Here is a 72,089-nt window from a genome sequence, read left to right on the forward strand (position 1 = left end):
ATTACTTATTGCCAGTTGAGTTATATTTATAATGTCCACTTGCCCTTTCAGAAGGCCTGGGTTCGAGCCCCGGTTAGGTGAGAGCATTTTGCCAAATTTGTGATCCACGACAATTGTTCAGATAACCAGAGAGAGCCTGTTTTCCCCTGTGGGAGGAAATGATTTGAGTTTTAATGTGTATTTGCCACTGATCCACAGTAAAAATGCCAATCAACAGATAAGTTCCGAAATACATTAGACAAAAAGACAAGACCGCATTTCAGAAATAACTATTAAGATGATTGCACTCTCTCTGCTTTAATATGGATCAGATGGAATTTTTCACAAACGGAAGGAACAATTGATTAGCCTCACTGAAGGGAACAGGAAAAATCAGTGGAAGTTCCTAGCTTTTTTGTTGTTCCAAGGAATTGAGTTACTTGAGCCAAAAGAGGGCCTCCTCAACGAGTCATAGACAGAGTTTTTGAGTTTTCCAGCACAGAAAGAGGCTCATCGCCTCATCATGTTTGTGTTGGTCCGTTGCCTTGTATGCAATGATGTTTAAAGTGCTTATCTCAATACTTATTAAATGTTTGTGAGAGTTCCCACCATTAAAACTCTTTTAGACAGTAAGTTTCTGTTTCAAAACACTGGTTGGAAAGATTCCTCAAATCCCCTCTAAATCGCCTGCTCCTTTGCTTAAATCTATGTTCCTGGTTTTTGTCCCGTCAAATGAGGGAGGAAAGTGTCTCCGTATGTACCCTATGTCCCTCATACCTCTCTACACCTCGATGATACCACCCCGCCCCTCCCCACGCGCCCCAACGGTCTTCTCTGCTCGGAGCTCAGCCTACCTAGCCTCTCTTCATAGCTAACCAGATTTTATTTCCATATCTGCCTCCAGAGCAATCCTTAAACTTTCTACAGATCTGCGATGTTAACACCTCTCTCCTTCATCCACAGATGCTGCGCAGCACTGAGTTCTTGCAGGACCTTCTGTTTTTATTTCAGATTCCCAACGTGAGCACTATCTCACTTTTTGGACAATAAAACAATCCCTGTGTGGGAATGGATATTAAATAACAAATGAAACGCAAAAGAGGGAAAAGATTCAGAGAAACAGTGAATTTAATTAAATTTTACTAACTCGAGCCAGGCTCCACACTACAGTTCAGGGAAAAAAGGAACGAAAGAACCTACGTTATATTTCAGATGCAAGTGGAACAAAAAGTGAAAATGACAGAAAATCTCTGCAGGTCTGGCAGCATCTGTAAGGAGAGAAATGAGCTGACGTTTCGAGTCCAGATGACTCTTTATCAAAGCAAGATAAGTGGAGGTTGGAAATCTTTTAAATCGAATTACACCCTCGCGTGCTTTCGGGGCAAAATCTCACTGTGACTGATGAAGTACAGTTTCGATATGTGTAAAGAACAATGAAGTGTGATGGCTAAGAATCGAACCCGAATCAACTGCTTGCAAGAGAGCTGTGTTCACCACTATGCCACCATCACTTGCACGCGCTTCTGGGTAATCCCAAAATAACTCAAGGCAGTTACCGAGATCGTTGCAGTTGAAAGATAAATCAAAGTTGATGATGATCCACAGAAAGATACGTTTGGTCAATTGATGCAGCGGATGGTTTTGGTCAAAGAGGTAGATTTTAAGGAGCATCTTCAAGAGGAGAGGGAGCGAGAGAATTGGAGAGGGTTCGAGAAGAGGTCCAGAATTTTAGACGAGGTCAGCTGAAAGCACGACTGTAAATACTGCAGAAAGTAAAATCGGGAATGCAAAAGAAGACATAAAATGTATGATGGAAAATGGGAGACCAGCCAGGGGAACACTGCAATAGTCAAATCTCGTGTGAAGAAAGGCATTGATGAGAGTTTCAGCAGCAGATGAAATGAAACAGGGTCAGAGTTGGACGATGCTTCGGATGTGGAAGTACAGCGTTACATTCTGATAACATAGAATCGTATAGTGCAGAAGGACACTATTCGGCCCATCGAGTCTGCACCGACCATAATCCCACTCAGGCCATAACCCCATGCATTTACCCTAGCTAGTCCTCCTGACACTATGGGCCAATTTAGCATGGCCAATCCACCTAACCGGCTCATTTGTGGACTGTGGGAGGAAACCAGAGCATCCGGAGTAAACACACACATACGGGGAACATGTGCAAACTCCACACAGATAGTGACGCAAGCCAGGGATCGAACCCTTGCCCCTGGCGCTGGGAGGCAGTAGTGCTAACCACTGTGCCACCGTGCCGCCCTGCATGACATTCCGTAGGCTGCCTAATATCATGCAGTTTAGTCAGAGATATTGGGTGTGGAATTGATAACAGTGTCAGACATGATTGTTTCATATTTGGATTGTAACCGTGTCTGTGTCTCTGGAACATTATATCCATGCTGGTCTTATCACGTTTCACTGATCTGAAGAGGTTAAAAAAAGTTTCGAATATAATAGTCATTCAGCAACGAAATTGTACGTTGGGCCATCTTGCCTGTGAAAGAATTATTCAGTTCGTCGCACTCTTGCTTCTTTTCTCCATGAGCCTGTCATCTCCCAACATTACGGATTTCTTGGGAATCCATTTGAATGTTATTCCTTAATCTGCCTCCTTCACCCTTTCAGGCAGTGGAATCCAGATCAAAACAATTCGCTGCATCAAATAAAATGTTCCCATTTCCCCCTCTGATTATTTTTCAAATTTCTCTCTTCTGGTTGTCACTTCTTAATGGAAACAGGTTATTCTCATCGACCTTCGCATTTTGATAAGACTCCAGCTGGGCTCTGATAAACCATTCAGCAAGTTTCAGCAGATTTTCCCTTTCTGGTTTCGAATTCAATCTGGACTCTGAAGCCATTGATCGCCAACGTTGTGCTCACGGACTCTCAGGCTTCGCCTGCTCCCGAAACACTTATAAAAAATAAACTCCTTCCCGTCGGGAAATGGAACTCTAGTCTCCCATGTGAAAAAAGGGGGATGCTCCCCACTATACTAACGAGGGATATCAGCGAACAGCATTGATCGTTCAACAATTCAACTTCCGCAAATAAGAATTGTCATATCATGTTTATGGCCATCATGAATTCGAAACTGAAATTGAAACACAGTGGCTTTCTTCCGGGTGTTCCGGTTTCCTCGCACACTCCAAAGATGTGCGGTTTAGGTTGATTTGCCATGGTAAATTGCCCCTTACTGTCAGCGGGATTATGAGGGCAAATATGTGGAGTTACATGGATCTAGTCTGTGTAGGATTATTGTCGGTGCAGGCTCCAAAGGCCAAATAGACCCCTCCTGCACTGCAGATTCCATGGTAATCAATTTCTGTTTCAGTTCACTTCCAAAGAGTATCGTGTTGTTTCTCCAGTTTCAATCTGAGATAACAGCTCCTCAATTCCCAAGGATAATTGTTACTTCCCGAAAGGATTGGAGCATCCCTTTATTTTCAGAAAAATATATTAATGCCTGAATTAAATCTCAGATTTCTCCACCCATTTTACCAATGTAGACCTCGCCTGTTAGAACTGTCTTGTTCTAATTAAAGACGACACATTTATTTGGAAATCGACTTCGAATTTAAGTATTTAAATAACATATTTATTTTTCTATCTTGTGCAATCTCACGATAAACTTGTACACGTCTCGGAAATCTTCCATCAATCTCTTTTACCCTTGTAAGTTGCTGTGAAGGGAACGCAGATCCTGTCCATTCAATCTCTCCTTGGATCCACCTCTGCTTAAACGGTATAAACCCCATCAAATCTCTCTTTTGGTTACCTCCGGGAGGACTCAGATGGACTCAAAACATTTTTTTTTCTCGACAAAGCTACTGATAGTGGAGGGGGGGGGGGGTTGATGCTGGGTTAGGGGAGATGAATGCGTCTCAGATTTAGATTTGAAATTGTGTCCCCTGGTTCGAGACTCCTGTCCAAGTAAACATCTTGCCTGCATTTACTCTGTTTGTTCCAGGGTCAGTGCTGGAGCTTCAATGTTGTAGAATTGATACAGTAATTTGTTGAAGCAACCGAAAGTATGATTGCTAAATTCGCTGATGACACAAAGATAGGTTGAAAATTAAGATATGAAGAGGACATAAAGTGGCTACAAAAAGCATATAGACAGGTTAAGTGAATGGGCAAAGAGCTGGTAAATGGATTACCGTGGGCACAAATGTGGAATTGGCCATTTTAGCAAGAAGAGTGAAATAGAAGCTGATCTGATCCTGATTTCTCTGTTATTTTTAGGTTAAGCAGAGAGGATCTGTATCTCCGACGGCAAGAACGGGATTGAATCTTAACATGGTGTCGGCTGATGGTGACGGTCTGTTGTAGAACCGAGGTCTCAGCAGACCACAGGATATATTGGTGTAGGTTGGAATTGGAGCTGTGTGTGCGCCCTGCAATTCAGTAACATCGGCCTGACACCCCACAGTAAGAACCTCCCAAGTCCCGCGTTTGCATCTTTGGGACTTTAGTCCGTGGATAAGTTCAGGTTCACAGCCACCAACCTGGTTTAGCGAGGTGGCAGAGCGCATACATCTTGATGTGGGAACGGATAGTGGGCGGGGGTTCAGAGTCCCAGTGACCAGGGTAGACTGGTTCAATCATTTCAGTCTCACTCTGCACTCCGGGGCTGGAGAACAGAACCCATCCTGGTGTGAGGGAGAGAGAAATCTGGGAGCAGAGGAACAAAATGGAGGTGCTTCAGCTGAACTTCAATGCAATCACTCCGCGGAGTTGGGGAGTGTGTGTGATGAGTGTTTACTTTGGGAGCTGCATCTGCAACTCAGAGAATAACAGAGGAAAACTATTCCATAGGAACTGGAATGATCTGTTCCGAATTTCTAGACATGAACATCACTGTCCTCAGATTACATTGGGGAAAATGTCTATTTGTCCTGTCTGTGTGCAAAGTTTTCAAACATCAGCTTCTGTTTCACTCTTCTTGCCAAAATGGACAATTTCACATTTGTGGCCACGGTAATTTATTTGCCAGCTCTTTCCCCATTCACTTAACCTGTCGATATGTTTTTTGTAGCCACTTTATGTCCTCTTCATATTTAATTTTCCAGCCTATCTTTGTGTCATCAGCGAATTTAGCAATCATAATTTCGGTTCCTTCATCAAATTATTGAAATAAATTTTACAACATTGAAGTTCCAGCACTGATCCCGGAGCAGAGACGTAAATGCAGGTAAGATATTTTCTTGGACAGGGAGTCCAGAACCAGGGGACACAATGTCAAAACATGGTGGATGCCACATCGGACCGAGATGGGGAGAAATTTCTTTATGCAGAGTGTTATGATTCTTTGAAATTCTGTACCTCAGCGGGCTGTGGAAGTTCACTAATTGATTAATTTTAAGGTAGAGATTAATAGATATCTGATTTACAATCGCATAAACGGTTATGGGGATAGTGGGCATAAAACGCACTGAAGTGCCTGATGAACTATGATGGTATTGAACGCTGGCGCAGGTGTGACAGTCTGAATATAGTCCTAGAATCCTACAGTGCAGAAAGAGGCCATTCGGCCCATCGAGTCTGCACCAACCACAATCACACCCAGGCCCTTCCCCATATCCCTACATATTTTACCCACTAATCTCTCTAACCTATGCATCCAGCGACACTAAGGAGCAATTTAGAATGGCCAGTCAACCTAGCCCGCACATCTTTGGGCTGTAGGAGGAAACTGGAGCACCCGGATGAAACCCATGCAGACACAGGGAGAATGTGCAAACTCCACACAGACTGCTGGGATTTGAACCCAGGTTCCTGGAGCTGTGAAGCAGCAGAGCTAACCACTGTGCTACCGTGCCGCCCACGGTAGGCCTACTGCAGTTCCGATGTTCCAATACTTGTTTTCCTTTTCAGGCTTTCTATCATTTAACTAAATTTAATGCTTTTCAACGACCAGAAGATGATGGAAGTTCTTTATTCCCATCATGGAGGCTGCGGAACATTAGTGTGTCGCCACTAATCTGTATTGGTTCTGGGAAAGACCTGATCCACCGTCCAAGCCTACCTCTTACCCTGTAACTGAAGTCTATGTTAAGTCCATATTGAAATTGATTACATAACACAAAACTCAAAAACGACTCAAAAATAGCTTCTTCCCTGCTGCCATCAGACATTTGAATAGACCTAACTCGTATTCAGTTGATCTTTCTCTACTCCCTCGCAATGACTGCAACACTACATTCTGCAGTCTCTCCTTTCCTTCTCGATGGTATGCTTTGTATGCATAGCGTGCAAGAAACAATACTTTTCGTTGTATACTAATACACATGACATTAATAAATCAAATCAATATAGCATGATTTCAGATAGAAATCAAAATATTTGTTTGCTGAAAGTCAGTCAACAATTCAGGAAGCATCTGTGGGAGAAACTGAGTGAACGGTCCTGGCCGATGGCTTTTCTGCAGACCCAAATCAAGAAACAAGAATACAACAAATTTAAAGCAATGGCTTGCGGGGAGGAGAAGAGTGTAAAAAAGCGAAGCTCTGTGAAGGACGATGGAAGGAGAGGAAATGCTTCATGGTACAAAATGCAAAGGTATTTCTAATGTTTATAGTAAATCAACAAAAGATGCGTCCAGATGAGGTTGTGAATGGCTGCATAGCAATAGTCACAATCTAACTTGAAGAGATAAAAAAAGAGACAATACCTGTTCTGTACTTCTGGTGTGTCTGGCTTCTTGGATGGATAAGGGACTTCAGATTTCATTGGGAACAAGGAGGCATTTATTGATAAAAATAGACTGTGGTACAGGAGGGTTTTGCAGCATGAGGTTGCCTGTTTCACAGCTCCAATTCTGACATGCTTATTTAATGACTGCGACATGCATTCTTCCTGAGACAGGACTCTCTCGCTGGTGATCACTCGCTCTGTGATCCTATTGGTCGCTCAAGTCAGGTGACCCTCTTATGCCGTACTGTCTTCGAGAGACAGACACCACATACACAACGAAATTAATCCCGCAAAGCTCAGTAAGAAACAACATGGAGACAAACGTTATGAAGTTGAAAGCAAACTATCAAAATTTGGATACAGCATATGGATTGACTTGCTAACAGAAAAGCGCGATTGGATCAATATTACGTTGAGGAAGAGCTTTAAATTATTGCCGACAATAACTGAGAGCAAGCGCAAGGATTTGTGTCACGGAACATTATACAAGAAAGAGAGGGGAGGGATAAACGCTGAAGATTTTTAGCGATGACAGCTCTATTTAAAACTACGAACTTTGTGATTCACGCGATTTAAAACTTACTCCGAATGTGCTTTATTGCTTTCAAGGGGACGGTTTCACACTTTCCATCAACAAGCACCATATTCAATCATTTACTGAATCAATATCTGTTTATAGCTTCCCAGTAGAATTCCTATAACTTAATATCCGCCAGAATTGTATGAAATAATGGAAGATTTGAAAGCCAAGTGCAGGTACACGTTCTTAATTCGCACAATCATGCACTCTGTGACAATTGAACAAAACAAAGGTTGAAGCAAAATGGTTGCAAACAATTAACAAAATGCATTGCAAGCTCCAACGCAAGATGGCTCCGTGGCTTAGTTGGTTCAAACGCCTGTCCAGTAAACAGGCGATGCGAACTTCAAGTCTCAGCGGTGCCTTTTCTCATTATGTAAATTCATGGCTTTAACACAAAACAGTAACATCCCGACAGAAGTAATTTGCTTTTCACACTGAAAACAGGGAATCCGGGAAAATTGTTTGGACGCCAGAGGTCGGATATGATAAAAAAGATTACCAGCTCTTTGATTCCAATTGGTCCCAATGTCTTCCTTCCTCCACAGGATCATCGTGTTCTAAAGTTTTGCTTTCACAGGGCGCTGACATATTTTTCTGATTTTAATACTTTCTGCTGCGTTTTTTCTATGCCACTATCAACAACTACTTTAGCCTTTAACAGAAAGAGAACTCGCTTTTGTTCTGTTCCATGATATATTGATCAAATATTTCTTAGCTGCCATCTATCGCTGCATTTCTCTTTTGCTCACCTATTCCCAACCACCAAAACAGTGTAAAATCCATCACATTCTTCCTCTCTTTAGCTCTGAGTCATGCGGACGTGAGCAGACTGTTTGCCGCTCCACAGATATTCGGTACCCTATTGAGATTAATTTTTTTCCCTGAATTTCCTATTTTTTATTGAGATTTCCAGCGTTTTCGGTTTTTTTGCAGATTGGAACCTCCACAAAGCTAATTGGGTGAAATGCCACAAGGTATTGAAATAAAGTGTGGTAGTGATGCAGTACCACTATATCGCGATAGAGCAGGCACACAGGTTCTGTAAAACTATCTGCAAAGTGGCCACAAGATCCATCCCAAGGGATATTTCCCAGTGTTCACCCACTGTCTTGAAGATGAATGTACTTCTATCCTTCAACCAAGGAAATCGGTGACCCAACTGTCGTTGATCACATGATGAGTAGTTGGACTCTTCCCGTGGAGCTGGATTGGAAACTCCACCAGAAAGTTGAACTTTACCCTTTCCAGCCAGAAATTCTGGAGGCTTCGCCAACTAGCAAACACTGACTCTACGACCCATATTCTTCAGGTGAGAAAACACCTCTGGAGAGCGAAGCGAAACTACAAATAAACGCTGAGTGTAGAGCATTTTGAAGGTTTCCCGATTTCAGATCATGTCCTGAAACCTTCACTGTTGTGGAGTTGGACAACGTAATACAAAATATCAAGCCCACCATTGGTTCCCCACACTGCTGCTTGACACTGCTTCTCCCCACTGATGCCCTCCACTGCTGTCTGCCGCCACTGCACTGAACTGCTTTCCAGCACTGCTGCTCGCTACGGATGTCCGGAACAGCTGCCTGGCACCACTGCCCGGCACTGCTGCTGGCTATGATAGCATGCTTCCTGAATGCCGCAATCACCTTGCCCCATGTGTCCGCTGTTTATTGCGCCAATTCCTCACAAGTTTTACTGGTGACCGAAGACTGCCAAAACCCGGATGCATCCCCAAATGATCGCCTTCCAAAAATCAGGCAAATACCAAAACCTACCTTTCGGCTACCAGCCACTGTCTCTGGTATCTGTGTGCTACAAGGTCTGAGATTGTCTCAATTTATGCCAGAGATGGAGAAAAACTTGAAAGCTGAAAAAGCTGGCTTTCGCTTCGGGCCTCGCAGCGGCAACCATGTCCTTGCCCGAACCGCCTTAATCCCAAAACAGGCGCTATCTTCATTGACCTCGCTGTCGCTTCTGATACGTTCCGGCACACTGTCTCCTGTTCTCCTGGTCACCTGGTCACACCAGGGTCTCGGAAGGAAGACACGTGGGTCACAGTTAGGAGGGGTAATAGTCAGAAGGGTGATGTGCCAGAAAGTACCCCAGTGGCAGTCTCCCATAAAAGAACGTTTTGGGCAGCAGTTGGGATATGGGAAGGGAGTGAGCAGTCTGAGGAGGGATCCCCTGTGGTTGTTCCCCCTCCAAAATAGGTATATTATTTTGGATTCTGTGGAGGGGGTTGACCCTCCAGGGGTAAGCCACGAGGATAAGATCGCCTGCACGGAGACAGGCTCAGGGGTCTGGAAGGGAAAGAAGGGGTTTAGGAGAGCGATAGTGGTGGGGGACGCCATGGTTAGAGGCACGAACAGGCGTTTCTGTGGGAGCGAACGAGAATCCAGGATGGTAGTCTGTCTCCCTGGTGCCGGAGTACTGGATGTCTCCGAGAGGGTAGGAAGCATATTGAAAAAGGAAGGTAGTCTAACGGGCGTAATTATACACATTGGTGAAAATGATGTAGATAGGAAGAGCAGGGAGGTAATACGAGAGAAATTCTGGGAGATGGATGCTAGGCTAAAAAGTAAGGCCTCCAGTGTAGCAATCTCTGGATTGCTCCTGGTGTCTAGTGCAAGTGAGGCTAGGAACAGGGAGATTCTACAGTTGAACGCATGGCTAAAGGACTGGAGCAAGAGGGAGGGTTTTAAATTAATTCATAACTGGGAAGTTTTCAAGTCAGGATGGCAACTGTACAGAAAGGACGGGTTACACCATAACTGGAAGGGAGCAAATATCCTGGCTGGGAGTTTTGCTAGAGTGCTTCGGCAGGATTTAAACTCGTGCGGCAGCGGGGGTGGGGAACAAAGCAGTAGGTCAGTAAATACTGAGGCTGGGGTTGAGCTGGGGGCCAGGGCAATGCTAGCTAAGAAGAGGAGCACTCTGGAGGAGGATGACCTGAGTGAGTCTGGAGGTCTGGAGTGCATCTGCTTCAGTGCGAGGAGCATAACGGGAAAGACAGACGAACTTAGGGCCTCAATGCTTACGCGGAATTTAGATGTGGTTGCGGTGATGGAGACTTGGTTAAAAGAAGGACAGGACTGGCAGCTGAATATTCCGCGGTATAAGTGTTTTAGGCGAGACAGAGGAGGGGCTAAAAAGGAGGGGGGGGGGGTAGCGATATTAGTTAGGGAGCTTATTACCGCGGTGCAGAGGGTAGACAACTTAGTGGGGTCATGCACTGAGTCACTGTGGGTGGAACTCAGAAACAGGAAGGGTGCAGTCACTATGCTGGGGGTGTACTACAGACCACCCAACAGCCCACGGAAATTGGAGGAAAGGATATGTCAGGAGATTCTGGATAGGCACAGAAAAAATAGGGTTGTTGTAGTGGGGGACTTTAATTTCCCTGGTATAGACTGGAAAGTGCTTTGAGCTGGGGTTCTGGACGGGGAAGAATTTGTAAAATGCATACTGGAAAGTTCTTTGTAACAGTAAGTAGATCGCCCGACGAGAGAGGGGGCTATCCTGGACCTAGTTCTGGGAAATGAGTCCGGTCAGTTCGTCAATGTTTCGGTAGGGGAACATGTGGCAAATAGTGACCACAACTCTGTTAACTTGAGGATAGGAAAGTTAGCAGAGTTGTGGTCACTATTTGCCACATGTTAGGATAGTAATGGACAAGGATGTGTGCAGTCCGACGGGCAGGGTGCTAAATTGGGGGAAGGCTAACTATAGCCGGATTCAGCAGGAATTGGTGGATGTTGATTGGGAGAGGATGTTCGAGGGTAAGTCCGCGTCTGGCATGTGGGAGTCTTTTAAGGAACTATTGATAAGGCTGCAGGATAGGCATGTGCCTGTAAAAAGGAAAGATAGGAAAAGTAGGATTCGAGAGCCGTGGAAAACCAGGGAAATTGAGGATCTGATTAAAATGAAAAGGGAGACGTACGTTAAGTCGAGGCAACTGAAAACAGGTGGAGCTCTGGAGGAATACAGAGGGAGTAGGAAAGAACAAAAACTGTGAGTTAGAAGGGCAAAGAGAAGTCACGAGATGTTTTTGGCAGGCATGATTAAGGAGAACCCTAAGGCATTCTATTCATACGTTAGGAACAAAACAGTTGTCAGGGAGAAAATCCCTGACGAAGGAGGGGAATTATGCTGAGAACCCAAGGGAATAGCCGAGTACCTGAATGAATACTTTGCATCGGTATTCACGAAGGAGAGGGACATGTTAACCGGGAGTATCTCGGAGGGAGGTGACGACCCGTGAAAGAAAATCTCCATTACAAGGGAGGAAGTGTTAGTTTTTTTAGGAACATTAAAACTGACAAAGTCCCAGGGCCTGATGGCATCTATCCTCGACTGCACAGGCAGACGAGAGATGAAATTGCTGGGCCACTGATGGAAATCTTTGTTTCTTCTTTGGACACAGGTGAGGTCGCATTGGATTGGAGGATAGCGAATGTGGTCCCATTGTTTAAGAAGGGGAGCAGGGATAACCCGAGAAATTATAGACCGGTGAGCTTGACGTCCGTGGTAGAGAAGTTGGTGGAGAGGATTCCTTGAGACAGGATGAATGTGCGTTTAGAACGGAACAATCTCATTAGTGACAGACAGCATGGTTTTGTAAGAGGGAGGTCGTGCCTTACAAATTTGGTGGAGTTTTTTGAGGAAGTGACAAAAACAGTTGACGAAGGAAGGGCCGTGGATGTCGTCTATATGGATTTCATTAAGGCATTTGACAAAGTCCCACATGGCAGGTTGGTTAAGAAGGTTAAGGCTCATGGGATACAAGGAGAAGTGGCTTGATGGGTGGACAACTGGCTTGGCCATAGGAGACAGAGGGTAGCGGTCGAAAGGTCCTTTTCCAGCTGGAGGTCTGTGACCAGTGGTGTTCCGCAGGGCTCTGTACTGGGACCTCTGCTATTTGTGATGTATATAAATGATTTGGAAGAAGGTGTAACTGGTGTTTTCAACAAGTTTGCGGATGACATGAAGATAGCTGGACTTGCGGATAGCGATGAGCATTGTCGGGCAATATAGCAGGATATAGATAGGCTGGACAATTGGGCAGAGAGGTGGCAGATGGAATTTTATCCAGATTAATGCGAAGTGATGCATTTTGGAAGAAATAATGTAGGGAGGAGTGATACAATAAATGGCAGAGCCATCAAGAATATAGAAACACAGAGGGACCTAGGTGTGCAAGTCAACAAATCCTTTAAGGTGGCAACACAGATGGAGAAGGTGGTGAAGAAGGCATATGGTATGCTTGCCTTTCTCGGACGGGGTATAGAGTATAAAAGCTGGAGTCTGTTGATGCAGCTGTACAGAACGCTGGTTCGGCCACGTTTGGAATACTGCGTCCCGTTCTGGTCGCCGCACTACCAGAAGGACGTGGCGGCGTTCGAGAGCGTGCAGAGAAGATTTACCAGGATGTTCTCTGGTATGGAGGGTCTTAGCTATGAGGAGAAATTGGGTAAACTGGGGTTGTTCTCTGGGGAGATCTAATAGAGGTGTACAAGATTATGAAGGGGGTAGACAGGGTGAACGGTGGGAAGCTTTTTCCCAGATCAGAAGTGACGATCACGCGGGGTCACGGGCTCAAGTTGAGAGTGGCGAAGTATAACTCAGATATTAGAGGGATTTTTTTACACAGAGGGTGGTGGGGGCTTGGAATGCGCTGCCAAGTAGGGTGGTGGAGGCAGACACGCTGACATCGATTAAGACTTACCTGGATAGTCACATGAGCAGCCTGGTAATGGAGGGATACAAACGATTGGTCTAGTTGGACCAAGGAGCGGCACAGGATTGGAGGGCCGAAGCGCCTGTTTCTTGTGCTGTACTCTTATTTTTTCTTTGGTTAAAATGCGAAGAGTCCTCCCCGTGTGGGTTACTGAAACAATTGAACAATTACTGCGTGATAGACGGTTCAGGGTTAAAACGGGTGATGAGGCAAGTACCTGGAGGAAACACTCCAACAGCCTTCCCCAAGGATCTGTTGTCTCCCCAAATCTTTTCAATCGCCATTCCAGCGATCTTCCTCCAAATCTGTCTCGGAAGTTCATCAACGCTGACAATATCTGCTGTACCTCTCAGGCTTGGGCATTTGCTAAACTAGAAGAAAAATAAACACGAGGTTGCAAAGCTGTCCAACCTTTGAAGAACAGGATGCCTTCAGCCCAGGAGCAACACGACTGTGTCCAGTATATCCCACCTTCACAATACCGGAGAACAGCACGAAGTCAACATCTCCTTGAATGGCATTAGGCTGGATCACGAAAAAATCGTGACAGAAAACTGGCATACACAAAATATCTGGCAGGGCAGCAGCAAAGGTCAAAACGTGAAACAATCCCCCTCTGCAAACTTGTTGGCTCTGTAAAACATACAAGTGCTCTAAACACGAAGACCTCAGTTCTTGCTATCATCTACTCGGCTCAGGTAATGTGCACAAATATGGTATAACTCCTCCCATATTGGTCTTGCAGATACCCTGCTCAACACAGCAATGAACATCATCTTTGGCACCCTTCAAACAACTTAACTTCCCGAGCTCTCAGTCCTGAGCAACATCCCACTCCCTCACAGATGGAGGGAAATTGCAACTAGAACACTCTTGCACAAGGTCTGCATCAACACAAGATTGCTGCTACACAAGAATCTTACCAATCCACTGCTGCTTGCTTCCCTTTGTGCCATGCTGCATGACTAAGAAGATCGTTTCAAGGAATAACAGCAGAGATCTTATTGCAGATGCAATGGAACCAACAAACTATAATTAAAAACTACTTTCTCTTCACAAGATACATGGCATGTCTACCCGGATTCAACATGCCATGCCTACATTGGGCATGTTTGCTCACTTGCCAAGACCCTTGGAAAATCGGCACAAGTGGGGTCTTTCAGGGAGACCAGTCTGCAGCTGTGTTGCACCTCAGTCATTGTTCTCTGACAGAATTCACCAGAGGGCTCGGAGAGCTCCTTTTCGCCGGTGTGGAAGCTATTGCCTGACCTGGTGATTACGGCACATAAGAAAAGTAAAATCAAATGTTATAATTACTATGTCATAAAGCAGCTGGCTGAGGGAATCCCTCAATGTCTCTTGACAGCATCAGGGTTTGTGAAGATTGTTGGCTTCACCCGACTGTGACACTAATTATAGGTGTGAAAGGCATTGCAGTTTACTGCAGCCCAAATTCAGTAACAGTTTTGAGAAGAGTGTGAGTGAGATATTAATTCTTTTCGGTGCCATTTGTGGCTGCACCCATTCCCACAGCTTACAATGGGTTCCTGTGTAAAGTGGTCTGCGGGGTCACTGTAAAATCAGGGAATGTATGTCGTGAATCTCCCATTTTCAATTGTTTTTTCTGAGTAGCCCTGGATAGCTTGTTTCTCCCTGTGAGGAGATGTGGGTGAATAGTTTTAGGAACATTGGAACAAGATTATCCTCACCGAGCCTGTACTACCATTCAATTAGAATACGTTCATGGTTAATTATTCACCACAATGTCATTTGCCCACGCTATCTCCATATCCCTCGATATTGTTACTCTCGAGAGATCTGTCAATTCCTCTATTGAACATGCTCAGTGATTGAACTTCTGGGGTAAAGTATTGCAAAAATTCACTACCCTCTGAGTGCTAAATTCCTTTTCATTGCTTTCCTAAATGTCCTGCCCCTTAAGATTTATGAGCCAGGGGACTCACTTCGTCTACATCAACACTGTCACGCCTAGAAGGAAATTTATAAGTTTCCATTAGATCACCTCTCAGTCTTTGAAACGCGATACAATACAGGCGCTGTCTGCTCAATGTCCCCACATAAGACAGTTCTGCCATGCCAGGGATTAGTGTGGTGAACATTGATTGCGCTCCCTCTATGGCAAGTATATCCTTTCTTACAACAGAGACTAAAATTGTACACAACGCTCTTCGTGCAGTCTCACAAATGTTCTAGAAATTGCAACAAGATATTCTTAGTTGTATGCTCAAATTTCTTGGCAATGAAAGCCAACATATAACTACCTTTCCTAACACCTGCATGCGAACTTTCAGTGACATATGAAAAAGATCAGCCCAATTTCTTTGGACACCAACATTTTCTAACCACTCACCATTTGATGAAATATGTATTATTTCTGTCTGTTTTTCTACCAAAGCTGATAACTGCACAATCATCGCGTTATCGTCCATCCGCCATGTTCTTGCCCATTCATGCAGCCTCTCTAAGTCCACAGGAAGCGTCTTGTACCCTTCTCACAACTGACATGCCAATCTTGTTTTGTGTTATCAGAAAAAATGAAACATTGCAATCAGGCATTGATATAGACTGTGAACACATGTGACCCTAGCTTGTAATATACTCAAATAACAGCCTAGCATCCTGAGAGTGATTCATTTATTCCACATCTCCATTTTCCTTCCATTGACCAATTCACAATCAAGAATACTATATTATCCTAACCTCATGCACTCTTAGTTCGTTTATTAATCTCCTCGATGGGAGCATATTAAAGCCTCCAGAAATTCCAAATCCACTCGGTCCTCTTCACCTGACACAAGCTGAGAAACAAGCTCAGTAACAAGCTCAGAAACTCCAACAGGTTTATCAAACAACATTTCCCTTTCATAAATCCATTTTGATTCTGCCATTAGTTTCCGAGCTTCCAGTTTTCACACTTATTACAATCGATTCACAACAGGATGGGGATCGATGCAATATGCCTTGACAAGTCTTCTCACTACTCGTCCATAAAAAGAAAGGCTTTTTGAAATGTGATTCCTTCTTTATAAACGGTTATATTTTCAGTCCTCATCCTCTTTGAATAGCTTGCTCAACAAACTCGAAATGAGATTAAATGAACGGGTTGGTTTATTCCACATAGAACACACACACACACACACACACACACACACACACACACACACACACACACACACTATGGGAAAGTGCATTGCAATGTGTGCTCCTTTTGCTATCGTATAATAAAAGTGGGTTAAGGGAAAGAAAGTGGTACAGCGCCAGACTACCATAGAAATTTAAGTTATGGTTTTACGTGAGTGCTGAATATAGAATCAAAAGTCAAATAGGCAGCTTCATCAGAGTTTGTTCATTGCCTGCGACGGGATGATTCATCTTTTCAGAAGTGCAGACATTCACAAGGTGGTGAAAGTTGAATTAGTCTTGAAGACACCGGTTTCAGTGGTTCATATTGTAAAGAAGGGCCAAGCGATTGTGTCTGGACAGAACTCCTTTTACTATGACGATGATAAGATGACAAAGACATATACATCTTGCAGTCCTGTTCTCTATGTAGGTCAAAGAGTGGCTGAAGGTATGATACAAAAGTTTATTCATTCAATGAACTCAGACAGCTTTAGTCTCAGTCATGTAAATGTTATTCCAGGTTGACTACCGAGTTCCCTGGTGTAAACCAACGTTTTTCGAGCAGGTAATGGTGGGACCATGAACATTGCATTGGTTATTAGGAGACACAATCAATTACCCTTGGCCTTGGAGACACAGTCATTCTGATGAACATATTTTATCCTCAGAAATGCAAAGACGCTTTGTGCACCACCATGAACTGGCACAGACACAGTAAAAAGAGCGAGAATCTGCTGTGTTGTCTGAAGGTTAATGATTCCTCTGGCATGAGGCATGACTCATCCTGGTAATCCTTGTCCATTTTAAAAGTAATATATATATATATATATAATCTTACAGGGTCGCCTGGTTAACCAAGAAATATTTTATTTTATTCATTGTCTTAACCATGACACGATTATTTTCCCGACTACTGATGTCAAACTAACAGGACTATTGTTCTATATTCTCATTCTCCCTCCATTCGTAAATGCTCGGGGTACATTTGCTACTTCTTCGTCCGAAAAAATACTTTCTGAAACCTATAGCATTTTCAAAGAAAATCACCAATGTATCCACTTTGTCATGTCATAAATGATTATCCTGAAGGTTTGAAGCCAACTTGTTTGTTCACTGACTGTATTTAATGTCAGTCTCTCAGGTCCCGAGTTCCTTCACTGGAGGGTTTTCCTGCACTACAAATAACTACTTTATTTCAGCAAGTTACCCCATACTGCAGAAGCTTCACCTAGTAGCAGCTATTCTACTGAGAGTTAAGAAATGAATTGGGATCTAGTATTTCAGATACAACATATACTTTATGATATCCAGAAGATTTACTATCCCCTGCTCCTGGTGTTCCAACAAAGACCCTATATTTAACTGTTACTTTAGTAACTGTGCTAAACTGCATTGTTGTTCTTGCCATTAAAAATGCACTGCTGTGCTTCAAGTTGTTTCCAGAATTTGGTTATACTCAGCAATTAAGTGTTACAGCATGTTGAACGATGTTGCTGGTTACTTACTCACAATCTTGACTTCATTGACATTCAAGTTCGTGCTGAGTATCTCTACCCAGCTACTGATTTTCTAAAATATATTACACTGAATTATCAAGCTGATTATTAATACACAACTTCTCCTCACAGCGGAGTTCCTGGAAAATATTCGATGCAAAAGAACATTTACTGACCTCCAATGGATGCTATGTATGGCTGAATATAATTCATGTTTTGATATTTTCAATTTCCTGATAAAATGCCAACATGTATACATGTTCTCTTCGGATCATCTGAATATACACAAGTAGTTGATTAGATATCTCACATTGACAAAGAGATCCATATAGGATTGAACATACCAGTGATAAAGAAGTATGCAATCTGTCACTGTTAAGGAAGATTTTGCTTCAGTATTTATATAAACCTTGGAGTTTATTGCGCATTTACAAATATCCTTGGGATGGTCCCACTATTTGCATAGAATCAGTGGATTGTACCTGGGAGTTTTAGTATTTAAATTGAATATTTGGAATATGTCAGTATTGAGAAATATACCGAGGCGTGCCTCAGTATTTACCAAAAATCCTTGCAATGTCTTCTCTTTGACAACTATTCTTGGGAGTGCTTCAGTCTTTGCACCGAATCATCAAGCTGCCCATATATATATATATATATATATATATATATATATATATATATATATATATATATATATATAATTATATATATATATATATAGATGTGTGGACTGAAAGGATATTCCTGAGTCAGGATCGATATTTATTTTTTTTGCTTGAGGATCATTTGTGTTTGCCAAATGTTCCTGAGTGATGTAAGCATTATTACAATGTCTTTGTGAGTGTCATGTCATAGAATGTTTATTTGTCAGTTTCATTTCATGAAATATTTCCGTGGGCGAGTGTCTGTATCTACTATATTCTCGCATCAGCTTCAGTACATGGAGAACATTCGCATGTTTGTCAATATTGAAGGTTGTTTCTGAGAGTGCCCTTATTTACATGCTGTTCTGAATGAGGGTCAGTACAGCAGCAGATTTCTGAGAGAATGTCAGTGCTTAGAATAGGTCTACATACCCCATGTCACCTGTGTCACTGCAACCTCACTGTCATTCAATTCTGTACACATATATTCAGACTAACAACTTTCTGACTGCGAGTGTTCGACTTCAAGAGGACGAAATATTTGAAGTTTGAATTGAAGACCGTTTTGACATTTACAACCAGGAACACATTAACAAAAATCGCATGTTACACGGGCTTCTGAATATCGGCCTTATGTTTATAGGAAAAAAAACAGTGAACTTACTGATGATAACAAGGAGAGGTTATCAAATTTTCAAGAGATTCAGATACCGTACGTAAACTTTTCTGGAATTGGAGATGCAAAGTTTTGATAAATTCAAGGGATTGTAGAAATTGCATGAATACTTTCATGTGCATCCACAGATGAGTGTCGAGTATGTAGTATATTTATTGATGTCTGCAAGGAATTCAGATTATTACAGATTGACACAGCCTGGTTTAAAAGCTGCTTGTATGTGTAGTTGCAAATTGTAAACTGCATCAACAATCAAAGAACACTACTGGGGAATATACCTGAAGTTACAGGAGGAATCCAATGTACTATAAGCTGTTATGCTGCAAAAGCAACGCCACGAACAGAATATTAAAATTTTGCATATGCCTCTGATGAAGCTTCGACTTTTATTCAATTTTATTAAGATAATGTGGTGTTCAGATTTCCCAGTTGATTGCCAGATAAAATGATGAAAACTAGAAGAGCCCTCACTAGATATTGGGGCATCGAACACACCATGATGCGAAATTGTGTCTACTCACAGAAGTCCAGGGGATGCAGATGCCGATGTAAATAACCTGTGTGTGTGCCTTCGTGTGTAAAACATAGAGAATGTGTTTGCTTATGTGGATGTGTGTGACAGTGGGGGTGTTCTCTCTGTGTGGGTGTCTGTGTTTTCTTCTCCTCATGAGCTGTAAGATAAACCTTCCACTTCAAGCACAATCCGTGGCTATTAAATTTTGAGTTTGACTGATTTGAATGCCACAATTGGGAGATTTCTACTTCCAGGGTGAAACAATTGGTTGTGTCAAACTTAACATCTTCAAAACTGGCTCCGAATTCTCCTTGGACAACGCAAAGTGTGTGCTCTTCCCCAGACCCCTCCCACTGGGGCGGCACGGGAGCACACTGGTTAGCACTGCTGCTTCACAGCTCGAGGGGCCTGGGTTCGATTCCCAGCTTGGGTCACTGTCTGTGTGGAGTTTGCGCATTCTCCTCCTGTCTGCGTGGGTTTCCTCCGGGTGCTCTGTTGTTCTCCCACATTCCAAAGCTGTGCGGGTTAGGTTGATTGGCCATGTTAAAAATTGGCCCGTGGTGTCCTGGAATGCGTAGATTCGAGGGATTCGTGGGGAAAATATGTAGGGATATGGGGGTAGGGCCTGGGTGGGATTGTGGTCGGTGCAGACTCGATGGGCCGAATGGCCTCTTTCGGTACTGTAGGGTTTCTATGATTTCTTCTATGATTTCCCTCAGTATGATCCTTAGGACACACGTTTCTTGGGTACAGCATCTTGCAACATTCCTACCGGCCCAACTTCATAACTTCCATTGATTTGGCAGCAGGAAGCAATGAAATTGTTGCAATCAGAGAAACCAGCTCTCAAATACTGAGCTTGACTTTAAAGCTTCCTGGAGTATTGTCACCTATACTAATCTGTATTCCCATCTGTGTTCTAGGTTATAATATGTTTGCCCTACATAGCAAACATATATCACTTAACACCTTGAAACATGATTTGGCACATTTTGCATCCCCAACACACACAAACATTCCTACACACACACACACGTAAGAGATTAGTGTTTCCATTATAGTCACTGCTCTGAATGAAGACAGTATTCTCCTTCTCTCTGTCCTAATCCTTCTATCGGTTCATTTATTGAAACCAGAGACTCTTGTTCCAATGGTGGCATTCCCTGTCTGCCCCGTGATTAACTCAAGATCTATAAATGCTATATGATGTAACATTTCACATAATGCTGCACCGATCTGCATTCACCAGGTAATCGATGCGATTTTTCGTAAGTCATCTGAATGTATTATTTTTTACACATTCCCTGCAAAGATGAAGAAGAGATCCATCGCATCCCACAGGATTGCTGGTTTGCAAAGATGATTGCAGCTGCTGATGAAACACCGATTGCACTGAAGGCAGTAAAACATAACGCTGCTTGGTTTGTCAACTGGAATGATTCAATTTTTAAATGTCATGATCGTGTGTGATGCACAAATGATAATCATCAGTGTAAAGGACAGCAACCAGAGACAAGACCATGACTGATTCGTTCTTGAGAGTTCAATGTTATATATGACCATGACAACATCACCTGGAATTACAGGAAGGTCACTGGGTGATAAGGGAAACCCACTCATGCAGAAGGTCACTTGCCAATGGAGATGGAGGAGCTGGATGAGAGCAATATAGAGTCTGATGGAGAAGCCCGAGCTCCAGGTGATGCAAGGTCAGTTCGAGATTGCCTGGCAGTTGCTGCTTTGGACAATGAGTTGAAATAATGTTTAATTAATATGTCTAAATTATCCCCTTCCCTCCCCTCCATCCATTCTTGTCTTCAAACACTCCACCCCCCTTACCTCCTTGTCGACAAAAAGACAGGAACTGTTAAAGTAGAAAAATATTTTATTTTTATGGTGTTAAAGTTGTAAAACATATTTTCGTGCATTATTAAGTTGAGCTAGTTATGTTAGATGAAATGTGAACATGGTTAAAGTTTTCTAATTATAAAAAATGTGTCATTTATTAAATTTTTAAAATCCATTAAACTTAGCAACATTGTGCGAATTATTTATTCAAACGTCAAAAGGCAACATTCAAATATGAGAATAGTAATTGAATAATTTAAGTAAACAAGGCAGAAGTATTAATCCTAAACAAATTGAAACAAGCAACTAAAAATGAAACATGCATAGGAGGAGAGGGTGGATAAACTGGAGGTAGCAGTGTTGGAAGAAGAAGAGAGGAACCCAAATTCTTCCTGTGTCGTCCATGGGCCCTTCCCCATCGATATACCGCATCTCCCTTCATCCCAGATGGAGCCGGGTCTCGCCCAGCTGTCTCTGAACGGGTGGCTCCTGTTCATAGAGTTCAGCAGCAGGTGTCACAACTAAGCAATGATTTGCACTACCCCACCTCGGCCCGCTTTGTTTTCATTCAATTTTTTTTTACTGTTCTCTATCTCTTATTTCTTTATTGTCTTTCTTCATTTTTATTCCCACTCTACTTGACGCCCCTTCCCTTTCCTTCCCCCCATCCCCCTTGCTTCTCCTTTTCTAAATCTTGCTTCTGTTCCATCCATTTTCCTCTCCCCCCCCACCGCCCCCGCCCCCCACCCCACCCCCGTGCTCCCCAAACATCTTCATTTTAGCTTCTCTGCATTTGGCCATTCACACACTGCATTCTCTCTGTGGACAGCTATCAAGCGGTTTTCCTGGTTTCTGTGTTTATGATTCCTCTTTCATTCCCTAACCCTTCAGTTCAAATCTCTCGCCCTTTCTATGCCTTTTAGCTTTGACAAAGGGTCGTCTGGTCTCGAAACGTAAACTCTTTTCTCTCCTTACAGAAGCTGCCAGGCCTGCTGAGGTTTTCCAGCATTTTCAATTCAAGTGTCACAACTTCATTTCTTGTCTGCTGAGGTAACTAATTTTGTTGTCTCAGCAACTAATTCTGCTGGACTGCATTCTGTCTCAGCAGCTCATATTACTGCACCGACTCTCGTGATGATGTCTCAGCAGTTCATTTGCTCTAAGACATCATTCAGTGTTGCAGTTTGGCTCCTTCCAGTTTCAGCATAACCTTCAGCTAGCACCGTTACGACCTCACACAGTTTATCAATAACCACGTGTGCACTTTAATTGACTGTAAGTTGTTGAGGATCAGGAGGTCTGGAGTCTTTCTCTGCCAGTAACGAAGGCTCCTCAACTCCGGGAAGGATCTGAGTGTTCTTCCGCCATGAAAGCAATCGTGGTATCACAGGGCTCCTCCTCCCAAACCACTTGACGACCATGAACATCTGTATCAATGTCAAATAACTCATCAGGCTGCAAGGCTTCCCCTCGTCTGCTACAGCTTCAGTGTTGTACTGCTGTGATGTACCGGCTTCCTTTAAACCACCAGCAGGTGTTCGTGGTGCAGCCTGACTCTCAGCCATATCCCGCTGTGTTATAACCATGTCGTCTGTGAAAGTTGAAGAAAACAATTGTTTTTCCATCATGGTAATTGTCTTGTATATAAATAATCAAATGGCTTTTTGTCTTGCCGAAACGAAACCAAATATCACCTCCGCCACATACTCCGGCGTTGAGAAACGTAGCAGGTCCCAAGCATGTTCCTCCTGTGCAGTGAGCTCCTTAATGGATGCCAGTCTGCTTCTAATCAGCGAACGCTCCCAGGCATTATGTGCCTTTTTGCCTGCAGAAAGTAAGTGACTTGAAAAATTCTTGCTATAAACCTGTAGGTCAGCAGCAGCAAAAATCAATTGGACCTGGGACCATGTTCACAATCTCCAAGGTTAACTGCATTTTCTGACCCTCTTCAGGTTTGTAAGGAGACTACTATTTACACAGCTTCAGAGATCCCCATTGTTTTTAAAGTGTCTGACCCTTCTACAAATCTGTGAGGAGACAGAGCTATTTGCCATACTAAATGCAGACTGAAATCGTTACTTTGGGGGAGATTTTATCTCTGGTTGAACGCATCAAGTCATTGAGTTGCTTGCGACAATGCTCCATGGTCCGTGGCACTTCACAATCTGCAGACACCAAGGTTTCAATTTTCTTCCAAGACAGAGTTTGCATTTTCCTTGGTGGTTTTGCTTTTCCATTACCCAAAAATTGAACTTTCCTCTGTTTCACTTCATGCATTTGAGTTTCAAAATCATGGTCAGAGAAGTTTTGAGTTCTCTTTTTCCCAGCAAACTTTTCAGTGGCCATGTTCTCAATTAAAACACACAGACACCTCGAAGCATGCCAAGGATAAAAAACGTTACATAATAATAATGCAATGCCGATTTTGGGCGACACGGTGGCACAGTGGTTCGCACTGCTGTCTCACAGCCTCATGGGCCTGGGTTTAATTCTGGCCTTGGGTGACTGTGTGGAGTTTCCACGTTCCCCCTGTGTCTGAGTGGGTTCCCATGAGTGCTCTGGTGTTCTCTCACATTCCAAAAATGTGCGGGTTATTTAATTTGCCATGCGAAATTGTCCCTCAGTGTCACTGGATTAGCAACATGAATTCATGGGGTTATGGGGATAGGGCCTGGGTGGGATTGTTGTCGGTGCAGGCACGATGGGTCGAATGACGTCCTTCTGCACTGTAGCGCTTCTATGGACGAAATGTTACAGTTGTGTTCGCCCTGGAAATGGCAAAAGCCACCCGAGGTCAATGGACATTTGTAAAGCCTGCCCCTCATCTGCTGGAGGGGTGGATCTGGGAAATTCGCCCTTATGCTTCTATGACTCTAAGTAGTGCTGTTACAAAGTTGAGATTGTGAAGTTGCAATTTGATGTTTGTAAAGATGGAAAAAATGCAAAAATGCTCGAGGGGAAAAAAAAGCATTGCGTGGTCACTTTGAAACCTGCTGTTTGCTGTCAGTGCTTGGAGGTTTAAAATACAAATTACATACAGAGTCCAAGCTGAAACACATGTACCGAAAAGTAAGGCAGTATTTTTGAAAGGACAAGGACTTTTTAAAAAATTCCACCCAAACAATTTACAGCAGGCATTCAGCTACCAGGAACATAAAATTTGAATTTGATTGTGTTGACGACATCAGGCTAATCCTATTGTCGGAAAATTGATAGGTCATAACAGGTATAAAAGAGAGTACAGGGGGAAAAACAAGAGAGCAACAGAACTCAACAGAACTCTCAAACCTCGAGAGGGAGAGAGCAGATCTCCACTCTGCCAGCTTCAGATATCTCTTAATAGAAGGCACCATCTAACTTGCAAAATGTACCAAATAGGAAAGAACTTACAGACAGAGGAATCAACAGAGGAACTCTAAATGATTCTACAATCCACAAACCTGATTGTATTTTGAGAGTAACTGAATTCTATTATTATATATTTTTTGGTTATGAATACGTATTGTATTTATTTGATCAGCATTCCATTAGAATCTTATTTTATTCGGTACGTTACATGTTTACTTAAAGGTCCCTGTTAGTTAAATAAATGAATTAAGTGTTTTTTTTAAGTTAGTTTCAGATATTTCTGTTAGTTAATCACTCAAGGTTAATGAAGAACAGTTCACACCTTCCCACACACGTTTAACAGATTACGAGGTGAGGTATTCCTCTTTGGGGGATTCGGCATTAGTTCTCATAAGGGGAGTCAACCTCCACATCATTACGTTACTTTCACAAATTTGAAACAAATAAAACATTTATTTATACATGTTAAATAATACTCATGTTCAATAATTAAAATGAATTTTTAAAATACAGTTTGAATGATCCAATGAATGCTTAAAAGATACCAACTGCTTAAAATAAAGAGCAAAAACAATATAATACAAATACAAATAGATACATTTATAATAGCATGGTTCCCTTTTCAATATAAATCTGCCTTTCGAAACCTGGACCTCAAGAGGTGTTCTCAGGCTTACCGCGTCAGAAGGGGCGTGGTTATCCATCACCTGTGACGCGTGGGTCTGGTCAGATTAATTCGGTGCAGGTCCGAGGCTTCCGCACACATCCGTAGTTTCGGCGGAGCTGCTAAGGAAACGTGAATGTGCATTTTAAAGAATATTTTTGGCAGACCATATATTTCGACCGGCGATCCGAATTTACGGGTGGATACTCCCTAAAACCTCATCTCAGGTATGTCTCCTGCTCGGAATGCTGAGTCTGGAATAAAACAAAATTTGCCAATGATCAGGCGTAATTCCCAAACTAACATTGTGACAGGCAGGCAAAGTTAACGCTGTTCCTTTTATTAGCATTCAGTTGCTTTAACGCAATGGTTGCAGGAAAAGACGGGATCGGAAGTTTGAATGTGGCGCGTTTTCAACGTGCGTGTCTGTGCATCACATTGTTACTTCGGTATTGTTCCATTGCACATGTGCGGCATATAATCTCCATAGGTTAGCGTTTGGTACAAAAGTTATGGCCCAAATATCAAGTTGACCATGGCATCATTCGGACATGTAGGATCACAGAAGCATAGGACAGGAACAAGAGCAGGAAATTCAGCCCTTGGAGTCCACTTTGCCTTCCGAGAAGCTTGGCCGATGGTAAGCTCAGGTAGTTAGCTCTGAAGTCACGACTTTCATCTCAGTGCTGGTCAACAAATCTTGAACATTTGAAATAGGTTTATTCCATCTAGTTGTCATTGGTAAATGTGCCATTTCATGAGGCTTTCTACCAGTGACTCGTGCTCCAGTTGCATATTATTTCAGTGGGGAGGTTGTGATGGAGCTGGATGAAATGTTCATTGGGCCAAACACTCGATCCCAGGTTTTCTCTCTTTCTCCTCCTCAATATTTCAGTTTTCTACCCTTTGCCAATTGCTTTGTCTCTTCAGCTCACAGCAAAGTCTCCTCATTTCCACACATTAAACCAAAGTTCTGAAATTTAACGTAAGTCCTTGCCCATGTTTGAAAGATTCATTTGATTCGAGTTCTGAAAGTTGATAAAGAGAAAATGTGAACATACGATAGGAAGAGAATTTGAAACCATGTCGTGGAGAAACAGGCCGAGGTACTGTTCATATTGTAACTTAGGATCTCTTGTTTATTAGAAAGACACTTTTAATCACGATCACACGGCGTCAGTTAACAAGCGAGCATTGGAATGCATTATTTGGAATTGTATCCCACTATTTCATGTGTTACGCACTGTGCGACAGTGCAATTGAGACGGAAGGACAGCCAGGAAGTTCTGAAATATTAGAGTAGCTGCTCCTATTTCTTATTATCTTAGAGACATTACACAGAGAAATCATCAGAATTATATTGACCTTGGAGTTTTTCACCAGTGGTATTCCTGTTTGTTTGAGGTTGTATTCGGATCTCAAGTTCCGTTATGATAGAATCGTATACTCATGTATAGGTACAACATAGAAGGAGGACTGTCTGTCCAAATTCACTGTGATGGCTTTCCCATGGAGAAACTTACCCAGTGTCAATGCGGTGCCTTCACCCTTAACCCTGTAAGGTTTTTCCTTTTCAAGGATTCTCAAGTTTTCTCTTTGCATCTGTGCAGAAGTATGCAGGTTGACCTGTTCGTGATTTAAATCTTGTTAAGTTGAATTGTTTGGTTAAAAAAATGAGAAACTGTTAAGAAAGGGTGGCATCGAAACTTGATTTTGCCGCTGATCGACAGACAATGATTTCTGGCCAAAGTTAGGAAAAGCTTTATGCGTGAGCTTAAAATCGAGGAATTTGTTTTTGAAAATGCCGTTGCAATGCACTGAAGATGCTGTTTCCCTGTCGTTCGAGCACTTTCAGCCAACAGCAGCGCTCAGACATGGACTGGCACCCAAGATTCTCAGGTTAAAAATCGGGTGTTGGACTGACGAAGCGACCCAGGCCCAGGTTAGTAGCTTCCGCAGGGCTCTATGCACTGTCTGATGAAAAGCATCAGAGACTTTGATTTCCTTCTTCCATAGTTCACCCTCTCCAGAGCATTTCGCTCACAGACAGACCGGCAAACTCATTTGTGCATCATTTCACAAACCCTCTAACTTCCACCAACTACTCTCTTCATAGTAAAAGGCGTGAAATGGGACAACTGTTGTTATCCAGGTATCTGCATTGGGACTTCACAGCTTTGAAGTTGCATTAATTTCAAGGAGTATTCTTAATTTGCCGAAATTGGAATGGGAATCCACAAAAGCACAACGCTGGATTTCACAAGTGGCTAAAGAATTTCAAATAGTATTCGTTGAGGCAGAGTGTTAACGGCAGACATCGGGAGCTACATTCCTAATTTTGCCAATCACAAATTGTGGGGGGTGCATCTTCATGGAAAATCAAGTCCTTTTACCCGACCACCTCTGCCCTGCAAAAGAGCTAGCAAAACAATCCATTTTAAAAATTCAAACATGGGACAGATTCGTCGCTGGCTGGCCACTATTTACTGCCTATCCCGAGTTGCCCTTGAGAAGATGGTGGTGAGCTGCCGTCTTGAAACGCCAAGATGTGGAGATGCCGGCGTTGGACTTGGGTAAACACACGAAGAAGTCTCACAACACCAGGTTACAGTCCAACAGGTTTATTTGGTAGCAAAAGCCACGAGCTTTCGGAACAGGCTGTCCCTTCGTCAGGTCGGTGGGAGTTCTGAGAAACTTCTGAGAGAACTCCCACCCACCTGACGAAGGGACAGCCTGTTCCGAAAGCTAGTGCATTTTGCTACCAAATAAACCTGTTGGACTTTAACCTGGTGTTGTCAGACTTCTTACTGTTCTTGAAACGCTGCAGTCCATGCGCTGTGGCTTGTCGCACAATGTGGTTCGCGAGGAAATTCCAGGATTTTGACACAGCGACAGAGAAGGAACAGCGATATATTTCCAAGTCAGAATGATGATTTGTTTGGAGGGGAACTTGCAGTTCGTGATGTACCCAAGTATCTGTTGCCCTTGTCCTTCTATATCGAAGTGGTCGTGGGCTTAGAAGGTGCTGCCTAAGGAAACTTGGAGAGATCGTGCAGTGCGCCTTGCAGATAGCACACGCTGCTCCTACTGAGCGTCTGCGGTGGACAGAGTTGATGTTTGTGGATGTGGTGCCAATCAAGCGGGCTTCTTTGTCCTGGATGGTGTCAAGCTTTCTGAGTGTTGTTTCAGTTGGACCCATCTAGTTAAGTTGAGAGTATTCCACCTCCTGACTCCTGACTTGTGCCTTGTAGATGGTGGACAGGTTTTGGGGTGACATGTGGTGAGTTGTTCACCGCAGCATTCCTCGATTCTGACCCGCTCTTGTAGCCACAGTGATTATGTGGCGATTCCAGTTGAGTTTCAGGTCAATGGTAACTCCAAGGATGATGATCGTGGGAGATTGAGTGATGATAACACCATTGAATGTTAAGGGGCAGTGGTTAGATTGTTTCTTTATTGCTGATGGTAATTGACTGGCATTTGTGTGCCGCGAATATTAATTGCCACTTGTTATCACAAGTCTGGATCTTGTCCAGATAATGTTGCATTTGAACATGGAGTGAGGAGCCGCAAATAGTGCTGAACATTGTTCAATCATCACTGAACATTCCTACTTTTGATTGTATGATGGAGGGAAGGGCACTGATGAAGCAGCTGAAATGGTTGGCCCTTGGACATTACCCTGAGGTTATCCTGCAGTGATGTCCTGGAGATGAGATGACTTACCCCACAACTAAACCATCTTCCGATTTCCCAGGTGTGACATCAACCAGCTGAGTGTTACCCCGTTGAAACCCACTGATTCCAGTTTTGGTAGGGCTCCTTGATGCCACACTGGGATGAATGCGGCCTTGATGTCATGGACTGTCAATCTCACCTCATCTCTGGAAGTCAGCTGTTTTGTCCATGTTCTAACCAAGTCTGTAATGAGGTTAGGAGTGGAGTTACTATGACGAAACAGAAACTGGGCGTCACAGCAGGTTATTGCTGAGCTGGTGATGCTTGTTAGCACTGTTAATGACCCCTTCCATCACCTTGCTGATGACCGAGAGTAGACTGATGGGACGATAATTGGCCGATTGGGGTTTTTCCTGCATTTTCTGTCCAGGACAAAGCTGGGTAATTTTCCACATTGTCAGGTAAATGCCAGTGCTGTAACTGTACTAGAAGAGCATGGCTCGGGGAGTGACAAGTTCTGGAGTACGAATCTTCAGTACTAATGCGAGAATATTGTCAGGGCCCACTGACTTTGCAGTATCCAGTGCCTCAAACCGTTTATTGATGTTATGTAGAGTGAATCGAATTGGCTGGAGAGTGGTGTCTGTGATGCTGGGCCCCACTGGAGGAGGCCGAGATGGATCATACACTTGGCACTTCTGGCTGAAGAGTGCTGCGAAATTCTGCGTATCTTTTGCACTGATGTGCTGGACGCCTTCATCGATGAGGATGGGGATGTTGCTCTCAGTAATCGAAGGTCATTGTTCAAAATTGCCGGTTTGGCATGCAGCTACAAAGTTGGATGACTTGTACATAGAATCACATTCTTCCCAACGCTATTCCGAGGCCGCTGTGCTTTAAGTCCCTGCATTGTCCAAACGGGCTGAGGCACAGGTGAGCTTTGAACTCTGGATTTTTTTTTACGAGACAGGCACTATAACTATCGAAACATCATTATTCACATAATCGCAGTGCTGTATGATGGTGAGAATTTAAAACTTTCATTTGGAAGAGAGCGTTTCTGTGCAGCTTTATGAAGATAGGAACATTCAGGCATCTCTGGGGGGCAAAAACAATTCCTTACAGCTCGTTGGTAACCTGAATTTTTGATTTTGCAAATCCAATCGTTTGACCTCCCAGCTTGTGCGCTAAAGTTAGCAGAAAAGAATGCTGACTTCTTAACTCACTGAATCAACAAAAGACTTGATTACAGTCGGGAAACTTCAATTAAACAGATTATGTTGGGGATAAAGATCAGAATGTTTGGCAGCATCTGTTGAGAGAGAATCAGAGTTTACCTTCTGCATCCTCACAGATCTTCTTCAGAGCTGCTGCCAGATCTGTTGATACTTTCCAGCATTTTCTGTTTTTGTTTTTGATTTCCAGCATCCACAGTATTCTGTTTGCTTTGTCCTTAATAAATCTACGTAACTGTGCACAGGATGATGAATGGCATTGATACATTAAATTAGATATTGTGACATGAGTTAGATTAAATTTGTATTTTTCAATCTGGTATTCAATCATTTGCGATGGGCTTTTTTCTGGTGAGATTGACACAGTTCCTTTGAATCATATAATTGGGATTTAGGCGCTGGTGTCAGCTGGACAGCGTTGGAGTGAGATGGAAACCCTTTGTTTCTCTGCTGCTCTGTCTGAATGTTACATTAAAAATATCTCCCTGAACCTCGGACCAGAGTGTTCCTGAATACTTTTGCTGTCTGAGCATGTGGAACTGATGAGCAGTCTATGTCTATATGAGTGATTTTGTGGCTACTGTGTGTGAGAAGGAGCTGCCTGCATTGTTCCATGTATCTCAGGTGGAGGGGGGAAAAAGAACAACATGGAAATTCTGTGGATGGGGTCGAGGGCAGGAGAGATTTAAAGTTATTTGTGATAGTATTGGCGTAAGGTCAGAGGGAGGGAATGTGAATGGTAAGGGAACAAAATTGGGGGGATGAGTGCAAGATATTGTGGGAAGATGAATATTTATTGCCGAAAACAAAGAAAAGGAAAGATGAGAGGTTACAAAAGAGAAATTCAGACAAAATTATAACAGAATCTTTTGCTTCTATTACTCTGTACTGCTGGACTGCTCTTTTGCTTCGATTACTCGGTACTGCTACAACGTTGCTGTTTACAAGATGCACGTTTATGTGAGACTATTATTGAATTGTGGGTGTTTTGTCATTACTAATCTATTATTGCTGGTTCCTCTTTGTTTGAAAGCATACTCTTTTCGCCAACTGTCCAGGATTCGAGTTACAGATTTGACAGGTCGTCCCATTCAGCCCAGTTCAGGTGACACAGCCAGATTCTGCATTCAGGCACACAAATGAATATCGCCTGGTTGTTGGTGTGAAAGCCCCTCCGTCTCAGAGAAATTCATATCCCGGGATCTTTGAAAACCAATGCTTCTGACTCTGCCTGTCGTGGATACACAATCTTTATCAGCACGTCTCCCACATATTAACCCATTTGAAATATCAAGGTCAATTTTGTGTCCTATGTTTCAATGTAATAAAAAAGTCTCTTGCTTTGAAACTGCAGTTTCGCATCTGCCAAGCGGCGACATTAACTTCGAAATGGATGAGGAAAGTCATAATGGAAAAAAACAAGACTAAATATATTCAGGGCTTATACCAGCGTTAGCAGCTTCGTATCACTCTGAGGGGATAACCCCAATCCTCTCAGGAATTAAGCACTAACTGTGGGACTGGAGGGCTGCGGGCTTCTCGCAGTTATCTTGGAGTGAGACTAGAAAGATGACACGGTACCTTCACTCAGTGAACTGAATGTGCTTTAATCCCATTTGGTGATATTGACTGGCCATTGACCCACATATCGACAGATTTGTTGAATCGCAGAAAGTGAATTGTCATATCACACAAACAGGCACCGATGCAAGCATTCCTCATTACTATAGTGGTTAATAACCCGCCTTAGCATAAGGAGACCAGGATTCAGTTCATCCAACGGGGTGAACTTTAAACACAAAATTGAAGGCAGACTTCCAAATGGCAATCATTCACATATAGAAAGTGGGCAGGGCAGATGAATCTCGGAACAAGAATTAGACGGACTCGAAAAGTTAACTCTGTTTCCTTTTCTGCAGATGTGGCCACAAGTGTTGAGTTTTTTGAGCATTTTTCTGTTTATGTTTTAGTGCAGATGAAGATAGTGCATCTGTCACAGGCAGAGTCATGGTCAGTCATCGAATCATACCGTGCAGTAGAGTCTCATCGGCCTATTGAGTCTGCAATGAAACATGAGAAAAATCTGACCGACATGTGTAATCCCATTTACGAGCACTTGTCCAATAGATTTGAAAGTTTAGACTTGCTGGGTAATCATCTGGACACTTGTTAAAAGATTTGAGACAACTCGCCCCCATCACCCTCCCAGGCACCTCAATCCAGAACCTAGCCACCTGCTAGGCAAAAAGGTTTATCCTCGCCCACCCTCCCACGACCCCACACCGCCCCCTTATCCGCCAACCCCCGAAACGTCCTGCCCCTCATCTTGAACCTATGTCTCATCGTGATTGACCCTTCAACTAAGGGGAACAGCTGCCTCCTATCCAGTCGTTCATGTACCTCATAATTATGTACACCTCAATCAGGTCGCCAGTTCATAGAAATCATAGAAACCCTACAGTGCAGAAGGAGGCCATTCGGCCCATCGAGTCTGCACCGACCACAATCCCACCCAGGCCCTACCCCCACATATTTTACCCGCTAATCCCTCTAACCTGCACATCCCAGGACTCTAAGGGGCAATTTTTAACCTGGCCAATCAACCTAACCCGCACATCTTTGGACTGCATCCAAGTTAGTCATCTCTGCTCTAACTAAAACAACCCAGGCCGATCGAACTCTCTTCACAACTTTGAAGTTCCATGCCAGGCAGGATCGTGTGAATCTGCACGCTCTCCAGTCCAATCACATCCTTCCTATGATGTGGTAATCAGAAATGCATGCAGTACTCTCACTGTGGCCTCACCAAAGTTCTACGCAATTCCAACAGGATCTTGCAGCGAGCCAAGGCGGAAATGGCAGGTCAGATGTTAAAGATCAGAATTGAAACAGTCAATGACTTTTCACTTGATTTTGTGATTTATTCGACTGAATTGAGGCAGATAAAGAGAACAACAGATTCCAGAGTGCAGAGGAACAAACTTGAGAGGCCACTCTGAGGTTAGAAATGTAATTACTGACTGGTCATGAAAGGTCCATCATTGAAGCGATACGAGATATGTAGATGCACCTCATGGTGTTGGAAGAAACATTTCCATTGCTGTTTAACACACCTTCCCATTATAACGTGTTATTGTACGTGATCAGAATTTTCCTGTCTTGCGGCTGGGGATCTGGGTCCAAGTAAATCCCAGTGCTTCATATATTCCCTGAACAGAGAATTGAAAGAACTGTCGTAACATGATTTTCTCAAAGATTCGTGGTATTGATGGCGGATGGGTGTGTGTTGAAGGGGGGGGGGGGCGGGGTGGTGGAGGTGGGGAGGGGGCGGGATAATTCAAACGATTTTGCAATCTCAACATCTTCGTGGAGATTCTGGACGGTATAAATCAATGCACAGTGAACTTCAAATCGGACAAATCGTCTGCTGCAAAAAGGGACAGGTTCATCTGAACACAAAATGCATCGACCAATTCAATGGATCAGGAAAGTATTCTACATGGTCCTTGCCATAACTGGTGTTCCTGGTAAGTGTCTAAAGCTAATGTGATTGTTTAACTTTTCGTATGAGCAAGTGTTTGCAATTAAACTGAGAAAAGTAATGTTCCATTCGTTGGTATGGTCACAGTTTTGCGGACACTTATTTAATAAGATAATTATGTTCATTACATTTGCTGAATCATCTGTGCAGTTGTATTGTATTGTCCCATCGGAATCTAGTTCTGAAGTACTCAGTATTATAAAGGTGTTGCATTCATTAGAATGCTCTGTTGTGTTGAATAAACTCTCTAAGCAAGAAACTGTCTTGAGTGGAAGGTTTTATTAGGATTATCTGTCCATTTAGAATACGATTGAACATGGTCACAAAATGAGTACGTGCTATTATTTTTGCATCGTCAATTTGCCCCCATCAAAGGTGTTTTTTTGTGATTTGAGGACAACAGCTATACCTAAAACTTTAAGTGAGCTATAATTCAGCTTTCTATATAGGTTAATATAACATCTATTATTTCAGTGACCGTCACATAGAGATAATCCTATTTTGGTCACAATTGCACTGTCTCATTAAACTTCATTTATGCATCTGTAGCACCAGAAAACAGTTTGTCTGAGCTGGATCCAATTCTCCCATCTGAGGTAATGGCTCCTTAGCAGGAGAAGTGGACCATATCGTGAGAAGGATTCCTAACGCAGAATGTGATCCAAGCTGAAGATGAGTTCCTATCAATGGAGTGGTAGGAGGCAGGCATAGATCTCCAAATGAACATTTGGTTATGCTTTCTCGTGAAAACATTTTACATCATGATCTGTCCCTGGGGAAAGTCTGCAGCCCACTGTCATCTGACATGTGTTAAACCTGGAATTGGACGTGCGAGAGGCAGGCTCAGATCATTGTTCAGATGCTCTTGCCAGTCATCTGATTCCAACCCACACATTTGTGATGCTATTTTATTTTCTGATGAGTTCTGGAACATATTTTTTTCAGTAATTCCCTTTCTCTCTCTTACAGTTAATTTAGTGGCAATTGTGGTTCTGTCTCGTGGAAAGTGCGACCTCTCCGCCTGCACAACTCGCTACCTCGTGGCCATGGCAGTGGCGGATCTCCTGGTCATTATCACTGAAGTTATACTGAACCGAATCAATGATTATTATTTCCCACTGAATTTCCTGGAAATCACCCCTGTGTGTAGTGTTCGCTATGTTATGCTGCGTGCAGCCACAGACTGCTCTGTCTGGTTCACAGTCACTTTCACTTTTGATCGATTTGTCGCCATTTGTTGTCAGAAGTTACAATCTAAATATTGCACCAAGAAGACTGCATCCGTGGTCCTAGGAACAACGGGCATTTTACTGTGTTTAAAAAATATTCCCATCTACTTTAGATTTAAACCGAGAAGGATTATTGACAATGTACCATGGCGTTGTAGTAATAAGCGTAGTTATTTCAGGGACCCGAGATGGATTGGATTTAGATATTTTGAGAAAGTTTTAACACCATTGCTCCCGTACATTTTAATTTCGTTACTCAATGCTCTAACAGTTAGACATATTCTAGTAGCCAATAGAATCCGTAAAGGACTGAGGGGTCAGAGCAATGGAGAGAATCACAGTGACCCAGAGATGGAGAGCAGAAGGAAGTCTATGATTTTACTCTTTACCATATCGGGCAGTTTCATACTCCTCTGGTTTGTGTATGTTTTATATTTTTTTGGTGTTCATGATAACTTCGATGATTATTCTTCTTACAACTTTGAAAAGGTCGCATACATGCTGCGGAATTTAAGTTGCTGCACAAACACACTGATTTACGTGGTGACGCAGTCCAAATTCAGAGAGCAGTTGAAGAACATAGCAAAATACCCGTTTACATTCCTGGTCAAAGAAATAAAGAACAGAGCAGAGTGCAGCTCAAATATCCCGTGCTAAGTGGCAAAAAACACAGGAGGACCAGAGGGAAAGGGCCTGGGGCAGCAGGAAACATCTCAAATATTTCAACGACGACGCAGAGGGAACAGGGAGAGATGGATCGGAACAAAATTAACGGCAGATCTCTTATACTGAGAAGAACAGTGAGTCAGGAGCAAGGACAGACATTCAGAGGACCAGACTGAAATGAGCAGAAGCAATTCGACACAATAATGTTCCGTGGGACAAACGTAGACAAACTTTCGGATGACCTGCAGTAACTCCGCAGTCGCAGTCAAACAAAGCAAAAGGCAGTGGGACAATGGTGAGAGCTGGCATCGGGATCCCAGGAAGTAAATTAACAGGGGTAATCAGCGGACAGGAAAGCAGTGACCAAGGGACAAGAGCTGACATTCGGAGGAGCGGAGATTAAGAAGCCAGGTGGATAGTCAGAGAAAAGGCCTGAAGGTTAGATACGGATGCAGCAGGCACTAGATCTCTGCTAGGTCGATTCCCAGCGCCTCACCTCCTGTCAATAAAAAGAGTTAATTCAAAGGAAAAACGCTGTGATGCTGGAAAACACCTGTTGACAATGTATAATTTGTCAATCTCGTTAGTAACTAATCGCACCAATTTATTGAATCTGTGGCCTTCGTGATTCTCCAGATTAATCACTAGAATCTGCCTTCCTCTCTCTCACCAGCTCCCGCCACTCCACCCCCCCCCCCCCCCGCCCCGCCCCACCATCTCCTCCAACAATGTAGGCTATTGATAGGTGTCTTCGTGGTCACGTCTGGACAAGTCCAGCCAGGGGCACGGGTGGGCAGCAGAGACCTGCTGCGGAGTTTGCCAGCCAGGGTGGGGTAGTTGCGGAGGAAGAGCTCAGGGAATTCGAGGGACGAAAAAGTGTGTTTATTTGGAGGAGACAATTAGCCTTAGTTGTTGAATGATCGCCAGCCCCCACCCTCTCCTGGAAAATGTTTCTGGTTTCCTCTGTTTTCCGGTGTGATGACAGCTGATAGTTGGCCTAGGGTCGTATATTCGCAATGCCATCTTTTACATCTCAACAACACCGCCTGCCAATCTCCCTCTTTAAGTGTATTCGCTGTGGTAACCCTCGTCCATTCCATTGCTTCATCCAGACTCGACTATTCCAACACAATGCTGCCCAGTCTCCGGCTTCCTCCCTCCATAACCTCGGCTGCATCAAACTCTGAGTAAAACGCCACTGAATCCCATTTCACAAACATTCTCTTCACTCACAACGCTGTATATTTTTCTTTTATTGACACATTGGATTAAATATGCTTATGTTTGCCATCAAAACCCACCAGGATCTCACTCCTCCATCTATCTTTAAACTTATCCAGCCTGCAGCCCCACCCTATCTTCGGAACAAAGGTACATTGGTGTAGGAATGGCTAATCAGCCCCTTGATACCGCTCCACCATTCAGTTAGATCGTGGTTGATCAGTGGTCTAACTCCATGTACCTGCCTTAGGCCCATACCCCTTAATGCACCTACACAATAAACATTTTTCTATCTCATACTTAAACCTAACAATTGAACGATGTTCCACTGCCGTTTGAGGAAGAGAGTCCAAACCGCCACCATTCTCCGCGTGTAGAAATGTTTCTAACATCTCTCTCGAACGGCTTGGCCATAATTTGTAGATTATGGCCCCTGGATCTAGAACCCTCAACAAGTGGAAACAGTTTATCCTTATGCATTATGTCCTTCCTTGTAAATATTTTGTCAACTTCACCTCTCAACTTTCTGGATTTGAGAGGGTAAAGGCATAATTATCCGAATCTCTCCTCTTAACTCCTGAAGTCCAGGTATAATTCTTGCATTGAGCACCCTCCAGAATGGCACGGTGGCACAGTGGTTAGTGCTGCTGCCGCAGAGGTCGAGGGACCCGGATTCAGTTCCCAGCATTCGTTGACTGTATGTGTGAACTTTGCACGGTCTCCCCATGTCTGTGTTTGTTTCCTCTGGGTGCTGCGGTTTCCTCCCACAGTCCAATATACGTGCTGGTAAGGTACATTGACCATGCTAAATTCTCCTTCATTGTATCGAAACAGACGCTGGAGTGTGGTGTGACTGGAGCATTTTGACAATAACTTCATTGCAGGGTTAATGTAAGCCTACTTGTGACACTAATAAATACATTTGAAACAAATATTTCCTGAGGTGTGGTGCCTAAACCTGCTCACAATATTTTAAGTGGGGCCTAACGAGAGTTTTTTATTACAACTGAAGCATGTCATCTGCATCCCTATTCTCGAGCCCTTTAGAAAAGAAGACAAGCGTTCTTTTGGCCTGCTTTACTCCTATCTGCTCTTGTTGGTGGTACTTTATGAGCAAGGCGCCTGAGCTCCCAAATCTCGTTGGACATTCACTGAATTTAACTTTGTCCCTTCCAAAATAATACCCTCGTCTATCCTTTATCGATCCGAATTGGATAACTTCACACTTGTATGGATTGAAATCCATTTACCACAGCTTAGCCCATTGACCGAATCTATCAAAACGTTGTTGCAAAATCATGATGTCCTCATCACTGTCTACAATGCTGCCCAATTTTGTGTCGTCCACAAATTTGGATATTTGAGTTTTTATGCCATTACCTAAGCAGTTAATGCATATTGTAAATAATTGAGATCCCAAGATAGATCCGCCACTCGTCAAAAATTACAATATGCTACTGTGCAAAGGGTCCTTGTGCATGAATCACAAAAACTCAGTTTGCAGGTGCAGCAGGTAATCAAGAAGGCAAATAGAATGTTGGCCTTTATCGTGAGAGGGAAGGAGTATAAAAGCAGGGAGGTCATGCTGCAACTGTACAGGGTACTGGAGAGGCCGCACCGAGAGTACTGGGTACAGTTTTGGTCCCCTTATTTAAGAAAGGATATATTAGCTTTGGAGGGTGTACAGAGAAGGTTCACCAGGTCGTTTCCGGAGATGAGGGGGTCAGCTTATGAGGAGAGATTGAGTGGACTGGGCCTGTACTCATTGGAGTTCAGAAGGTTGAGGCGAGATCTTATAGAGACACAAAATATAATTAAGGGGCTAGAGAGGGTAGAAGAAGCGAGGTTATTTCCACTTTCAATGGAAACAAGAACTAGGGGGAATAGCCTCAAAATATGGGGGAGTCAATTTAGAACAGAGTTGAGGAGGAACTTCTTCTCCCAGAGCGTATTCTCCCACATTGAATCTTTGGAATTCTCTGCCCAATGAAGCATTCGAGGCTACCTCGTTAAATGTGTTTAAGTCACAGATAGATAGATTTTTAACCATAAGGGAATTAAGGGTAATGGGGAGCGGGCGGTTAAGTGGAACTGAACCCACTATCAGATCAGCCATCATCTTATTGAATGGCGGAGCAGGCTTGAGGGGCTAGATGGCATACTCCTGCTCCTATTTCTTATGTTCTTATGCTCCAACATTACAGTCTATTGTTGTCAGATTCTGATCCAGTATTGTAACATCCCGTTCTATTATTCCCAGATCCTGACCCAGTATTGGAACAATACAGTCAATCGTTCTCAGATTCTGATCCAGTATTGTAACATCCCGTTCAATGATTCCCAACTCCTGATCCAGTATTGGAACGTTACAGTCTATCGTTCTCAGATTCTAATACATTATGGGAACATTGCAGTCTATTGTTCTCAGATTCTGATGCTTTATTGGAACATCCCAGTCCATTGTTCTCCGATTCTGATCCAGTATTGGAACATTACGTCTATTGTTCTCCGATTCTGATCCAGTATTGGAACATTGCAGTCTATTTTTCTCAGATTCTGAGCCGGTATTGGAACATGGTCTATTGCTCTCTGATTCTGATCAATTATTAGAACATCCCAGCCCACTGTTCACAGATTCTCATCCATTACTGGAACATTACAATCTATTGTTCTCAGATTCTGATCCATTATTGGAAAATTGCAGTCTATTTTTCTCAGTTTCTGAACCTGGATTGGAACATCCCGGTCTACTGTACCCAGATTCTGATCCCGCATTGGAAATTGACAGTCTATTGATCTCAGATTCTGATCCAGTATTGGAACATTGCAGCCTATCCTCCTCTGGTTCTGAGCCAGTATTAGAACATCCAGGATCACTGTTCCCAGATTCTGCTTCATTATTGGAACATTTCAGTCCATTGTTCTCATATTCTGACCCATTATTGGAAAATTGCAGTCTGCTTTTCTCAGGTTCTGAACCATCCTTCCACATCTCTGACGCTTTCTTGCATTCCCCACCCCTTTCCTATTTCCCCTCACTGTCACTTTCTCCAAAGCTCTCATTCTCTCGGCATCGCCTACTCCGGTTACCTTCTCTCTCTCTCTTCTTGCCATTATTCCGACTCTTCCTCCCTCCTTCATTCCTTCTCCTCTCCACTTCTCTTTCACACCCCAAACCCATTCACTCTCTTTCCTGCTCCCTTTCTATCAACCCATTCCCACTCTTATGTCCCAATGGCTCAAAAATACATTTCACAGAACTGCGCTTTATATCTAAGGATCCTTTCATCTCCGTAACATATGAATGGTTCTCTATGAATAAGTAGGTTACTCAACACATCGATCCTGTGCCATTTGAGCGTCGGATGGGACCGTGTAGCTTTACCCTGTATCCGTGATTGACTTGTTCTGGAGTGCTTGAAGAGACAATGTTCAGGAGGCTTCACTCAACCTGCTTTGCACTTGTGGTGGAAGTGTTTGATGGGGACTGTGCAACGGAGCCTTATCCCACATTTATTCCTCAGAAAACCCAACCTAATAATTCATAAAAATAATCTCAGGGGTCATTCTTTGCGCTGTGATTATATGTATTCATTCCATTTCCCACGTTACATTTATGAGATCGTCTGAACTGGAACAAAACGAACATGCAGAGCTGAGAAGGAAATAACGGTTATACTGGAGATAGGTAAAATACTTGCCAGATTACAACCTGAATACTGTGTGCAGATCTCGTCATCTCATTACAGGAGGGGTGTCATTGTATTGCAGAGGGAACGGAGGAGAGTTACGAATACGTTACCAGGAGTGGAATAATGCAATCAAGCGGAAAGAATCGATAAGCTGTAGTTGCTCTCCTTGAAACAATTGGGGATGGATTTGGAGGAGGGTGGGGTGGAGTTGATTAAGATGTTCAAGGTTATGATGGGCCAATGTAGAACTGCGATGTCGGAGCTATTTTCTGCACAAAAAGATCCGTGACTGAGTTAAGGTGGCATTAATTTAAAGTGATTGGTTGAAAGATTACAGAAGATTTGAGGACTTGTTTTCACAAATAAGGTGGTAGAAGTTTACCCTCTGAAAGGGTAGTAGAGACATCAGCCCTCAATGAATTAAAAAGATTTATCGATATACAACTGAAATGCCATAACCACCAAGACCACGGAACTTGTTCTGGGAAATTCTGTTCAGTTGAATAGCTCGCTTTTTGGCTGGAGCAGACAAGGTTAGCAAAGTGACCTATTTTTGCTTCACAATGTCGCTGCATTTTATAAATTCTCTAACTATCTGAAATATTTTTGCACTGAAGGGTTGCTTTGGGTTGTATTAAAGTCCCTTTGGTGAGTGGGGTACTTTTAAGGCTTAATTTAATATAGAACATAGAACAGTACAGCACAGAACAGGCCCTTCGGCCCACGATGTTGTGCCGAGCTTTATCTGAAGCCAAGATCAAGCTATCCCACTGCCTATTTAATTAATGTAATTTAATAGTTAATCTCTACATCTAGTCTTTCATTGTGAAATTAGCTGAAAGTTACTCTTCAGGTTGTGAGAAATGGAGTATACTTTAACTTTCTCCTCTCTGAGGCTGAACGTGCTGCACTCAGCAAAGCACTCAGCTTCATACCCTGACGTTCTCTACGAATTTTGGGCGTGACATGATGCTGAACTCTTCTACCACTGTCTTCGCCTCCATGCTCCCTTCTTTGAACAGGAGCCCTCCCTCGATCAGCAGCTTCTTTCACCCACCGACAGCATTCTCCCTCCACCTGGACCCCTTATTCTGGCATGTTACTTGCTCTTTAACTTTTAATTGAGAGCTGTTGGAGTGGCATCGTCTGGTTCAATTTCTCTGCTCATCACATCAACTCAAACTTGTCTCCTTCCGAACTTGCTGCACTTTGATCTTTCATGTCCAACCCTGACAGACCTTAAGGTCTGCCTTAATAACGTCTATCTAGCAAAGGCTGAGCACCAACTCTCGGACATTACTTCCTACCTCCCCTTAGACCATGACCTCCCATTGGACTATGACCCCACCTCCGAATATCAAGCCAATGTTTCCAGCGCTTTCACTGACCATATCTTCTCCGGAGATCTTTCCTCCAGTGTTTCCAAACTCATAGTCTCCCAGGCCTGGACGGACTGCATCTACCATCTTTCCAAAATCCACAAACAGGACTATGCCATTAAGCCTGTCGTGCCAGCCTGTTCCTGCCAAATTGAAATAAATTCATCCCATCTTGAATCCATTCTCTTTTCTTGTCCACTCCTTTCCCAACTAGATTCTTGTTTCCTCTGACAACACATCTTTTTTTTATTTATTCGTGGGACATGGGCATAGCTGGCTGGTCAGCGTTTATTGCCCATCCCTAGTTGCCCAAGGGTAATTGAGAGTCAACCACATTGCTGTATCTCTGGAGTCACATGTAGGCCAGACTGGGTAAGGATGGCAGATTTCCTTCCGTAAAGGACATCAGTGAACCAGATGAGCTTTTCCGATAATCATCAATGGTTTCATGGTCATCAATAGATTCATAATTCCAGATTTTTTTTATTGAATTCGCATTCCATGAGCTGCCGTGATGAGACTCGAACCCGGGTCCATCGGACATTAGCTGAATTTCTGGATTAATAAACTAGCGATAATACCACTTAGCAATACAACCCTCTATCAACCACTTTCAGTTCTCTGGCCCAAACCGCCTCTTCCTTGCCATGGATGTCCAATTAATTTATACCTCCATTCCCGACCAGAATGGTCTGAGAGCTTTTTGCTTCTCCCTCGCAAAGAGCCCTGAACAACCCCTACCTGCCATCTTTCTCCTCGGACGGGCCGAACTTGCTCTCTCTCTGATCAATTTCTCCTTCAACTCATCTCACTTCCTTCAAATAAAATGTGCACTGTCGGCACACACATGGGTCCCAGTTCTGCCTGTCTCTTTATGTGGTACGCAGAACATTCCATTTTCCACTCCTATTCTGGCCTCTTACATCAATGACAATTTCGGTGCCGCTTCATGCTATTTTCTGGACCTGAAAAAATGCATTAATTTCCCTTTCAATTTCCACACCTCGATCACCTTCAGATGGTTCATCTCTGACACTTCTCTCCCCTTCCGTGACATATTTGGCTCCATTTCTGTTAATATGCACCACACCAATACTCATTGCAAGCCTACAAACCCCCACAACTACCTTGGCTACAGCTCATCACAACCCACATTCTGTAAGGGCTCCTTCCCATTTTCTCAGTTCCTTCCCCACCGCAGCATCTGGTCTGATGATGCCACTTTCCAAAATGGCGCTATTGATATGTATTCCTCCTTTCTTAACAGTGGTTTCCCACCCATTCTGGTTAAGAGCATAAGAACATAAGAACTAGGAGCAGGAGTAAGCCATCTGGCCCCTCGAACCTGCTCCACTATTCAACAAGATCATGGCTGATCTTATCGTGGACTCAGCTCCACTTACCCGCTGCTCACCATAACACTTAATTCCTTTACTGTTCAAAAATGTATCTATTCTTGCCTTAAAAACATTCAATGAGGTAGCCTCCACTGCTTCACTGGGCAGGGAATTCGACAGGTTCACAACCCTTTGTGTGAAGAAGTTGTTCCTCGACTCAGTCCTAATTCTGCTCCCCCTGTATTTGAGCCATGCCCCCTAGTTTCACACGCCAGTTGAAATAACTTGCCTGCTTCTATCTTACCTTTCCCCTTCATAATCTTATATGTTTCTACAAGATCTTCCCTCATTCTTCTGAATTTCCATGAGTATAACCCCAGTCTACTCAGTCTGTCCTCATAAGCCTCTCAACTCCGGACTCAATCTCGTGGATCCCCTCCAGTGCCAGTATATCCTTTCTCACGTACGGACATCAAAACTGTACACAGTACTCCAGGTGTGGCCTCACCAGCAGCTTATACAGCTGCATCATAACCTCACTGATTTGAAACTCCATCCCTCCAGCAATGAAGGACAAAAAAACAATTTGCTTTCTTAATTACATGCTGCACCTGCAAACCAACGTTTTGCGATTCATGCACGAGGACACACAGGTTACTCTGCACAGCAGCTGTAATTGTTACCATTTAAATAATATCAATGTTGCTGTTATTCCAATCAAAATGGATGAATCACATTTACCTACATTGTTTTCCATCTGCCAGACACTTGCCCACTCACTTAGACTATCTATATCACTTTGCAGACTTTCAGCGTCTTCTGCACATTTTGCTCTGCCACTAATCTCTGTCATCTGCGAATTTTGACACACAAACCTGATCCCCAACTCCAAATCATCTATGTAAATCGTAAACAATTGCCGTCCCAACGCGGATCCCTGAGGCACACCACTAGTCACTGGTCACCAACCAGAAAAACACCCAATTTTCCCCCACTCTTCACTTTCTGTTAGTTAACTAATCCTCTAGCCATGCTAATACATTACCCATAACACCATGGAACTTTACCTTACACAGAAGCCTTTGTTGTAGCACCTTGCCAAATGCCTTCTGGAAATCCTGATACACCACATCCACAGGTTCCTGATTGTCCACTGCGCATGTAATGTTCTCAAAGAATACCACCAAATTAGTGAAACATGACCTGCCCTTCATGAACCCATGCTGCGTCTTTCCAATGGGACAATGTATATGCAGATATCTCGCTATTTATTCCTCTATGACAGATTCAAGCATTTTCCCTACTACAGAAGTTAAGCTAACCGGCCTGCAGTTATCCGCCTTTTGTCTACCTCCTTTTTTAAACAATGGAGTCATGAATGCTATTTTCCAACCTGCAGGAACTACCCCAGAATCCTGCGAATATTGGTAAATTACCACTCGTGCAATTGCTATTTCCCTTGCCATCTCCTTTAGTGCTCTGGGATGCATTCCATCAGGACCAGGAGACTTGTCGACCTTTAGCCCCATTAACTTGCCAACACTCCCTCTTTCGTGATAATGGTAGTTTCCAGGACCTCACCTGCCATTGCCTTCCTGCCATCAAATTCTGGCATGTTATTTGTGTCTTCCTCTGTGACATTGACACAAAATACCTAGTAAGAAGTTTAACAACACCAGGTTAAAGTCCAACAGGTTTATTTGGTAGCAAAAGCCACACAAGCTTTCGAAGCTCTAAGCCCCTTCTTCAGGTGAGTGGGAATTATGTTCACAAACAGAGTTTATAAAGACACAGACTCAATTTACATGAATAATGGTTGGAATGCGAATACTTACAACTAATAAACCACAGTAGAAAACAGTACCACTGCAGGGAAGTCCATTGTCAACTTATCCGACTACACACTTCAGCCAGATGAAATCGAAGTTCTCAGCCGAGGGCTTAATTTTTGCCCCAACACCAAAATAGACCCCATCAGTCTCGCAGCAGACACAGAGGAATTCATCAGGCGAATGAGGCTGAGGGACTTCTTCCACAAACCCCAAGAGGCCAACAACGAACACAATGAGACAGCCAATGAACCGGAACAGCCGACAGAGAGATCCGCAGTGCATCCGAAGAGGAAATAGTCGAATTGGACTCCTCCGGAAGGCCGCTGCCCTCGACTTGACATGTATGCCCAAGCCGTCAGGAGGTGCGTCAACACCAAATTCATCAGCCGCACTCACAAGACAGCCCCGAACATCACCCAAGCACAACGTAACGCCATCCACGCTCTCAAGACCAACCGCAACATTGTCATCAAACCAGCAGACAAAGGAGGGGCCATCGTCATACTGAACAGAACAGATTACTGCAAATAAGTGTACCGACAACTCAACAACGAGGAACACTACGGACAGTTACCTGCAGATCCGACCAAAGAACACACCCGTCAACTCAACACTCTGATCAAGACCTTTGATCTGGACCTTCAGAACACACTCCATGCTCTCATCCCACGTACTCCCCGCGTTGGACATCTCTACTGCCTCCCGAAGATACACAAGGCAAACACAGCCGGCCGTCCCATCGTATCGGGCAATGGGACCCTGTGCGAGAACCTCTCCGGCTCTGTCGAGGGCATCCTGAAACCCATTGTACAAAGAACCCCCAGCTTCTGTCGCGACACGACGGACTTCCTACAGAAACTCGGCACACATGGAGCAGTTGAACCAGGAGCACTCCTCGTCACAATGGATGTCTCGGCACTCTACACCAGCATCCCCCATGACGATGGCATTGCTGCAACGGCCCCAGTGCTCAGCGCCAACAACTGCCAGTTTCCAGATGCAACTTTACATCTCATCCGCTTCATCCTGGACCACAATATCTTCACCTTCAACAACCAGTTCTTCATCCAGACACACGGAGCAGCCATGGGGACCAAATTTGCACCTCAATATGCCAACATCTTCATGCACAGGTTCGAACAAGACTTTTTCACCGCACGGGACCTTCAACCGATGCTATACACTAGATACATCGATGACATTTTCTTCCATTGGACTCATGGTGAACAATCACTGAAACAACTCTATGATGACATCAACAAGTTCCATCCCACCATCAGGCTCACCATAGACTACTCTCCGGAATCGGTTGCATTCTTGGACACGCGCATCTCCATTAAGGACGGTCACCTCAGCACCTCACTGTACCGCAAGCCCACGGATAACCTCACGATGCTCCACTTCTCCAGCTTCCACCCTAAACACGTTAAAGAAGCCATCCCCTACGGACAAGCCCTCCGTATACACAGGATCTGCTCGGATGAGGAGGATCGCAACAGACACCTCCAGACGCTGAAAGGTGCCCTCATAAGAACAGAATATGGCGCTAGACTCATTGATCAACAGTTCCAACGCGCCACAGCGAAAAACCGCACAGACCTCCTCAGAAGACAAACACGGGACACAGTGGACAGAGTACCCTTCGTTGTCCAGTACTTCCCCGGAGCGGAGAAGCTACGGCATCTCCTCCGGAGCCTTCAACATGTCATTGATGAAGACGAACATCTCGCCAAGGCCATCCCCACACCCCCACTTCTTGCCTTCAAACAACCGCACAACTTCAAACGGACCATTGTCCGCAGCAAACTACCCAGCCTTCAGGAGAACAGTGACCAAGACACCACACAACCCTGCCACAGTAACCTCTGCAAGACGTGCCGGATCATCGACACAGATGCCATCATCTCACGTGAGAACACCATCCACCAGGTACACGGTACATACTCTTGCAACTCGGCCAACGTTGTCTACCTGATACGCTGCAAGAAAGGATGTCCCGAGGCATGGTACATTGGGGAAACTATGCAGACGCTGCGACAACGGATGAATGAACACCGCTCGACAATCACCAGGCAAGACTGTTCTCTTCCTGTTGGGGAGCACTTCAGCAGTCACGGGCATTCGGCCTCTGATATTCGGGTAAGCGTTCTCCAAGGCGGCCTTCGCGACACACGACAGCGCAGAGTCGCTGAGCAGAAACTGATAGCCAAGTTCCGCACACACGCGGACGGCCTCAACCGGGATATTGGGTTCATGTCACACTATTTGTAACGCCCACAGTTGCGTGGACCTGCAGAGTTTCACTGGCTGTCTTGTCTGGAGACAATACACATCCTTTTAGCCTGTCTTGATGCTCTCTCCACTCCCATTGTTTTGTTTCTTAAAGACTTGATTAGTTGTAAGTATTTGCATTCCAACCATTATTCATGTAAATTGAGTCTGTGTCTTTATAAACTCTTTTTATGAACAGAATTCCCACTCACCTGAAGAAGGGGCTTAGAGCTTCGAAAGCTTGTGTGGCTTTTGCTACCAAATAAACCTGTTGGACTTTAACCTGGTGGTGTTAAACTTCTTACTGTGTTTACCCCAGTCCAACGGCGGCATCTCCACATCACAAAGTACCTATTCAGTGCCTCAGCCATTTTCTCATTTCCGGTTATTACAACCCCCTTCTCATCCTGTAAAGGACCAATGTTTACATCAGCCACTCTTTTTCGTTTTATTTCTTTGCAGAAACATTTGCTATCTGTTTTTATATTCTGAGCTAGTTTACTCTCACAATCCACCTTACTTTTCTTTATAGCTTTTTTCGTGGTTTTATGTCAACCTTTAAAGATTTCCCAATCCTCTACTTCCCCACTAATCTTTGCCACTTTGTATGCATTTTCTTTCAATTTGATACCCTCCTTTATTTCCTTAGATATCCATGGCTGGTTATCTCTTTTTCGACAGTTCTTCCTCATCACTGGCATACTCTTTTGTTGAGCACTGTGAACGATCGCTTTGAAAGTCCTCCACTGTTCATCAATGGTCACACCATAAAGTTTTTGCTCCCAGTCTACCTTCGCCAACACTTCCCTCAAACCTTTGTAGTCTCCTTTGTTTAAGTACAAGACACTGGTATTGGACTTTACCTTCAAACGTTCCATCTGTATTTTAAATTCATGTTATTATTCATTTTGTGGGACACGGCATCGCTGTCTGGCCAGCATTTATTGCCTTTATTCTTTTTTTATTTATTCTTGTCATCAATTTTTGGCATGTTGTTTCTGTCTTCCACTGTGAAGACCGACACAAAGAACCTGTTCAATTCCTCAGCCATTTCCTCATTTTCAGTTATTACTTCCCCCTTCTCGTCCTTTAAGGACCAATGTTTAGTTTCGCTACACTTTTTTGTTTTATGTATTTTTAGAAACGATTGCTATCTCTTATTATATTCTGAACTTTTGCTCTCATAATCCATCTTACTTTTCTTGATAGCTTTTTTCGTGGCTTTCTGTTGACCTTTAAATATTTCCCAATCCTCTGGTTTCCCACTAATCTTTGACACTTTTGGGCCCTATTTTCCATTTTGATTCAAAGTGCTGAACCTGGGCATGATTCAGATCCGACTTGTAAACGCTATTCAGAGGCACCCCCATACACACACAGCCTGAAAAAAAGTCGGAAATCCAAATCACATTTTGGGTGGGGCTTACCGCGCCTGAAACCCTGCTGCTCCGTTCAGAGCCTTTAACAGCGCTTGTGCAGTAAAAAAACAAGAAGACGGGCCCCTGCCACATCGCTCCTGGGCCGCAAAAAGCGGCCCGGGAGCGATGGTCCCCACAGATATTGCCCCACCCCCACAACATAACTGTCCCCCTTACCCAACCACCCACCCCAGTACCCAGACCGATCACGGCCCCCTGTCTCACTTACCCCCCCCCCCCCCACACCAATCATCCGCAGAGTGGCAGCAGACCGCCTGCCCCTGCCGCCCCACCCGCCCTCCCGCACCAGAGATCCACCTGACCCACCTCCTCCCCCCACCACCAGAGAACGATCTGGCCTCCCTCCTCCACCCTCCCACCAGAGAAAGATCTGGCGTTCTTCCGCAGGACCCCCCCCCCCCACCGCACCAGAGATACACCTGAACCGCTTGCTTCTCCCTCCAGAGAAACTCCAGGCCCACCACCCTCATCCTCCCTCCTCCAGAGAGCGATCTGACTCGCCTCCCTCCCCGACCCTACCACCGATCTGAGTTAGAGAGCCGCTGAAAGCTCTGAACTTACCTCTTCAGAAGCTAGGGTGACCGAAAAAGACTTTTACCGAGCATATCACGTTCGCACCGAATCTGGATGGGCGAACGCGACAGTAAAGGGGGAAATGCACGTAGGTTTGTGTGTCCAGCTCGTTTCGAGCGCCATTCCATTCGCATCCATTTTTGGGCCTTGGTCAAGGGGGAATTGGTGCAGACGCAAGTGGGGATCGCGCTATTCGCCTCACGCCCGACTTTGGGACATTTCGTGCCCGAAAACCGGCGCAACACAATGGTAAAATCCGGCCCTTTGTATGCATGTGCTTTCTATTTGATACCCTCCTTTATTTCGTTAATTATCCATGGATGATTATCTCTTTTTCTAAAGTCCTTCCTTATCACTGATATCCACTTCTGCTGAGCACTGTGAAAAGTCCTCCACTTTACCTCAATTTTCTCATCATAATGTTTTTGCCCCCAAGTCCACGGTCGCCTTCTCCTCCCTTATCCCATTGTAGTCTCCGTTGTTTAAGCACAAAACACTGGTATTGGATTGTACATTCTCACGCTGCATCTTTATTTTAACTTCAACAATACTGTGATCTCTTCTTCTGAGAGGATCCCTATCTGTAAGATCATTAATTATTTCTGCCTCATTACACAGGACCAGATCTAGGATAGCTTGCTGCCTTGTAGTTTCCATTACATACTGTTCACTGAAGCTATCGTGGATACATGCTATGAACTCCTCCTCAAGGCTGCTTTGACCGACCTGGTTTGACCAATTGACATTTAGATTAAGATTCCCCCATAATAATTACTGTACCAGTTTTACATGCTTCAGTTATGTCTTTGTTTATTTCCCATCCATCGTAATGTTACTATTTTGGTGGCTTAAAGACTACGCCTATCAGTGATCTTTTCTCCTTCCTGTTTCTAATTGCCACGCAAATGGATTGAACCTTTTTTTCCATAGAATCTATATCATCTCTCACTACCACTCCGGTGTCATCCTTAAATATCAGAGCTACACCACCTCCGTTACTATCCTGTTTGTCCCTCCAAACAGTCTGATACCCCTGGATATTTAACTCCCAGTTGTACCCACCCTGCAACCATGCCTCTGAAATGGCCACCAAATCATACTCATTCACAATGATTTGTGCTGTCAATTCATTTTCCTTGTTTCAAATGCTACAAACATTCAGATAAAGTGCCCTTGTACTAGTTTTTGTACCTTCTTTTTGAATTCTAATAATTGCATTCATAACATCTCCTGAGTTCTCCTTCCTTTTAGCTTTTCTCCTGCTTTTTGACGTAATTGGATCATTCTACCGACATACTAACCTGCTGCTTTGCTTTGTATTAACCGTTATATTTCCGGTAGTTTTGCGCTTGCCTTCCCCCAAACGTGTTAATTTAAAGTCCCTGTGACCAACCTGTTTATATTTTTCGCTATAACACTGGTCCCAGATCGGTACAGTTGGGACTGTCCCAATGGTTTAGATCCCTCCCGTTCCAATACTGATGCCAATGCCCCGTGAAATGGAACCCCTCTTTCCAACACCATTCCTTTATCCACGTGTTAATTTCCCTAATTCTCTGAACCCGATGCCAATTTGCATGTGGCTCGGGTAGTAATCCTGAGGTTAGAATCCTTGAGAACCTGTTCGTTAGTTGAATTACTCGTGCGTGATAGACCTCAAACGAGTCCACTTTCCGAGTCTTGCCTAAGTTGTTTGTCCCAACGTGGACCACAACAAGTGGATGCTCCCCATCCCACTCCAATATTCTTTCAAGCCGTTTGTTAGGGCTTTCAAACGTTTAAGACCCATCCCTCACGCCACTGCTCTCACTCCCTCTCCTCCATTCCAGAGCCATGTTGAATTACCGCTGGTCTTGACATGTTACCCCACCAGCCTCCGCATTCAAAGGATCATCCTCCCCCATTTTCAGCAACTCCGGTAAGATGCTGGAAACTGGGACAACACCACCACGATGCCACCACTCATCACATCGTCTCCTCACTTCCCCCTCAGCATGCTGCCCGTTCTATCCTGGTCCACCCCTCATTGCATCCAACATCTCATCCACAGCCAATGACACCTTTCCATGCAACTGTCGAAGGTGCAAGTGCTCCCGCTTTTCCTCCTGCCTTTTCACCATCCCAGGGCCCAAACACGTTTTTCAGGTGAAGCAGCACTTCTGATGCACCTCCTTCAATTTGGTCTGTTGCATTCCCTGCCCATAATATCGTCTACCCTCCATCGGCGGGACCGAACGCAGACTGGGTGACCACTTTACAGGACACCATCAGTCCGTCCACAGGAAGGACCCTGACCTTCCTGTCACTTGCCATTTGATCACACCACCCTGCTCTCCAGTCCATATGCGCATGCTCGGTCTTTTGCAATGTCCCAGTGGGAAGCGCAATGTAAACTGGAGGAACAGCGACTCATCTTCCCATTGGAAGATTGAACTTTGTGTTCAGCAACTCCAGAACATGAACTCTCCCCTCCACCTCCACTGCATCTCCATTTATTTCGCTTAACTTCTACTTTTCATCGGATTCATCCATTTTTATTATATAATGTTCATATTTAGATTTTTCTATTTCTGAAATCTCGCTTTCCATCTTCCTTCACGCCCCTGCCCACTGGGGCTCTTCTGCTGCATTTCGACACTCTGTACCTCTATTCTGCCATTTGTACATTGTGATCTCTTATTGTACGGTCTCAGCGCCATTCCTACAATTATCATCACCATGCAAGGCTTCACGAAAAAGTGAGAGGGCAAGGGATCCAAGGGGCTGCTGCCCTATGAATCCAGAACTGGCTTGCCCAAAGGAGGCAGAGAGTGGGTATAGTTGGGTCTTTTTCTAATTGGAGGTCGGTCACCAGTGCTGTGCCCCAGGGATCTGTTCTGGGACCCTTGCTGTTTGTCATTTTCATAAATGACCTGGATGAGGAAATGGAGGGATGAGTTGGTAAGTTTGCCGACGACACAAAGGTTGGTGGGGTTGTGGATAGTCTGGAGGGATGTCAGAAGTTACAGAGGGACAGATATAGGATGCAAGAATGTGCAGAGAGGTGGCAGATGGACTTCAACCCAAATAAATGCGTAGTGGTCCATTTTGGCAGTTCGAAGGGGATGAAGGAGTACAATATAAAGGGAAAGACTCTTAGTACAGCAGAGGATCAGAAGGACCTTGGGGTCCGGGCCCATAGGACTCTAAAATCTGCCCCGCAGGTGGAGGAGTTGGGTAAGAAGGCGTATGTTGTGCTGGCCTTTATCAATCGAGGGATTGAGTTTCGGAGTCCGGGTATAATTATGCAGCTATATAAGACCCTCGTCAGACCCCACTTGGAGTACTGTGCTCAGTTCTGGTCGCCACATTACAGGAAGGATATGGAAAAGATTGAAAGGGTGCAGAGGAGAATTACACGGATGTTGCCTGAATTGAGTGGCATGCCTTATGAGGATAGGCTGAGGGAGCTCGTTCTTTTCTCCTTGGAGAGACGTAGGATTAGAGGAGACCTAATAGAGGTATATAAGATCTTGAGAGGCATAGTTCGGGTGGACTCTCAGAGGCTTTTTCCCAGGGTGGAAATGGCTGCTACGAGAGGACACAGGTTTAAGGTTCTGGGGTGTAGGTACGCGGGAAACGTTAGGGGGATGTTTTTCACACAGAGGGTGGTGGGCGAGTGGAATCGGCTGCAGTCAGTGGTGGTGGAGGCAAACTCAATAGGGTCTTTTAAGAGACTCCTGGATGAGTGCATGGGACTTAAGAGGATGGAGGGTTATAGGCAGGCCGAAAAGGTAGGGATTTGTTCGGCACAACGTGTGGGGCCGAAGAGCCTGCTTTGTGCTGTAGTTTTCTATGTTTCTATTTTTTTATTTACATTCTTTTTGTCTTTTTGTTGAATCTATTCCCATCAATTATACCCCCCACATCCCCACCCCCTCCCCTCACCCCCATAGTGTAAATCTTTCCCGACTTTCTTTGTCTTCAGCTCTGACAAAGGATCATCTTGACACGAAACGTTGGCCCTATTATTCGCCCACAGATGGTGTCAGAGCTGCTGAAAGTTTTCAGCAATTCCTTTTTCGTTTCAGATTTCAGCATTGGCAGTATTTTTTAACATATTATTGTATGATACATACTCTGTTTAGAGCATCAGATAGTTAATCAGACAATCGAACTGATTTCCCGAAGTATGAATCGGGTGGGGCCGGGAAACATGGAGGCCATTTTCAGTTCTGTTGTCTGCACTGGTGTGTCACACTGATTTCGAGAAAGAGCTCGTTTTCTTTTATGTTTTCGACCTTTCATCAGCATCCAGTATCTGGCTCCTAATTTGCTATAGGACGAGTCCATGCAGCAGCAGTAACTCGACAAAAGAGAGAGAGAGAGAGAGAGAGACGGAATACATTCGAGAAAGAGAGTACCTGGAGATTAAAGGTAAAATCTGAAAGTGACGCCATGGGACAGCTCATTAGTTGCTAAGGATAGACCTTTTAATAGAGTAGAGAGCGGATTATTAAACTTCAGGTGGGTATTTATTTTCTCCCATGCTGTAGTAAGCACTTTATATTAAGCTTAAGCTATGTCAGTGACACTCAGACATGTGTAATGCATTATGCAGAATGTGGAATGTCATGTGGAGTCGGTCGAGGATTGCGAGTACATCGCTTGCTCATTTGGTCGCAAGCAATGGCCAAATGAGCTGTAACGACTCTATAAATCGATTTGTTAATTTACTTTTATAATTCCACATTGATTCTCATGAACTATATTATGGCTTTCCAGCTGTCCTATTAACACAACGCTAACAAAAGCTGTTATCATTGTTCCGAGCAGTGATGTTAAATGAACTGGGCCCTGGTTTCACTTTTAATTTCTTCTTCCCTGCATAAATAACGGGCAATAGTTGTTATTGTCCTTTCCTGGTTTACTGTGCAACAATCAAATTAATTCTGAAAGATCAAGTCGAATTCATCCATGATTTTGCAGCAAACTCTAAAAGAAATCCTACTATCTAGGTTGCCAAGTCTGGAGTTTTGCTCTTCTTTAGTTTTGTGAACGTTTGTCACACTGTTTCCACTATTTCCAACATCCAAAGCTGATTTCTGCATGTTTCCTATTTCCACCAAACACCTGGTTTCATGTTGCTCTCGATGTTTGAGGCACATTTCCTCGTTGCAATTCAGACTTCCCTGTGTTCCGGGTGAACCTTCAGACTTAGTTTTTTTAAAATTTACAGGTCTTATACAAACCTTTACACACTGTTTATGTCACTAGCTTGTGGTGACATAAACTATATTATCTTTCCTCTGTCCTTATTAGCTTTAGGTCCTCTTTTTCCGAACTCGAAAATTCTGGAAGTTTCATTCTATTCAATTTCGCATCATTTTCGCATGTTGAACGATTCTTGTTATTCATAGTTGCGCTATTCTCTTCAGTGTGGCTGTTGTGAGTTTTTTTCTATCACGAAAATTATTCCCCAAGTGACGCCGCTGTTGGCTCAGAGTTTGTCCCTCCATTTAAAAAACATTTCAATCCAGACCTTGATACAGTGTTTGTACACGGTTTAGACCAGAATGAACTGAGCATTTGTGCACACTCTCAGTCGCTCACTCACTTGACGATCTTCCACACAAACGCTTCAAACGCTCCCTCACACACATAACCCTCTCAATCCCTCTCTCTCTCACTCACTCACTCACATACATACTCTGACACGCTCACACAGACTCCTCAACTTCATGCTCACTATTCCCTTCATTTCCCTTACGCACGCACTCGTCTCAATCTCTGCCGCTCACTCACAACCAGGGCCCTGTATAATTGCATCAAGACATTACTGCTCGGCTACTTGAATCCTCTTCATATGAAGTTCAAAATTCAATTTGCGTTCTTTACATCCTGCTGCACTTGCGTAATTATGTATCACGATTCGTGTACAAGGACACACAGTTCTTGCTGCACGTTTCCCTGTCTTAATTTATAGTCAATCAGCTAATAATCTGACTTCCTCTTTTTGGTACGAAATTGGAGAAACTCACAATTATCCACATTATATTGCATATTCCATGCACTTGCCCACTCACTCAGCTTGCCCAAACCACAGCGAAGCTTCCCTGCATCCTCCTCACAGCTCATCCTCCCACCCAGCTTTGCAATCTGCAAATTGTGAGATAATACATTTCGTTCCCTCATCTAATTTATTTATATTGTGAATACCTGGAATCAGTCAGACACAGAGGCCAATTCGAACCAAAAACGAAACATTTTACCCAAAGAGCAAAGAGCCCCTTGTTATCAATATTCAGGGATGGTGCCAAGACTTTAAGTCGTATTTGGTGAAATTTTAGTTTTGTATCTTTTTACATTGAATATTTGTTCTGAAGTTAGATCAGTAATATTAGAACAGAAAGGGACAGATGGTAATGGATCCACCTCCTTCCAGGGATGGAGTGAAACATCCAAAATAAGAATGGATAGATTATTCAACTACCGATCACAACTGGGATTCAGGGGGAATTATTTATTCCCAAGAAATGGAGAATGAATAATATGGGTAAGAACATGCTTGTATTTCAAAGAGACTCCAATCTATTCCACTTCGGTGTTTGAATTCCTGGATTCAGCGTTTCATCGAATTTTGGAGGTGGTTATGTCGTGATATTTTCATTGGACGAGTAATCCAGAGACCCAGGGGTAATGCTCTGGGGACCCAGGTTCAAATCCCACCAGGGAGGATGGTGAAATTTGAATTCAATAGCAATCTGCAATTCAAAGTCTGACGATTACCAGTAAACCATTGTGATTGTTGTAAAACCAATCTGTTTCAATCACGTCCATTAAGAAATATGCCATTCTTCCTCGTCTGGCCGATAACACTCGTGCTTCACTGCAATGGATGACTCTGAACTGCCGTATGAAATAACACAACAAACACTCAATTCATGCACTGTCAGGAATGGACAATAAAGGCTCAGCTAGTGTGAAACATATTTCTGAACAAATTTTGACATATATGAAAATTGTGAGACCTCACTTTACAAACACATTGCTGCCAGTCCCACTGAGAATCTGATGAAGATTTACTGGCCTGTTCTTCATGCACACGTAGGTTGGGCAATGTCAGTATTTCTCAAGTCTCCTTTATTGATCAATGATTAAAATGTCTGTGCAGGTAACATATGTTTCTCTCTACTTCGTGAGGGGCAGCCCTGGGAATCAAGAGATGGAGGTACAGCATCACGAGGCTCCATACCTTTCTCCTCCGAATTAAACTCTGGAAGTAAGTATGCTGCAAATATTGGAAAATAATATAATGGATCACCTTCACGTTTAACGATTCCTCTGCATGCTGATATGCGATACAAACCCCAGTTCCTGCCCACAGGACCTGGGTCGGGCGTATTCAAAGGTTAGGGGTGATACTTTAGAGTGGACTAAATATTCTCATTAAGGAGTAAACGAACAAAGAATTTGACCACAGAGGCAATGGAACGTCTGGCTGATGTCATCACGGGTAAACCTATAAGATTAGACATAGCACAGTGAACAGGAGAGCCATTGGAGACATTAGAGTTGGGTGCGTGGACTCGAGGATGAAACATTGCAGGCTATTCTCTCTCTCTAACTGCAAAGGTAAAACTCCAGGTGATGGAATTGAAACCCATCTGTAAAATAGAACTTTGACTTTTGAGGATAATGGAGTCAATCGTTGAATCAGTTCATCACCTTTTTCACTGTCATGTTAATAGTAGCTGCAGAGATTGAAACCAGGGCTATGGAGGGATGGCTACAATTCGGGAAGACAAGACAAAACATTTAAGGATTTTGGAGAGGGATAGGAGGATGTAGTCGGGGTGGTAGTTCACAGACAGGGACAGTGGATGGAGTCGGGGTGGTAGCTTACAGAGAGGGATGGGAGGTTAGAGCTGGGCTATTAATGTGCAGAGAAGGATAGGAGATGGAGCTTTGGCGACATTTTACAAAGAGAGGGGAGAAGCTGAATTTGCTCGGAGATGGATAGTGACGGCAACATTGAAAGTGAGGGGTGATAGAATATACCTGTAACATGGGGAATCGGAACAGTCAGTGAGGAGATAGCGTTGTGAGAAAGCGAGCTGCGTATCGTAGACAATGTGAACTCGGAGAATAAACACAGAAAATATAGAATATGGGCGTATAAAGTAATGAAAATAGAGGTAAAGTGAATTTAGGGAAGATGATAATTGTTTAATTACAACGAAACAAAGGTAGTTATGGGGAAATACAATAAATGTAAAACAATAACTAGCCGTCCATTACATTTTGAGGAATACGGCAATATTTTGTTGGTAGTGATACAGGAACCTTTTAATTGAAATGTGGAAGGGGAAATTAAGTGAACGCATAAGTTGTTTATTTCCTCCTCCAATTTTTTAATAACCCGCAGCAAACACCAATTAGAATTAATTACAGAATGTTTGTTGATTTTACACGTTCTCCAGCCTTAAGAGTAAATTTTGGTGCCTTGCTCGACAGAATTGCAGCGATGCTGCCACCTTGCTACCAGTTAAATTACCCCAGTGCAGAAAAACATTCCTGTCACCGGCAACACGGGGTGAATTACTGAGATGAGGTCGCTTTGCAGATGGGCATGCTGGTGGGCTACAGACATGTATCCTCCACCCAATCGTCTGATTAGTGCTTTGGCTTTCAGCGGGGACGGGGGGAGGGGCGGGGAGGAAGGATTATAATTCCTTCCAACATTAAACACTGAGTCACCCCTGTGTTCCAGTGCAGTAACGAATCTACTGGACTTTTATGAAGATGTCACTAGTGCGGTTGACAGAGGGGAACCGGTGGATGTGGTGCTTTTAGATTTCCAGAAGGCGTTCGATAAGTTGCCTCACAAAAGGTTGCTGCAGAAGATTGGGGTACACGGAGTTAGGGATAAGGTGTTGGCGTGGATTGGGGATTGGCTATCTAACAGGAAGCAGAGAGTTGGGATAAATGGGTGCTTTTCTGGTTGGCAGTTGGTGACCAGTGGGGTGCCGCAGGGATCGGTGCTGGGGCCTCAATCGTTTAACATATACATAGATGATCTGGAGGAAGGGACTGAATGTAGGGTATTCAAGTTTGCTGATGACACGAAGGTGAGTAGGAAAGGGAATTGCTTGGAGGCCGCGGAAAGTCTGCAGAGAGATTGGGATAGGCTGAGCGAGTGGGCGAGGATCTGGCAGATGGAATATAACGTCAGCAAATGTGAGGTTATCCACTTTGGAAGAAATAATAGTAAATTGGAATATTATTTAAATGGAGAAAAATTACATCGTGCGACTGTGCAGAGGGACCTGGGAGTCCTTGTGCACGAATCGCAAAATCTCAGTCTGCAGGTGCAGCAGGTGATCAAGAAGGCGAATGGAATGTTTGCCTTTATTGCGAGGGGGATAGAATATAAAAGCAGGGAGGTCTTGCTGCAACTGTACAAGGCACTGGTGAGGCCGCAAGTGGAGTACTGTGTGCAGTTTTGGTCCCCTTATTTGCGAAAGGATATATTGGCCTTGGAGGGAGTGCAGAGAAGGTTCAGCAGGTTGATACCGGAGATGAGGGGTGTGACTTATGAGGAGAGATTAAACAGATTGGGTCTGTACTCGTTGGAGTTTAGAAGGATGAGGGGTGATCTTATAGAGACATAAAAGATAATGAAGGGGCTGGATAGGGGAGAGGTGGAGAGATTCTTTCCACTTAGAAGGGAAACCAGAACTAGAGGGCACAGCCTCAAAATAAGGGGGGGGGGCAATTCAGAACAAAGTTGAGGGGGAACTTCTTCTCTCAGAGCGCAGTGAATCTCTGGAATTCTCTTACCATTGAAGTGGTGGAGGCTTCCTCGTTGAATATGGTTAAATCACTTTTAGATAGTTTTCTGATCAATAAGGGAATTAGGGGTTATGGGGAGCAGGCGGGTAAGTGGAACTGATTCGCTTCAGATCAGCCATGATCTTGTTGAATGGCGGGGCAGGCTCGAAGGGCAAGATGGCCTACTCCTGCTCCTATTTCTTATGTTCTTATGTAAAATTTACTTCTTCAGAAAATTCGGACGAGCATCCAGATAAAATATTGGAAGTTCAAACATATGAAAGTTAGCGCTGATTTTTTTCTGTCGCTGGGCCACTTGTGGAAAACCACACTCGGTGAGTGTGCGTGTGTGTGGTGGGGGTGCCGGGGTTGGAGGGGGCGGTGGTGGTCGTTAGATTTCCTGTAATGAGTGTCCCTGCCTGCTCTGTTGCACGACCTACTGAAGTTTCCACCTGGGGATTTCTCTTGTGGAATTCGAAATAAAAGTAGAGCATCCCTATAAATCTCCAGCTTTCTTATCTTGAATGTTCCATTTATTACAGGGTTAACACACCAAAATTCGAGAGTTATTCTTTCCGGATTGTGGTGGACTTCTCTCACCCTCATTTCAAGTGTCCTTTCTGGGTGCGACCCTCTTGCTATACATTTCGCCCTACTGATCTTTTCAGTGGTTTTGGGGTGCGGTTTCTAAATTGTCGTTCTGAGCTGCAAAGCCTATAGATAAATAGAAACACAGAAAATAGAAGTAGGTGTAGGCCATTCGGTCCTTCGAGCCTGCTCCGCCATTCATTGTGATCATAGCTGACAATCCAACACAACAGTCTGTTCCTGCTTTCCCCCCATATACGTTGATCCCTTTAGCCCTAAGAACCAAACCAAACTCCTTCCTGAGAGTTGTTTGGCTCCTGCTTTCTGTGGTAGCGAATCGCACAGGATTGGGTGACGTTTCTCTTCATTTCAATCTTAAAAGATTCACCACGTATCGTTAGGATAGGAGACCCGGTTCTGGACACTCCCACCATCGGGGACAACCTTCAGGTATCGAACTTGTTTCGTCATGTTAGAATTTTAGAGGTTTCTTTGAAATTCTTCCTCATTCTTGTAAATTTCAGCGCGTATAATCCGTCTGAATCTCTCCTCATTAACCATGAATCAGTCGAGTAAATATTTGCTGCAGTTCATCTTTGGCAAGAAGCTCCTTCCTCATATAAAAAGAACAAACCTGCACATAATATTCCTAGTGTGGTCTCACCAAGGGTAAATTGAGCAAGGCATTTCTGATCCTGTATTCGAATCCATCTGCTATGAAGGTCAATATACCAGTTGTTTCTTTACTGCCTGGTGCATTTGCATGGTTACTTTCAGTGATCGAAAATAAGGTCTCGTTGCACATTCAATTTATAGTTATTCATGTAACCATGTGCTCTCCAAATTTTATTAGCACAGTGGATAACCTCACAATTATGCACACTAAACTGCATCTTCCACACTTCTGCCCACTCACTCACCTTGTCCAAATCGCATTGAAACATCTCTGCATCCTCCTCGAGCTGTGAGCCACCTGCAAATTGGAGATGTTGCATTTAATTCCCGAAATCATTCACACATATTGTGAATAGCTGGAGTCCGAGCACTGATCCTTGTGGTACCCCACTAGTCAATGCCTCACATTCAGAAAAAATACCCATCCATTCCTACTCTTTGTTTCCTGTCTGCCAATCTGTTTTCTATCCATCTCAATGCATTACCCCAATCCAATGTGCTTTAAATTTACACGCTACTCCCTTACATGGAACTTTGTCGAAAGGCTTCTGAAAGATCATATCAACTATATCTTCTGGCTCCGCCGAAAACAATACAACTCTGATAGACTGGACAAATTCCAGTAGATTTATCATGCATGATTTCCCTTGCATGAACCTGTGTTGACTGTCAAAGCCTGTCACACTTCTCAGAGTGTTCTGCTATTAAATCTTTTGCAATGGACTCCATCATTGTCCCCATACCAACACAACAGGTTGACTCGTCTATTATTCCTTGTGTTCCCTTTTCCACCTTGTTTAAATAGTGCTATCCTACTTTTACTATCCTTCAATTTGCAGGAAGTTTTCCAGAATCTGTAGAATTTTGTAAGATGACCACCAGTGCTTCCATTATTTCTTGGGCCAATTCCTTAGGTCGTCTAAGATACTGATTGTCAGGCACTGGAGATTTATCAGCCTTATATCACCTCAATTTCCACAACACCATTTCTGCACGTGTCCTGACTTCCTTCAGTCCCCCACTCTCCACCCCGCCCCCCCCCCCGCCCTCCCTCCACACTCACTAAACGCTGTGTTCCACAACAATTATGGTATATGATTTGTGACCTCCTTTATGGAGAAAGAAACAAAGTATGTATTCAGTTGGTCAGGCATTTCTATGTTCCCCCATTATTCCTTGCCTTGTTCCTGACTGTAAACGGATTTATATTTGCCTTCATCAACCTTCTTCTGTCCACATACATGCAGAAACTTTTACAGTCAGGTGTCATGTTCCCTACCATCTTACTTTCGTGCTTTATTTTCCCAATCTTAATTAATTATTTTGTAACCCTTTGCTGAGTTCAACACTACTCCCAATCCTCAGATCTGCGTTATTTCTTCCCAAATTTTGTGCTTCTTTCTTGGATCTAATACTACCTGTAATTTTCTTGTCAGTTACTTTTTGGCCAACTTTCTGAACTTATCTTTGCGCCAGATAGCAATGAACAATTGTTGCAGTTCACTTATGCGTTTTTTGAATGTTTGCCATTACCTATCCAGCGTCAGCCCTGACGTAACGTGGCCCAATCCATCAGTTCATAATGTGGCCGATAACATGGTCGTTTCTCGTTCTAAATTCAGCACCCTGGTCTCAAAATGAACGATTTCACTCCATATTTATGAAGAATTCTGTCGTATTATGGTCGCTCATCCCCAAGGAGCCTCGCATAATTAGATTGCCATTCATTCGTTCACATTACATGACATCCAGCATCGGATGATCTGTTCTCTGGTTAGTTCCTCAACTTATACGTCCGGAAAACTATCCGCATGCATTCCAGGAATTCTTAGTTTGAAGGATAAGCAGTTTTTAACTACTTCCAGCAAGATCAATTCACACAATCCCTCGCAGATGCGTTACATTTTTACAACGCAGACCGCGCAGAACATCATTTTCTTCAGACGTGCGAACTCTATGTCGGCCTGCACTCGTTTCTGATACGTGTTTCATAATTTCTGGTGATGTGCCTGCGGGACAATTTCATCAGCAGCACGGATGGCCTTGGTCTGTTTATAATTAGTGTACATGTCATGAGTTAACATTGAATATACCTCTTGCGGCCTTCCCCACAGCTGTGGAGAATTATCTATATTTAATGGTCATTTTAGCTGTCCTATCAGGTTTTAAAATGTATTGTAAAACATTCCTTATTATTCTCTTCAAGGTTCAGAAAGGACCATCTGTATTTAAGGACATGAGCCCTTGGTTCTGGGATAGAGAGCTTCGGGAAGTTACCATGTAGAGATAAATTTCCACCAGCAGCTTCCACCTGTCTAATCTCTATGCCTCTGAGCTGATAAATAAATTCCACATTTTCGGACATCCAATTCTTAACTCTGTATTTCTATCTCTATTCTCCCTCGCGGTCTTCCGTGTCCCTCTCCTGAAACTTTAGCTGCGTTGATCTTTTACATCTTGAAGTTGGCTGGAGGAAGTGATCCAATATCATGATATCCTCCTCGTCTACATGTTCTGGTTGATAAGTGGAATCAAAATGCTTTCCCTGCAGCTGAAGTGACTCACTTCTATTCACCATCTACGTGCTTTAATTGTACTTCCACGGCTATAGCATTCAATTCTTCAGTGCTTAGCGAGTCTGCCGTTCCGCGATTTAGTTCTTCTTGCTTAATCCACAATTCTGCACCAAAATTTGCCGTTTAGTCGTGCTTTGGAAAGAAAATGTGCTGTGAAATTTATTTCTGATGTAATAATTACCGCAGCCATTGACATTTCCATTTGGTTTCCAGTTAATTCGTTTTGCATTCGGATTTTCCATCTTCTTAAATTTGGACTTGCCAATGTTTCGGTCAGATTTTGGCTTATTTGGAACGTATCGATCCCTATCCAGCCTACAATTTGTCTAACAGACTCGAGAGATACAAACTGAAATTCTTCGCCGTTTCAATGACAGTCGGCAAGCAGACGTGGTTTAATTGTTAAATGCTGTGAGCCACGAAAACCTCAGTTTGCCAGATTCAAGTAACTCGCAGGAAACGCTCGCTCTGATTAAATCAGAATATTATGGTCTCTGACGAAGGGTCATCGAGACTCGAAACTTTAACTCTATTCCCTCTCCACAGAAAATGTCAGAACTGCTGAGATTTTCCAGCATTTTCTGTTTTTGAAATCATCCTATTTGTTTATTCAGCCACTCGAACCGAGAAGACATGCTTGTGACTTTACAGACCAGCAGAAAGAGATAGAAAAAAAATTGGGATTCACCAAATAAATTACGAGTTTATTTTTCTTTCATTGTCACAAGTGGGCTTACAAACAGACTGCAGTAATGTTACCATGACGTTTCCCTCGCCGGGGATCGAACCCCGTCGCTGGCGCTGTGAGGCAAAAATAACCCCACGGAAATTAACATTATTCAACATGAGATCCACAGTTCGGAAAGTCAAAATTTAGATGGAGTTTGCTTCATGGAAGCGTTCAGCTTGCATCCTTCCCGAGTTGTGGAAAACAGCACAATAGTCCATTAAAGTGTATGAGGATGCCGCATGATGATGTGCCTGTAAAGAGACTTCTTGGTATTAGATGGCCGGAGACTTTAGAAGTTGCCTGTTAGGAGTTGAGAGATGATGGCTGGTAGCTTGTTCAGTCAGAGCTCTTTCCATGTGGTGTTGGATCATCAAAATTATTTTTCTCACTTCGCAACTGAATTTCAAGATTTCAAAATGGTCCCTCACTTCATTTGACTTCATTCCTCCCTAAGAACTTCAAAAGGGGGCTTTACCTGGTGTATAGGTTTGGCCTTTCTATTATGGCTTATGATGTCCCACTCATCTGCTATTGAAAGAGTCACCGTTCGTATTGATGATTTTCTTTCAGGGAATCTTTGTCAGGTTCGATCCAATCATTCTGCTGGAGGGATAAGCTTATAAAGATACAAATACAGTCCATTTTTCCCTCAATGATCCACTTTTGAAATGGAGCGGGGTAGTCCCAGGTATAAGATGCAGATATTAAGGCGTCTTCAGCAACAAGTTTGAAACTCTGGAATTTCTCTTTTTCGGTGATTATACTGTCCTTTAAAAGGGGTATGAGATTTCTCAAAGCTCTGAGGCAGTTTCGAAGGATGGCCTCTAAAATCGACTTGTTGGGAGTATGGTAACATCGTTGAGAGTGGTCGTCAGGTCAGCAAAGAATACAATTGTGAATGGAGAGTAGTCCAGGAGATGAGAGGAGTAATCCTGTCTGTTCAGGTGAGTCGACAAGCATTTTTCAGGATGTCATAATGTGAGGAGTAATCGGTTTAGATGGGGTGGGCAGTAGGATAGATGAGCGAATTATGCAGAGGGGATGGCCAGAAGATCCGGTTTCAGAGGGTATTTAGATAACTTGAGATGGGTAGTTAGGTCAGGGACTAGGGGCGACCAGTCGAATGTTTAGCCAAGCTGCGATATATACTCAGAATGGTGATCGTCAGGTCGGAATTGTAGTCAGGTCGAAGGAACTGATCAGAAGGGTAGTCTGGTAATTGGGAAGCAGTGCAATGTAGGATCAGTGAGTTAATGCCGAGGGCATAATCAGGTTGTCTGGAGCATCGCTGAGAAATTGGGCAAGGAAATCAACGGGACCATTGTCAGGTCGCGAGGGCAGTCAGGTCCGCTTGCAGTTGGTCGGGTGCAGACGATCGGCGATTGGTTAGCGGGATTTTTGAAGTCTCAATGCCCCAGTTGAAACTCAGTTCCAGGGCATTACTGCTGTACCTCCTGAAGGCAGTGTTCATCGCCCATCCAACTTCAGCTGCTTCATCAATGACCATCCCTCCACCATAATGTCCGAGGTATGGATCTTCGCTGAAGATTCCAGCCACTTTCTCCCTCACCCAATTTCTATCCCTCGCTCAGTCTCTCTCTCACTCCCACTTTGTCTCTCGTCAGTCTCTCTCCTCAGTCTCTCAATCTCTCTCTCTCAAGCAGATTATAATCTTAGCTTCTGTCTCTCCTACATTCTCCCTCTTTCCTCCCATGGGAGATCGATGATTGGCGGAGACAGCAGCGCCTTAAGGGGTGAAACTTCATGATTGTCTGATGGCAATGTAAGTGTTAGGATAATGCATTCCTGTTTGAATCAGTTGTCGGATGGAGCTTCCTGATTGGCTGGGAATGGAATCATTGGAGACGGCGGCTGTATCCGCTCCTGCATCCATCATATCATGCCCAATGATGCCTTGAACTCTGTCGTCTATTCATTTGGAATTTGTGAATAAATATTCCATCTATGTGCTGGAAAAACTGGGATCTGATTCTGGGTTTATCGCAGTAGTTCTTTTTTTATTCATTAATTTAGTAATTGATGTGACTGGATATTTCAGCACCTTCGTGATGTTTTCTCTGAACTTGGACTGAGTCACACCATAGATAAAGGTGTTTGTGCTGCAGTTTAAATTCTGCAGCATAAATCCGACTTGTTGAAATGTATATTCGGAATCCTTGTAGGAAACCAATGCTCTGATGATATGATATAAGAAATTTATAATATAAACCGACCACAGGAGGATGAAGCTGCCAGTTATTGTGTAGAATAAAATCATAGACTTCCTTGTGTTCTCCATCTCTGGGTCACTGTGATTTTCTCCATTACTCCGAGACCTCAGTCACTTACAGACTCGACTGGTCACTAAAATGTGGCTAACTCTGAGAGCATTGAGCAAAAGAATCAATGCAAATGGAAGCCATGGAGTGAAAACCTTATTAAACCAATTAAAAACCACCCATCTACCATCAGTTAAAGAGATTGACTTTTGAATACAGAACTTTGTTACATCATTAATAAGCACTACAGGCTCATATAGAAAGTAGTAAGGGATGTTTTTTTAAACAGAGGAGAATGCCAGTTGCTGCAAGAACCAAAGCCGCAGTTCTCCTGGTGCAATAATTTCTTTTCAACTTCTGGCAACAAATGGTTACAAATCGATCAACGGAGAAAGTGATGGTGAACCAGGCAGAACAATCTGTGGCGGCAACAGCAAAGGCAGTGCGAACACTACACAGAGGGGTGATCTCCAGGAAACTCACTGGGAAATAATAAGGATTGACGTAGTTTAGTACCATCTGAATGACAATGACAAGTTGATCCGCTGTTGCCATGGCAATATTAGCAACAGAAGCGAATGAAGTGGATAAGAGTCAGAGATTCAAGTTTTGAAAAAAAAAATCCCATCCCCGATTCCAATCCAGTTCCAATTCTTCCACTGTAAGGCTAGTGGAGTCAGACGAAGGATCTGTCTGACAAACAATCCAGAAGATTGGTTGGTAAATTTAATGAGATTTTATTTGATTTTCTGACTTAAGGTATTAAACAGATTGCATTTTGACCAGCTGAGCTTCCCAGTCAGACCCACACCCCGCACACTAAGGATTGGAATCGCAACCGTCATTCTCCCCACACCACGCAAACATGGACCCCCACCATGGATTCGACTCTTCCATGGACTGAACCCTTGATGTGCTTGAATCCCAATTCACAATTCTTGGAATCTCCAGGATCAATATCCAAATCCCGGAACCAGATCGCTCTCCATGATAGGAAAAATAATGGGTTTTGATCCTCCCAATGGCAAAGTATCCCCAGAAGAGTGAACAGAGTAGGGTGGTGAGTAAGACAGGTGAGTAATTGTAACATCATTGGACTATCATTCCACATAACCACCGGACGGTATTCAAATCACATTGTGGCAGCCGGTGAAATAATGCCTCTGGAATGGGGCAGTTAGTTTTATTAACGCCACCATGAAACACACAAATATTGGTGAGAAAAAAACATTTCGTTCACCAATGTCCTTTAAGGAAGAATGCCTTCCATTGCAACCAATCACGGATTATAGACACCACTACCCGGAGCATCAGAAAATCTTCAAGTTCAGATTACCTCAGTTTCAGACACCCAACAGCATCACGCCCATTTCAGGACCAGACCACTCTCAGGACCATACATCCTTTCTGGAAACAGGTCACTCTCAGCATCTGACAAGCAGCTACATGAGGATCAGACACTCCTTAGAGTTAGATCTGCTTCGGACTAGATTCCATCAGGATAAGTCACCCTACGAATTAGGTGTACACATGATGATATCTCATCGAATTCAAAACCTCTCCGAATCAAACCCCTACTCTTAACATATCAGACACCTTTCACTGACAGAGATCGCTAACAATAAGTTTCTGCTCAGGATTAGATCCTCACCATTACAGTGTGAGACAGTCTTCAGTGACCGGAATCTCGAACAATAAGATTCCCAGAGGATATGATCCTCACACTTTAACTTCACCCGCCTCCACCCCAGACTACTCTTCCCCGGAACATGAAACTCCTCGGATGCAGATCAGTTCCCTCACAAAGGATCACCACACCCGCCGACAAACCTGAGCAGTTTCACGCATTCAGCATCAGACACTGCCCGCTGATCAGGAGCCCCATTGCTTTTTAATCATACACTCACTTGTCCCCTTCCTCAGTATTTCGAGCTTACTCAGGTAGAGGAGACCTCTCTTTGTAGGTCTGAGAAACAGACACTTGTCCAAAAGGATATATCATAGAAACCCCACAGAGGGCATTCGGCCCATCGAGTCTGCACCGACTACAAGATATGTAAATGCTTTCAGCAGAATAACAGAGCAGGAGTAAAGCGGGAATTGCAGAAAATGGGAGACGGCTCCAGTAGCCTTAACAAGTGATTGAGAATGGTATTAGTGCCCAGGAATGTTGACTAACCGGCAATCCTTGTATCAAGAGGGAACCATCCACTCAAAACACCCAGTCATGACATTTCCCCCCTCCTCTCCACAATTGACGTTCGTGTAATCATTGCCCATTTCCAGCAGAGCCCGTCCCACAAATTTGGACCAGTACTAAAATATGGAGCCCACTGCTGAATAAAAAAGACAATAAAACGTTTCATTGAAAAATAAGGGCTCTACCTGTTTAAGACGCAATGTTAAAGTGTGGGTGGTCCAGGGTAGAGTAATCAAAATGTTATATTTATAATTCAAGTGACAAGTGATTGGAAGCTCGGTGTCACGCTTGCAGACTGAGCAGACTAATTCAATACAACGGGCATCAAATCTATTAGTGTTCCTCTCGTAATATACAGGAGACTCCATCATAAGCAGATAACAGAATTAATTAGTGAATTGTGAGAAGTTAAAGCAAGTCTCTTTCATCTGCAAGGAGTGGTCGTGATCTTGGAAAGTGTAATGGTGGGAGGTAAAGGGAACGTTGTTCCAGGTTCTGGAGTGGATAGGAATATAAACAGCAGCAGATGTTGGGTGAGATTTATGAGTACAATTCGAGACTGACAAATACGCCCAATAATGCATGGTTACTGTGCTGATATCATCCACTCTGTTTATTTATCCCAACTCAGTAAAATTCTACACTGACACCTGTTCCTTGCAGTGCTGTTCACCGGGGTCAGATATTCTAATCTGGCTATTGAGTCACAATTAGCAAAACGCTACACAGATTGATTCTCCAGTAATACAAGGACACAGAGATTTGGTAATCCTGGCTAGTTACCCACAGTCAATATATGGCATTCAGCTTTGTAGCACTTATTTCTGTGAAGTGATGCTAAAGACTTTCAATGGATATAATATTTTTAATTGACATAAGACTTCAACAGAAATATTTATTCACACCAGCACATTATAGAACCACATGGATTATTGGATCTGCTAATTCATGAAATAATCTCAGTGAAATTGCGTTTGAATTTTGGTGACCACTAGGTCAGCATGTAGCACAATCTCTCGGAGAACAAAGTCTCTCACACACTGATTTTCACAACTCCAATGCGTAAAATCGCTTACCAGGAATACCAATGAAAGCAAGGATCATGTAGAATATTTTCTCAGCCATATCAATTGGAAACATTTTCACTTTGCAGTGATGTGTTCCTTCGCGCTGCAGGAGGTCGCTCTGTGTAAAATTCTGAGCTGACATATTCCGAAAGCCTGTCATTTCTACCCTGTGAAATCATCTCGGGGATATTGAAGTTGTAGCATCATTCATTAAGAAAGTGAATAGGTTTTTCGACTATATTCTCGATGTATCTGCCCTCTTTACATTTGGACGTTCAGCTAACCAAATAAAGTGGGTTACTGTTGATGTAAGGGGGCTAAATTAGGCTAAATTATAACACATAATCATGATTTGAGAACACAATACTGACGTAAGAGTGAATTATCTTAGACTATAGAGAGCGCTGACAGGCTATCATTTACAATCAGCTCTAACTGAATAACAAATATTTCTCATTTAAAACGTGTGCATTCCGAATTTATAAAATGGGTGCAGTTTGTTTTTAGAATGCATGTTGTGAACCTTCAGCGAACAGCAAGATACAGAAGGATGAGCGATGAGGCAGAAGACAGGGCCTGCATTCCGTTGGACAATTGATTTACTGAATGCGGCCAATTTATCATCAGCTTTAGGGAACAAGATGAGTACGAATACCAGTTTGTTGAATAGAACCATACAGCCGAAAACTGATAACAGAGGTGCAAGGCATTTTCTCAGGGTCGGTCGAGTGTCACATGGATTTGAGTCTGTGGGAATCATTCTCCCATTTCACTTCCCAGCGTCCTGTGTTGCTCGGCAACTGAGAGACGTAACATCCAAAATTAAGGACAACATTTATCCCATGAGATCAGGATGTAAATTGTTATTGGCTTGAGTTGGTCACAGGGATGATTATTGACTGATTTGTATTCATGTTTATTGGACAATATCGACCGGAAACGTGAGAAGTATGTTTTGAAAATGAATAATTGCCCTCACGGAGACATTGCTTTACATGTGATTTTGGGGTACCTGCATTCTCGACATGACGTGCTGGGCTTCTTTATATCACTCTCCCATTCGATCGTTCGGTAAATAAAGACACGTCTTAAAATCAATACACTAAATTTCATGTGTCTCTTTGTTAGCTTAAGTTAAGCAAAACATAGCCTCAAAAGAAAACCCACGTAAACATTTGACAATGTTCATTGCAGTTGAAACCTATTAAACACCACAAACCTGTTCCAGATTTCAATAAAATAAAGCAGCTCAAGCTAATAAAACACTTCAAATTAATGCACCACTTGAAACCAATTTTTAATAATCAACACATTCCAACGAATAGAATAACACCAAGAAACGTAGCTCCTCGAACACATACAGGCTCTCCATCTGATACAATGATCCAAGCCCTCCAAACGATACTGACGCTGCAGCCAATACATGCCTTCAAGCAGTGTCATCGTAGTATTGTCGCCTGACTGATAATCCATAAACACTGGGCAATGCTCTCGTGTTACAATTGAACCATGGCAGAAAATGAAATTTGAATTCCATAAAAATCTGGAATTAACTGTCCATTGATGAAACAATTGTCATTTGTTGTAATTTCGCTTTCTTTCAGTCTATCTTAGACCTGATTCCATCAACCTGCCCGATGGTAAAGCAAAACGATGTTCGGATGTTATTCCTTTACAATAGGACCGGACAGAATTGGAACTCGACTTTTCAGTGTGTTGATATGTAAGAGGCAGCGAGTGCAGATGGAGATTGTGTGTCAGTGATTGGGGAATCCAGAAGAATGAGCACTTTGGTGGACAGCAATAATCAGTGTGCTCGTTTCAAACTTCCTAACGCACACTGAGTTAGAAACCAGAAACGGGATTGCAATACAAAATCAGGGAAGGTATGCTGAATCTTTCTGAATGACTGACCAGAGCCCTGCTGAAGGATTAGCACCCTATCCGGACACCATACTTTAGGAAAGGTGACAAGTTGCATGAGTAGTGCAGAAGAGATTTAGTGGAATAGTATCAGAGATGTGGAACTACAGTTCTGTGGAAAGTGTAGGAAGTTGGAGTGTTCTCGCTCCTTCTGTGTTGCACCATAACCATGAAGTGACGCATTGATCTCGCTGTTTGAAGTGCGAAACAGTTACTAAACTCAACTCCATGGTTAATCATTGTTGAATCCTTCCATCTTGGTCACAATCCAGTTGCGAACTCACCAGGAACCCGACGTTGCAGTTTGGATCATCAGCCGCCAGTTCACCCAACGTCAAAATTCGGGAATCGGGCGGAATTGGGGAGAAACCATTTCCTAGGAGACCGAGTCGTCAGTAGCAGACCGGGAGCAGAAGAGTCAGGAACAGAACAATTGTGACAATTCCCATCTGTTCTCTGATACTTCAGTCCCCTCAGTGAAACCAGAGACATGAATGATTGATATTAATGCCCTGTTATGCTGCAAAAATTCAGCCAAGATTGTTTCCAATCGAGGTTCTTAAACGGACAAATCTCAGATTTAAAAGGATTCTGTCCTTTGCCCCAATGTGGGTCTATTTGTTTAGCTTCTCATTACAGTAATCTATGAAAGATCCCGTGTTGATGTATTTTCCAGAGAGACAGATAACGTAACAATCCTAAATTAAACAATTATTATTTACACTGTATTTAATAGAGAACTTCTGACTAAAATATTTGATTTCAGATAGACAGATATAACGTTATCACATGAATGCACTGTAC

General features: G+C 43.5%; 1 protein-coding gene across 1 annotated transcript; it reads left to right on the plus strand.

Moving 5' to 3' along the window:
• Positions 1-22,913: 22,913 nt before the first annotated feature.
• On the plus strand, positions 22,914-35,681 carry LOC144485139 (putative G-protein coupled receptor 139). Its single transcript, XM_078203380.1, has 3 exons — positions 22,914-23,163; positions 32,225-32,404; positions 34,765-35,681. Exons 1-3 carry the CDS (start codon positions 22,914-22,916, stop codon positions 35,679-35,681), a joined length of 1,347 nt encoding a protein of 448 aa, XP_078059506.1.
• The last annotated feature ends 36,408 nt before the right edge of the window (positions 35,682-72,089 follow it).

Source organism: Mustelus asterias, unplaced genomic scaffold (assembly GCF_964213995.1).
Source record: "Mustelus asterias unplaced genomic scaffold, sMusAst1.hap1.1 HAP1_SCAFFOLD_153, whole genome shotgun sequence".
In the NCBI taxonomy this organism is placed as follows: Eukaryota; Metazoa; Chordata; class Chondrichthyes; order Carcharhiniformes; family Triakidae; genus Mustelus; species Mustelus asterias.

Excerpts from the sequence above, each read along its gene's own strand:
- LOC144485139 (XM_078203380.1), top strand. The coding sequence starts at position 22,914 with ATGTCGTCTGTGAAAGTTGAAGAAAACAATTGTTTTTCCATCATGGTA. Across the intron at positions 23,164-32,224 it reads TGCCTTTTTGCCTGCAGAAA|TGCAGATGAAGATAGTGCAT; the intron begins GTAAGTGACTTG and ends TTTATGTTTTAG. Across the intron at positions 32,405-34,764 it reads TGAAAGTTTAGACTTGCTGG|TTAATTTAGTGGCAATTGTG; the intron begins GTAATCATCTGG and ends TCTCTCTTACAG.